Source organism: Ruditapes philippinarum, unplaced genomic scaffold (genome assembly GCF_026571515.1).
Source record: "Ruditapes philippinarum isolate M1 unplaced genomic scaffold, ASM2657151v2 ctg1953_1_1_1_1, whole genome shotgun sequence".
Taxonomy (NCBI): Eukaryota; Metazoa; Mollusca; class Bivalvia; order Venerida; family Veneridae; genus Ruditapes; species Ruditapes philippinarum.
The window spans coordinates 8,538-80,626 of NW_026862183.1; the positions used below are offsets into that span (position 1 = coordinate 8,538).

Sequence of the window (72,089 nt, forward strand, 5' to 3'; positions counted from 1 at the left end):
TTATTCTCATATGACCATGTTATTCAAGTATTCGTAGCATTTATATTAAAATATACTATTTTGTTAATCCATGTATGTTTAAATTTATAGCGCTGTTACAAAGTAAAAATTGAAATGAGCAATGCAAATGAGCCGTTTATCATAAAAATATTATAAAAAAAGCTATCATGACTATTAGAAATTCAATAACACATTATGTTCAATGATAATACAAAATATTTGTGGATATGTTCATCCTCGTTTAACTGAGGCTTAACAACATATTATGTTTGAATATTAGCATTATTTATGTCTTTTTATAATTGCATTCATTGCTCGCACTGAGATGTATTTGTTACTCTGAAATTATATTATGTACTATGTACAAATCAAAGAAATAAAAGTTCTATTCTGTTCTGTTTCGTTTATCTTTAAACAAAAAAATAATGCAGCGAAAGACAATATCATATTTAACTGGCCAAACCAGGCCTCAAAATGCATTAAAGTTTCATTTTTAAAAAGCTTTTATTTACTGCCTTGTTTTCATGTTCATCTTTCGTGACAAAATGACTCATCCAGCTGCGTTTATGCATCTCACCTCACGTGTTCTTTATCCATTATTTTAACAATATAAAGCATATTTCCCCTTTCTACAAAACGAAAACATTTTTCATTTCTGAGGCATATTGTGCTGTTAAGGTGGGACTTTTCTCTAAACGAAGTCACTTTGGTTATCAAAAAATATTTCCCCATGCTAAGCAATTGAGACAAACCATACTATACTAAGCATCATTTGCATCTGCAACACAGTTTTGGAATAATTCAATAACAACAAACAGTGGCTAATATGACACGAAACCGAATTGACCAATATATATTAAGTCCCTACATCTATAAAAATCCTTCTTTAACTAAGGATCTGACGTAGTTCAAATTACGTATTTTACTTAAGGGTTTTTGACTGTCTTTCCGGTCAGACATATTGTGTAATTAGCATTGTTATATTTTACTCAGAGCCTTGTCTGTACTCTGATGAAAAATGATTTGTATGCAATTTGAAAATGTTTTGATGTGATACATTTGCTTAAACTATTTTACAGCTAAATTTATATAACGTTATTTAATCTTAATTATTTCTGAGCTGTTATAATTGCAAAGAGCTAAATGGCATGCCATTACCATTCTTTAACTTTCATCGGTGTGATGTGAACGATATTCAGTTTGAATACATTGCAATCATTTTTGAATCTGCTAATTAGATTAATGTAAAATGTCATTGGAATTTGTTTGTGTCATTTCTTCTTATGGCTTAAGAAAAGCAAACACAAATTGACTTGTTAATGTAATTTGCTTGTTCTGTCCAAATGGAAAATTTATGTTTAATTTTTTATATTGTTTTCCATTGTGCTTGTGATCGAAAAAACAGTTTATCATTTATGCGAATTCATGTTGTTTCGGAAAAATCATTTTGCTAAACAACATTTTCCCTTAATTACTTTGTCTTAAATTATTTTGATTTCTAATACGTTATGTACAATGCTATTTAGAAATTGTATTCGTCTAAGCGCTGTTACTTGGCTTACTGACACCTGTTTTGAGTATTGTAGGAATCGATAACGACGGTCGTTGGCATAACCGGTTTATTTTTCGCAGCAAAATGATAATATAATTTTCCATTTCATGTTTGCACGTGTAAAAGGAGTAAGCTTGTGATGTTAAATTAGATAAAGAATGAGTGAGATCAAATATTAATTTAAGTAACATATTTCAGGCAATTCCTTTATTTTTTATTGATAATAAGATATGTGAAAACAAAATCTGTAATTATTACATCACTCTTATTGTTATGCAATGCTAAATGACCAGCATTACACATTAAAAGTGTTGGCATTATTTTGTCCCTCACGTTTTATATTAATCAAGAAAGAAGAGAATAGGCAGTCTTACAAAATTACACAGACAATAAACAAACAACGTCTTCTGGGAGTTCCAGGTAATAAATAAAACACTCCTTCTCGAAATTTGATATATATTTGATATTAATCTTTAGATCAGTGCAGTAGCTGATTATATAGAACAGTTGTAAGGTAACCCATCCATAAGGCGTGTACATAGGGTTTCATCGGGAGACATTATTAAAGATGTACCCATTAACGCTGTGTCGAATTAAAAGAAAATTTGTTAGTGTTTTTTTTGCAAACTACTTCTCATTTCTTTTCTTATTTCTTGGCGTTTTTGCCCCTCCTTTTCTGTTTAATCAAGTTTTTCGATAGTTATTTATGTTGGTAATCTATGGACATTTCTTCTGTAACTGTGACGTCTTGTTTGCGAATGGTGTTATAGTTCACCATTGTTTTCTATGTTTTAAATGTATGGACGAAAATAGTTTTAAAAGAAAGCTCTAGTGTCCCTGAAATGAGATATTTGTAAGGACGTTAGTGCATTTATTCTTTAAGTTGGCTTCTCTTTCTGACCATAAAAAAACATAAAAATTGACACCCTTTAGTATGGCCTTATTCTAAAACCGTGTATGAAGAAAAACACGAATGTTGTTTTCAAAAAAGTGCTAAAAGAAAACATTGTTTTTTTTGTCTGTATTCTTAATGATAAAGAAATTCTCAGGAAACTCTTAAAGCGTTGCACTTTGTGATAAATGACTTTAAACATGTAATAATTGTATCAAATAAAATAATTTGCAAAACACTGCTATGAAGATACAAATCCAAAGACCTTCTTACTTATGAAGAAACAATAATTCTCTACATCTATTGGCAATGGTTTTAAAGTTTATAAATTATCCAACATCTGATGAAATTATTTGTGTATACGTTATTTGTGTATACTTAAAGTGTAAAATGTACGTAAAGTTTATTTGTTTACTAAAAGATAGATAATAAGCCTCATTCCAAATGTCCGAAATATTTGTGTTTGTTTTGTTTTCATTCAAGTTTATTTCATGTAAATTCAATTGCTTATAAATTCGTTCATTATTATAATTTCCATTCATTTATACCGAAGTTGTATTTAATAATCTTTTTGCACTGTGTCTGACCTCTTTTAAAACGCTTTTGAGGAATGGCATTATCAGATTTGTTTCTTTTTGTGAAATAAATCACAGTTTTTTCCTTGTTTTAGTTTAATTAATCTTTAAAAAAGTAAGTACGTTCATTTTACAGTCATATACGTGCAATGTGGCACTTTATTTAAACATTTCTAACCATTTTAATATGTATATTAATAGTACTTAAATCTTTCCATAACGTGTTTTGCTCGCTTTTTATATTCATGTTAAATTTCATATAACCTATGCTATACTTGCTCTACATGTTACACAAGTAAGATGAATGTGACTATAAAATACTACTTTTAACTTTTCTGAATGCTCATTTGATGTTTATTTTATACAATTTGATTTATTAACTTAAACTCTGACTTACTAAGTGAAACATTTATTTAAAAGTGTGATTTAGAAGAACGGCATATCACATTGCTATTAGAAAGATAATTCCGATAAACAGAAACTCTTAATTAAGTAGGGGAAAAAGTACCTTCTCACAGAGGGAATCCACTTAACTTGATGATTATAATAATCATTTTCTTTTATCTTAACTGTCTCAAAAAAAAAAAGATTTCAAGTTGAGTCATAATTGCAGCACATGTAGCTTGTCTTTTTTAACTTAACTAAATAATAGCAATAACCGTATGTTTTTTGTTTGGTTTTTTTTTAGTACGACCCCTTTTAAATGTTGTTGATTGGTAGCAAGCCCTTTTTGATTTATTATCTCAATTTTGTTTTAAAAATCAAAGCAAGATGTGTAGGGGAAATATTTAGAAATTCATTTTAAAAACCCCCGATTAAAAGCCCTGTGCATCATGGGTACGAGAAAAAACCCTTTTTAAATTTTTTTTTTAAAATTTTAGAAAGTGTTCCCTTAAAACGGTTTAAAATGCTATTTTTTGCCCAAAATTTTTTTAGTTAGAGGTTTATTATCACCCTTTTTTAAATGCCCAATAAAATAATAAAAAAAAAAGGGTATAGGGTTTTTTTAATATTTTTTGTTTTTTGTGAAATTAAATTGCGGGGCCCCTGAAGGGGAAACATTGTTTCTTTCAGTGTAATTTACTTTTAAAATTTTCTGTGTAAAAAACCGGGTACAATATTTTAAAAATCTCTATCAAATTTTTTTTTTAAAATTCTTTAATCATGAAAAACAACACTTTAATTGAAATGTTAATGTCATTTACATGTTCAATCCAAATTGAACATTTTTTTAAAAGAATAATGTTGTTTTCCAATTCATAAATCGAGAAAACCTGTTGATCAATAACGTTTTCCCGAAAACGATCATTTCATTTTACTTCAAGCAATTACCTGTCTTTCAATTTTAAATTTCTTTTAACTACGTTACACGTACAATCGTATTTCAGTAACTTTTGTTACATTTTCAAAAATGCCGTATCGTATTTCAAGACATGACGTTCATGAAACAAGATATAAGATAACTCCTCACAAGTGTTTAAAATAAAAATTATGAAAAATATAATATTCAAATTCTAAATAAAGGAATGTTTAAACAATTTTCTAACAATTTTGTCCAATACCTTCAAGCAACAAAAATTATTGAGTGATATATATAATCATATATTTCTCTTATCCGTTTATTTCTGTGGCATTCCAAGCATTTCTGGCTTTACCAGTGTCGTTTTCTTCTTATTTCGTCTCCTGTACTAAAATGTTCTACAGACAGAAACTTCTATGTTTTTATTCCAAGTCGTCTCTCCTCCGTAACCAAATGTTCTGTATAATTCAAAACACGTCCGCCGCAATATGAGATAACATTTCTGTAATGATTATCTGCATAGCCAGCCACATTTATTTGTCCATTTGTATTGTCCAAAATTTATTTATGTCATTCGTTTATTGACAATTCTCGAAAACTGCATTGTAAAATGCATTATCTTATAATGCTAAGGGATTAGACTAGAATTTTTTTATACCTTTTACAAAATATCTTATATAATTAATAAAGACAAGAAAATGGCCATCTTAGAAAATCACGCAGAAAGTAAACAAACACATATTCGGGGAGATATAGGTATTGAATACAACCCTTCCTCTGGGAATTGGAAACGCGGTATTCACTAAAAGATCAAACAAAACATTTACAGACTTATTCATACGACAAAGGCAAATAGTTTTATAAGAGTTGTGCCAAATTTAAAGTAGTTTTGTTATAAAGATATGTAACAGCGAACGGCATAAAATATGAAGATTATTTTAACAATATATACATGATATATAATTATACATAATATATATAAACAGAAAACATGTTGAAAAAGATCGTTTGTTACATTGATTGTAAAACAATTCATCATGTTTTGTGTTAAACAGAACAATGCTTATGTACTTTTATTTGTTGTAGTGACCTGTACCCATGTTTGATATTTTAAAACCCACAAATTTTAAATTTTTACTAAAGTTTGCTGAATGTTTAATCTGCTTTTACCTCAAATATGTTATATTAAAAGTCTTTTATTTTCTAAACAGCTTTTTAGGTTTAGTATTATTTTATAATTTTCCAAAAAAGTTTACCAAATTGGGGCAAAATTACCTAAAGCCAACACCCCTTTTAACATTTCTGTTGGGCCTTTTGGTAATTAGTGCAAGGGATTTAGTGATTTAGTATTGTCTATGGAAGTAAACACACTTCTTTGTTTACCCTCTGCTACTTTAATGACAAATAATTTCAAACTCACTGCTCTCTTCGTCAGGTATACAAACATCTAACATGCCCTGAAACGATTGTCTAGATTACTGAATTTCATATTTTTTCCTAGCACATGAATGAACTTTCTTTTGTGTCTGAGGCATAATATGCCTTTAGCTAGAGCTCCAACTGAAATATTACTAACAAATGAGTTATTCCGAGTGATAGAGATTCCTATCATAGTAAGGGGAAATTAAACACAGAGGGCATCTACTTAACTAATTGATTTAAAAGCTTTTCTTTTCCATCTAAAAAAGCCTTGGGAAAAACCCCTTTTAAAAAGGAGAAATCAATGCAATTTAAAAATGTAGCATGTTTTTGCTTAAATTTAATTTAAAAGGGTGATTTTTCCAATAGAGAGAATGCTTTGGAGAAAAAGGGAAATTTTTTAAATTGGGGTTTGTAGCCGAACTTTATTAAGAAAAATTGATACCCCATTAGAAATAAAAAATTCTAGTCTATTTTAAGATTTCTATTTTTTATGGGTATAAGAAAAGGATTAAAAATGTTTTATTTGGTAAAAAATAATTTAAAAATTTTTGGTTTGATTCTATCGTTTTAATGATGTAAAAACTATAAATTTTACTTTTTTGTAAAATTTTATATCAAAAATAAATACGTTTTAAATATTTTTGGGCCAATAATGTGATGAAACAAAAATTAATATTAAAATTTTGCGTTTTTTTCACTTTTTTCAGTTTTCCCAAATGGGCATAAAACCCAGTTTGAAAATATAAAACAATCATAATCATTGTAAGGTATTTACAGGAATGCCGAAGGGATTCTACTGTAATCGAAACAATTTACTTAGTTAGATATATCTAGGTGGAAAGTAAAACTATAACGATATTCATTCTTAAATGCTGAATTTCCTTAAATCAACACCCCGAAGAACAGGAAATATAACAATAATATCGCTTACGCCAAAAGTCTTTTTTTTTGCGTACGTTTAACTGAAAAGGTTATTAACAAAAAAGTGTTTAATAAAGATAAGATGGTTATCTTGAATATTTTATTATTGATTATTTACTTGTTTCTTGTGAAGACAAGTGTCAGTATCTCTGCACTGGATCAAAGAATGACATTGAAAGTAGATTTTAAATGCTTGAATGCAGACGAAACAAACATTTCAAACACGACAACATTATATAACCAGACTGAGAAAACAGATTATTTATTTACATGATTTAGACACAAATGTTTTGCACAATGGGCATGGAAAAACATTTAGCTACTAATTATTACATAACATAATTTTATATCATTATGGCTACTAAGCAAAAATATGTCAGAACAAAACACTCAGAAATAAAATAAAACTGTTTGATATTCTTTATTTATACAAGGCATTCACAAGGCGCATTTATCGACGAATGTGTGAAGGTTTACTTTGATTTCGTTCAAATTTTGACTTTTAAAGTTGTAAATCTTTTTGGGGACAGAAATAAAATTTAAATTTCCAGTAAAAACAGTTCAAAATGAATTATATTTTTGGAAAGCGACCCCCCGTTGGGGAAACCCATTCAAAAATACGGGAAAATTTTTTCCCGTTTAAAAATTTACAAACCGGAGGAAAAATTTTTCTTTTTTTTTGCTCTTTTTTTGGGCCCCCGTTTTCACATTTCAAATTGAATTTTTATTCCTTTTTCTTGCTTGAAATGTTTAAAGGGCGGAAAAAGGGGGAATATTTTGAAGCCCCCGGAATTTCGTGAATGAAGTATAAGGGGGCCATCCTTTTTTCATTTTTTTTTTTTGTAAGAAAGGCCCCTTTTTACCCAAATGCAAATGAAAATCCTTACCTTTTTTAAAGAATATCTTTAAAAGCCTAAAGCGACCCAAACCATTCGATATGTACCAATCCTGAAAAGAGGTTCCAAAACATCAGATTTGACCCCCGGGGTAAAAAATTGCCCGACCGAAAATTTACTGTGCAATATACATGCTATGCCCCCTGAAACTATCACTTTATAGGGAAAAATTGAAATTAAAAGAAAAAATGAAAAAGGTTAAAAGTCAGACAAATTGCCCGACCAACGCTATGAAACCACTATCAGGTCAAATAAAATTCTAATTTTTTAAAGATAAAATGTCATTTGCATATAGAAAGTGGATAAAATTTAACGAGCGTACCAGGTATATATCCAATATCGAAAACCTCCACAATACATTTACTGAAAATCACTGTCTTTTAATTTAAAGGAAAATAAATAAATCGTATAAAAAAACGAAAAAGCTACATGTATAACAATTAACATACAGTTCATGAATGTTTTGAATATTAAACTTATTATACTTAAAATTAACGGAATAAGGCCAATTTGAAAAAAAGAATGTTTCAAATATTACGCCGACTAAGCACTTACCTCTTCCAGTGATATATTAATAAATTTCTAGTCTCAGTATGTTGTATTTAATTTTTTCAGCTTGGGACAGGTCCTTTTTATTGCATGCTACTCTATCACAAAGAAAGGGTGATATTTAAAGCTTTTGTTTCACTAACGTGGAAACGCTCATTATTAAAATTGTTCAAAGATGTTATTTCGTGAAATCATTTCATTGGACACAAAACATAACTATTCAGATAAACTTGAAATATTGATATCTATTTTAAATTTCTTTTGTCTGTACCAGATTCAGGACTTCATCCTTTTTTCGATCATTGGATGTTCAGTGGAATAAGTCTACACAAGATAGGTATTTATATACAATTATTACTGACTAGTCTGACAAGGAAACGATCCATCTGAGTGTTAATAACCTATAGTCATAGCCTTATCAATTTCTTTCTATTAAACCACCTGATATTAGCAATATAAGCAATAGCAATGCGAAAATAAAATAGATGGAATAATAGAAAAACCAAAGAACTAAAATATAAAAGAAGAGGAAATAAACGCAATTTTGTACAACTTTATTAATTAGTTTTGCAATTAGAACAATTTGTATAGTTTCATCTATAATTATATAAAATCATGGAGATATCACCCGCTTGTTAATCGCATGTTTAAAATTCTAACAACATATTAGCTTCTTAGATGATTATGTATTTTAGTAATATAAAGACTTTGTTGTGAAATGTTTACATTTCCCGCCATATTCACAAATATTACAAATGTTGAAGTGTATTGTATGACTAGATAAACACCATTTCTTGATATTTAGACTATTTACAGAGTTAGTATTGTGGCTTATCAGCTAAGGCATTATTAGAATTAAGTATAATTATGGACATATATTCCTTATTAAGCTTCAAGTTGGCCTGTGGTGTGTGAGAGAGGTTGCACATTTATGGTTTCCCCATTACTCAACTCATTTTCAAACGAAAATGGGATTTTTTCTTGTAATTATAGTCGGTATAAGAATTCTGTCATTTTCATAGCCCATTCGCAATGGAATCGTAATTGAATTGATAAAATGATCAAATTTCCTTATTTACAAAAAGTAAAATTAACCTAACAGTAACGAAGTAACTTTATATAGGTCGTTTGGAGCATTATTATGAGTAAGCTTTCAAAGTAAAAAAGGGGGCAGGGTTTTTTTTTTACATAAAAGGTTTGTATAGAAACTCGTTAAATGGTTTAATTTCAAATTTAAGTCACTCTAAACCAATGATGTTTAAATGAAAGGAAAAAAGAGGTAAATTACTACTACTCATCATTTAACTTTTCATGAAATCAGAGGTTTAAACGGAAAAAGAATTAAATGTCTGAGATTATAAAGCATTGAACTAGATCATATAAGTTTTAAATTACCCAAACAATATTCAAACAATAATATTTCTGCTTTTCATTTAGTAGATTCCGTAAATGATATGACTGTATTACAAAACAAAACGCCTTTATGGCTAATTAACAAAACATCACACTATCTGACACTTGCAGTGAAATAAACAATCGAAGCCAATATATGGACAAAATTTTATTAAAGGTTTCTACAAAAAACACTGTGTTGGTAATGAGGTCAAAAATACATATGACTGCAATGGCGTGCAGCCCTCAAGTGAAGCAATTGAATGAATGAATAGCAGTGGAAGCAAGGGTTTTGATACATGTATATATTTTCATACAAATAGAGATAAAGTCGCCAAAATGAATTCTGAAAGGGTAAGAGTAAAAAGTTTTTGAATGAATGTGTTACGCTACCTTCACACGAGTACATGCTTATTTCTGCAATCTAATATTGACAAAACATACGAAACGGGATAAGTTTCAATTAATTAATTTATTCTTCATTCTGAAAAATTACACTGAATTGCAGCTCAATAGAGAAATGTCTTCTCTTCGATTATATTCATCTGTGCAGTGCATTTCAATTCGTCATGCTGTCGGTAAAGATAAATTCGCTATTGTATGCAATTCAACAATCATAATACCCTCAAACAAATGGAAAACTATCCAATGCGCCAAGCATTCTTCATAACTCTTAAAGCTTTTCCATTTACTATAAGATTGTTCTCGTTTGTCCATTTCTCAGGCGTTTCTGAGGTTACTAATATCAAGTTTCCTTAGATAATGTCATTCGGAATGATATATACATAATTGATTCAAACCTATACATAACAATATTCAGAATGTTTGACAAGCACCGAAAATTCAGACCAAAGTGTTAAATTAGTTTGTTAACTTTAAATGAAATGGAGACAATATGTCGTTTTCTTTAGGTTTGTGTTTAATATGTGTTGTTTGTAAATGCACAAGAACAAAAAATATTTTCTTATAACTTTCTTAATATGATCAACGACAAAGAGAATATTTTGTCTCACACAACTTCACAAACAGTAATGACAGAATCATCTTCGGAAAGTGAATGCAACACTAATTTTGAAATTTGGATATATATGCGGTATTATTTGAAGATCAAACCTGAAACAACATTATCGCCATTATTTCAACAATATAAAGTATATTTCCCCTTCTACAGAACATTAAATATTTCTGAGGCCTAATGCGGTGTTAAGGTGTTTTTTTCCTCTAAACAAAGACACTTTGGTTTTCTCAAATATTTTCTTATGCTAAGTTATTGAGACAAACCATACTACACTAAACATCATTTGCATCTGCAACTCAGTTTTGGAATAATTCCAATAATAGTAACTCGTAGCTAATATGACACGAAACTGAATTGACCAGTCCCTACATCTATTGAAATCCTCATATAATTAAGCATCCGACATGGTTCAAATCACGTATTTTACCTAAAGGTTTTTATCTTTCTTACCGGCTAGACATATAGTTTCATTGAAATTGTTACTTTTTGACTTAAGCCTTGTCTGTACTTCCATAATTAAACTGATTTGTTATGCAAATTTAAAAGTTTTAGTAAGAAACATTGTCATGGCTTAAGCTTTTTCAAAGCTTACTTTTTATAAAAAAACATTGATCTTAATTTTATCTTAACTGTTATTGAAGAAGTCTATATGGCATGACATTATAAATATTTTTTACTTTTTGTGGAGTAATGTTGAGGAAATTCGGTGTGAATACATTTCAATCATTTTAGCATTTTGCTAACTAAATTAATGTAAAATGTCATTGAAATTTGTTTTTGTCATTTCATTAATGGCTTATTAAAACAAACATAAATTGACATGCTAATTTGGTTTGCTTGTTCAATCCTAATTGACCAAGAACTTACTTAATTTATTTTTGAACGTTTTCAAATGTGTTTGTAATCGGAAAGACAGTTTATCATTGATGCAAATTCATGTTTTTTCCGGAAAATATTTTTGCTTAACAAAATATGTCTGTACTTACTCTGTTTTATGTTTGTTTTAAATTCTGGAATACGTTACAATATAAGTAAGAAATAATATCAGCAGTCAGTCACAGTCTATATAAACTAATTTAATGTAATATACCATTGTAGGTTTTCGTATGTTAAAGAAGAAAGCTGATGATGATGGTACAATAGATTAAGAATGACTTGGGTCAAATATTAGATAACATATTTCAGGCCATTTCAGTTTTATGGATATTAATGTACGTGAAAAACAAAATATGTAAATCAAATCAGTCTCGTTAACCAACTTATGATATGATATTAACACTTTTAAAAAGAGTAATTCTTTGAACGTTAGACAATTATTGATGAGTTATTTACTTTCCGAATTGAAAATGATGCTGCTATGGTATTTAATTGCAATAATAAAAGACCAACATAACACGTTTAAAGTGTTGATATTATTTTGTCTCTCACATTTTATATAAATCAAGAAAGAAGAGAGTAGGCCGTTTTGCAAAATTACACAGACAATAAACAAACAACGTCTTTTTGGGAGTTCTAGGTAATGAATAAGACACTCCTTCTTGAAATTTGATACGCGATATAAATTTGAAGACCAAAGCAGTAGCTGATTATATAAAACATTTGTAAGATAACCTATCCATAAGGCGTGTACATAGGGTTTCATAACAAGACATTTTTAAGATGTGTCCATTCACGCTGTGCCGAATTCAAAGCACAATTTGTTAGATTTTTTTCTTTTGCAAACTACTCTTATTCCGGTAGATTCACTCACGTCTTTGGTGCACCGGGTGTTAGCTTTGATATATCAAACATATCATAAAAGGATGCAATGGCTTAATTGTTTCTCAAGTTCTTTACGTTCATTGAAAGAAAACAAAAATAAAGTTTCCTTTTAAAAGGAAAGGCTTGCACAGTTGTGCCTTCATCCAAACCCTTTAAAAATTTTTTTTTTTTGGTTTCAATTTATTATCACATTTTTTTTTTGAATTACGGCATTTGTATATCATAAAGGGTTTATTTAGTTTTTTTTTTTTTTTTGAAAACCGAATATTTCGTTTTTGTCATAACGATTTGAAATCTATTCTCTATTGTATAAATCTAATAAAGATAATGATCAATCGTAAAAATACTAACGTGATACTGAAGGAAAACAAGTGTGCACATTTCATTTCGCCTTTTTCGCAGTGAAATCATTCCTTTGCTTTATAGACAAGTAATTGCACTAAAATACTTCGTTACGTGGTACCAATTAAAAAGCATGTATCAACTATGTTACACGATCACAAATAGACGATGTGCTAGGTGGCAAGGTTAATGATATGCATGGGCTATTTTTAGATTACCTCACCAAGAAGTTGGATCTAAATATAACTCGATCTTTGAAGACGGAATATTACTACAGACTGCAGTCACCATTCTCTATTGTATAAACTAATACAGACAAAAAACAACTTTTGCGTCTTGAAAAACAATTGAAACGGAACAATTTCGTTTATAATTTATTACGGTTTAAACCGATAAATCAAGTACAAATAGAAATCCTATTAATTATATAAACAAACTGGGATTACCGAAGTAACTAAAATAGCTTAGATTTCCGTAATATTACTTCGTCTGATTCCGCAGTATGACGGAATTGCCCGAATTGTCACGATTGCAATCGGAACTACATCGGCTATTATCATTAATCCGAAGAGGGAATCACTAATAAACTAGCAGTCGACTTTGCTTAAAGTGTGTCTATGTCAATTGCCAATTCTTAATTCTTTAAAGATAAGGTAATGCCCTGTGAAAAATAAAACTATAACAAATAATCAAAATATCTAGAAAAAGGAAAAATCCATTGGGAGAAATGACAGCAACAAAATTGTATGTAAATTTTAGACTCGGTTTGATCGAGTCTGTTCATGACAGATAATGTAAAGGTGTAGTTTCTCTCACGCTCCCTAGCATCCGTTTAACGATATTCAATCTTAAATGCTTAATGTCCTGACATCAACATCCCGAAGAGCTAGAAAATATAACACTACTATCGCTAACGCCATGTTTTTGCGTACTTTTAACTGAAAACGTTATAAACAAAAAATGTTTTTTTATTAGAGATTAGCTGTAACTGATTACTGATTATTTACTTGTTTTCTAGAACACAAGTGCCTATCTCTCTGTACTGGATCAAAGTAAGACATTTAAAAGTGGATTTGAAATGGTTGAATGAAGAAGAAACAAAATGTAAAACACGACAACATCATATAACCAGTATAAAGATAATTTAGTAACACAAAAATGTTTAGTAGAATGGCAAAGGAATAGCTACTTCCCAGTATATAACATAATTTTAATATCAATATAGCGAATATTATGTCAGTACAATGATCTTAAAAATATAATTAAACAAATTGTTATACTTTATTCAATAAAGGCATTCCCACGGCGCATTTATCGACGAAATGAGGAGTTTTACTTTGATTTGAACGTCATTCCAGATTGAAAGCTGTATCATTTTGTGACAGTAATCGCATTATTTCAGTAGGACAGCGTTATTGAATTATATTTTGAGTGACTTTTAGACACATTTTCAGATACGAAATAATTCCCGCGATATCACAAAACTTGACAGTTATGTTTGTTTTGCTCTGTTCTGTGGCACATTTCAATCTTATTTATCCATTTTATATCTTAACATGTCAAAGTCGGAAAAGGTCATTATCCGAGGGTGAATTCGTGAATGAAGATCTTAGTTGCCTCTTGTACATTTTTGTAAGAAACCCATTTTTTACAATTGCAAAAGGACATTCTAGTCTTACTTATTCAGACATCTTGAAATCTATTTTACAAATCATTCGATATTTACCATCTGATATATTGAATTGTTTAAGATAAAATGTCATTTACATGTAGAAAGTGGATAAAATGTAATAAAAGTACGAAGTATATGTCCAATATCGACAACGTCAACTTGATATATTTACTGAAAATGACCGTCATTTAATTTACGGGAAAATAAATGAATTAAAACAGAATAACTTTATATCTATGTCGATACACATACAGTACATAAATGTTTTGAAAATTAAACTTATTATACTTAAAATAAAGCAAATAAGATCAGTTTTAAAAAATAAAGTATGTTTCCAATCTAAGACCGACTAAGCGCTTACCTCTTCTATCGATATACATGTATTTATATATTTCAAGCCTCAATATGTCATATTTAACTTTTTACGCTTGGGACAGGCCCTTTTATTGCAGTCTACTCTATCATCAAGTAAGGGTATTTTGTAGAAGTATTTGTTTTATTTACGTGGAAACGCTCATAATTAGAATTGTTCAAAGATGTTATTTCGTGAAATCATTTCATTGAACACAAAACATACATTTTCAGATAAACTTGAAATATTGATATCTATTTTAAATTTATTAATCAGTATCAGATTCAGGACTTCATCCTTTTTTGGATCATTGGATGTTCAGTGGAATAAGTCTTCACAAGATAGATATTTATATACAATTATTACTGACAAGTCTGACAAGGTAACGATCGGTCTGAGTGTAAATAATCTATTACCATAGCCTTATCAATAATTTTGTCTTAAACCACCTGATAGTTGCAATATAAGCACTTGCAATGATGCGAAATGTTTTCATTTCCCGCCATATTCACAAAATGTTGAAGTGTATTGTATGACAAGATACATAATATTTCATGATATTTTGACTATTTTCAGAGTTGGTATTTTGGCGTATTATCTCAGAAATTATTATAATTTAGTATAGTTATAGACATATAACCATTATTTAGCTTCAGGATGGACTGTGGTCTGAGATAGAAGTTGCACAGTTATAGTTTCCCCATAACTGAACTCATTTTCAAATGAAAATGGGATTTTTCTTGCAACAATAGTCCGTATAAGAAAACGTGTCATTTTCATGCAACATTCACATGAAATCATAATTGAATGATAAAATGATCATGTCCTCATTACAAAAGTAATTTCCTTACAGTAACGTAAATTTGATATAGGTGATCTATTAAGTACATGTACTTTTAAGCGATTGTATACAGGTGCATATATTTTTTCTAAAATACAAAAGGATATATACCAAGCTTGGTTTTATAATGAAGTCAAATTATTTTTTATTTCCAAAATGTTTTCTTTAACTAATCTAAGCCAGTGATGTTTAAATGGAAGCAACAGCAAAATACTACTATTCATCATATAGAATTTTATGAATTTAAACGTTTAAACGGAGAGAGGATGTAAGTATTTAACTAGATCAAATTATTCCAAAATGACCCCAATCAATATTCGAACAATGATCTTTCTGCATTTAATTTCGTAGATTCCGTACATTGATATGTATTACATAAACAAAACATATCTTTTGGTATTGATGGTTAGTTAATAAAACATTAACATTAAGGTGTCTGTCACTTGCAGTGAAATTGGAAATTATAATAATATCTAGTGACTTATCTAGGAAACCTTGTTGACGTTGACCGAAGCAGAGATATGATAAATCGGCGTGGAAATAACAGAACAACAAAGGAAAAAAAAACATTAATAATTACCAACAACTAAGGAATTCTTTTGTAGAAAATCCCAGTCGTTTAAGATCGACCTGTAGCTTTTAATGACACATTATTGCTCACTAGTATGAAAATTATATAGCTACAACATTAATAGTCCATTGACATCTACCGGAAGGAAGGTAGTAAAAAAAAGCAACTTTTGTATTTATTTGTTTCTGTGTACACTTGCCTTACAACGAATGGTAAACATATTCTTTTGTAGTTTACAAACGAATAAAACCAGCCGAAATAAAACCACAAATAAAGATGAAAAATATTATTTTACACCACATGAAACACTGTTTTTTCCTACACGCAAATGAAACATTTGTTCACAGGTTTCTGACGAAAGACGATAAAAACACAATGTTGGTAAAAAGGGCAAATACACAAATGGAATGATGTGCCGCTCTAAAAACAATGTTTTTGAATTAAATATCAGCGCGAACAAGGGATTTTATATATTTGCATACACAGTATTATCCTTTTTAAAGATGTGCTTATTTATCGTTCAACAAAGGGAGAAAATACCTCAAAAATTCATTCTGAAAGCATACGGGTAATTTTCTATTTGTTCTTAATCCTAGACCTGTACATTAAATTACACCACTGTTCTCGTTGATTGTTTTATCTTCTGTACTGTGCATTTCTGGTCGCCATGTTATCGTTAGATATGTTCGCTATTATATGCATTTTAACAATTGTAATCATAAGTTCCGCTAAAAATGGACATCTATCCGACGCGTCACGAATTTCCTAGAACTCAAATAACTTTTCTATGCACTATAAAATTGTTATCTTTTATCCATTTCACAAACGTTTCTGAGGTTACTAATTTCAAGATTTCTTAGATAATGTCATTCGGAATTGAATATATTATGTACACGTTATAAATTCATACCTCTTTATTACAATATTCAGGTTATTTGACAAGCACCGAAAATTTAGATACATGTATCAAACTAGTTTGTTAACTTTTAAGGTAATAAGAGACAATATGTCATTTTCTTAAGTTTTAATATGTGTTGCTAGTGATGCACAAGAACTAAAATAATTTCTCTAAACTATTTTAAATTGATCAGGGAAAAAGAGAATATTTTGTCTTACACAATTTATTTCACAAACAGTGAACGACAAAATCATTTTCGAAAAGTGAATGCAACACTATCTCTATTTATTTTAAGATCAAAATTGAAACTATAGTGTACGGTTTTATAAAGAGTTAAAGTAAAGTTAAATGTTAATTTATTTTTGTTTTTCTTTAAACAAAAATAATAAATAATGCAGCGAAAAACAATTATATTTAACTGGCCGAATCAGACCTCAAAATGCATTTAATTTTCATTTCTAAAAAGCTTTTATTTACTGCCTTGTTTTCAATTTTCTTCCTTCGCGACAAAATGACACATCCAGCTGCGTTTATGCATCTCACGTGTTCTTAATCATTTATTTTAACAATATAAAGCATATTTCCCCTTTCTACTAAACAAAAAAACATTATTTAATTCTGAAGCATATTGTGCCGTTAAGGTTGGGCTTTTCTCTAAACGAAGTCACTTTGGTTATCAAAAAATATTTTACCATGCTAAGCAATTGAGACAAACCATACTGTACTAAGCATCATTTGCATCTGCAACACAGTTTTGGAATATTGGAATATATCCAATAACATCAAACCGTGGCAAATATGACACGAAACTGAATTGACCAATATTTAATAAGTCCCTACATCTATAAAAATCCGTCTTTAACTAAGGATCCGACGTAGCTCAAATTACGTATTTTACCTAAGGGTTTTTGATTTTCTTAACGGCTAGACATATAGTTTCATTAGCATTGTTACATGTTTGCTTAGAACCTTGTCTGTACTCTGATGATAAAACTGATTTGTATGCAACTTTAAAATGTTTTGATAAGATACATTGGCTTAAACTATTTTACAGCTTAATTTATATATAACGTTATTGAATCTTAATTATTTCTGAACTGTTATAATTGCAACAAGCTAAATGGCATGCCATTATCATTTTTTAGCTTTCATCGGAGTGATGTGAACGATATTCAGTTTGAATACATTGCAATCATTTTATAATCTGCTAATTACATTAATGTAAAATGTCATTGGAACTTGTTTTTGTCATTTCTTCTAATGGCTTAAGAAAAGCAAACACAAATTGACATGTTAATGTACTTTGCTTGTTCTGTCCTAATTGAACCTTTATGTTTTATTTTTTTATGTTGTTTTCCATTGTGTTTGTGATCGAAAAAACAGTTTATCATTTATGCAAATTCATGTTGTTTCGAAAAAAAAATCATTTTGCTAAACAACATTTGCCCCTAATTACTTTGTTTTAAATTTATTTTAATTTCTAATACGTTATGTACAATGTTATTTAGAAATAGTATTCGTCTAAGCGCTGTTACTTGGCTTACTGACACCTGTTTTGAGTATTGTAGGAATCGATAACGAAGGTCGTTGGCATAACCGGTTTATTTTTCGCAGCAAAATGATAATATAATTTTCCATTTCACGTTTGCACGTGTAAAAGGAGTAAGCTTGTGATGTTAAATTAGATAAAGAATGAGTTGGATCAAATATTAATTTAAGTAACATATTTCAGGCCATTCCTTTATTTTTTTATGGATAATAAGATATGTGAAAACAAAATCTGTAATAATAAAATCACTCTTATTGTTATGCAATGCTAAATGACCAGCATAACACATTAAAAGTGTTGGCATTATTTTGTATCTCACATTTTATATAAATCAAGAAAGAAAATAAAAGACAGTCTTACAAAATTACGCCGCAGTTAATCAACAACGTCTTCTGGGAGTTCTAGGTAATAAATAAAACACTCCTTCTCGAAATTTGATACGCGATATTAATCTTTAGACCAAAGCAGTAGCTGATTATATAAAATATTTGTACGGTAACCCATCCATAAGGCGTGTACACAGGGTTTCATCGGGAGACATTATTAAAGCTGTACCCACTAACGCTGTGCAGAATTAAAAGTACATTTTGATAGTGTTTTTTTTTTCTTTTGCAAACAACTTCTCATTTCTTTTCTCATTTCTTAGGGGTTCTCCCCCTCCTTTCCTGTTTAACATATTTAGTTTTTCGATAGATATATATGTTGTTCATCTAAGTACATTTCTTCTGTAATTGTGACGTCTTGTTTGCGTATGGTGTTCTAGTTCACCATTGTTTTCTATGGTTTAAATGTATGGACGCAAAAAGTTTTAAAAGGAAACTCTAGTGTCCCTGAAATGAGACATCTGTAATGACGTTGGTACAATTATTCTTTAAGGTGGCTTCTCTTTATAACCATAAAAAGCCATAAAAATTGTCACCCTTTAGTATGACCTTATTCTAAAACCGTGTATGAAGAAAAACACGAATGTTGTTTTCAGAAAATTGCTAATTTAAAAGCAGAAAATACTTTTTTATTGATTGTATTTTTGTTGATATAAAAATTCTCAAGAAACTCTTTCAGCGTTGCACTTTGTGATTCATGACTTTAAACATATAATAATTGTATCAAATAAAATAATTTGCAAAACACTGCTATGATGATACAAATCCAAAGTCCTTCTTACTTATCAAGAAACAATAATTCTCTATATCTATTGACAATGGTTTTAAAGTTTATAAATTATCCAACATCTGATGAAATTATTTGTGTATATTTTATTCGTGCATACTTAAAATGTAAAATGTACGTAAAGTTTCTTTGTGTACTAAAAGCTAGATAATAAGCCCCATTACAATTGTCCGAAATGTTTGTGTATGTTGGGTTTGTATTAGAGTTTATTTCATGTAAATTCAATTGCTTATAAATTGGTACATCAACATAATTTCAATTCATTTATACCGCAGTTGTATTTTTATCTTTTAACACAGTCTTTGAACTATTTTTAATAACGCTTTTGTGGAATGGCATCTTTTTTTAAAAAAATAAATCACATGTTTTTATTATTTTTTTGAAAGAATGATATTTTGATTAATCTTAAAAAAGTCAGTACTTTCATTTTACAGTCATATACGTGCCATGTGGCACTTAATTTGATCATTTAAATGTGTATATCAACAGTACTTAAATCTTTCCATGACGTGTTTTGCTCTCTTTTTATATACATGATAAAGTTCTTAAAACCTATGCTATATTGGCTCTACATATTATACAAGTAAGATAAATTTGACTATTAAATACTACTTATTAACTTTTCTGAATGCTCATTTGATGTTCATTTTATACAATTTGATTAATTAACCTAAACTCTGACAAAATAAGTGAAACCGTCTTTTAAAATTGTGATTTAGACGAACGGCATATCACATTGCTATCAGAAAAATAATTCCGATTAACGGAAACTCTTATTAAAGTAGGGGAAAAAGTACCTTCTCACAGAGGGAATCCACTTAACTCGATGATTATAATAATCATTTTCTTTTATCTTAACTGTCTCAAAGAAAAGATTTCAAGTAGAGCCATAATTGCACCACATGTAGCTTGTCTTTTTTTAACTTAACTAAAAAATAGCGAAAACCGGTGATGTTGATGCTTTTAGTACGAAGCTTTATGTCGTTGATTGTACATATAGCGGCGCATTGATATTATTATCTCTATATTTATTGAAAATCAAAGCAATATGTGCAGGGGTATGTTTAGCATTGACTTTAAATTGGCTAGAGACATGTGCATCATGGCTGAGAGAAATAAACGTAAACGACTTTTGTGTTGGAAGCGTTGCTGAAATGCATTTATATATCTTTATCAAAAAGATTTAGTTATACATGAATATAATCAGATAATTTGTTGATATAAATTAAAAAAAGAAAAGGTTTATAGTTTTTTATATTGTTTATGTTGATAAATTTTCTTTTTATGCGTTGAAGTGGCATATCTGTTTATTTCATTGTCGTTTACAATTAAGAGTTTCTATATTGTTGCTTTTTATGTTGTTTTTTCTATTCCTTGTCAAATAAGGAACATAAGGTTTGATAAGCAGCGATCACACAAGTTAATTTGAACTTCCTTATTTTGTAAAAGTTCTCCTCAATTTAAAACTTGCACAATTTTTACATGAATATATTATAAAAGATTGACTTTAATTACGCGGGCTTATTATTCTATGTATAATTTGTTTGCTTTTGATAGCCTTCCTATGAATAAGAAACGTAATAAACTATACCTTTTCAGAACTACAAATTATGTGAATTTGTGTATCAAACATATTTTTCTGTATTCACGGAGAACTGATAACATGCTTGAAACTTTTACTTTGTTAAAAAACGTTAAATTGTCTGAAAGAGTTCACGCTTTTAGTTTAGATATTAAATACATTAAACGCATTATTTTTTCTTGCAGGCCCGCTTTCTTGGGTTGATTTAACTTGTTCGTAATCATCAAATGACATAACACTAGCACTTGAAAAGCATGACAAATTGTTTTTATACGATACGCAAATAATAAAACGTAAGAATACCGACCTATTGCTGCAATAATAACGCTAAATTGTACTTTTGTCGTGCATAAACCTTTGCAAAGGCACTCGGACATATGAAACTCCTCACCAAACGTGCTCCGACTTACAATGATTCTACACATGTTACTGCACGACAAAAAGTGCATTATCCCTCTAGTAATGACAATTATTTGACAATAAAGGAGAAAACATTCAAATGCAAGTCGACGCTTGTAATTGATTTGTTTTTGGTGTTCTTTAATGGAATATAAATTATGAGCGGTAGTAAATGACCATGTAAGTTTAATTAATGAAATTTACTACTAGCATTACAATAAGAAGCGAATCAATTGTTATAAAGCTACAATAAAATCACTTAATACTAAAATTGCTGATCGGAATTTTATATAAATATCTTAATTGTTTTTTTTATATATTTATTTTATCTTTAAATTGAAACCACCTTTGTCTGAAATAATATACTAAAAACGCAGTATATAAAAAGGATTTAAAGTTGTTAAAAGCTGATTACTGAAACATTCATCTAAACTTTGTCAAAGTTATTTAGTACATTACTATCCATCACTAGGTTGAGTAAATGCCTTTTCATGTTTATACTTTGCTATTGATACTTTGCTGTTGAATACGTCCTTATTTGCTCGAACAAAAAGTATAAGTGAAGTAACTTCTATAATGCAAGCAATGGCAGATGTACGGGGCAACTTTTTAAACCTTCAACACGTCACTTGACATCTGCTGTTGTGAAGTATGAAAATCTGGAAATGGGTGGTCCCTTGTATATTTAAAAGATAAAACAATACTTAACAAATCCATATAAGATTATTAGAGGAATTGGTAAATATATTCGTACATCAATCAAAATGTACATCTGTTTTTTTTTGTATTTCATATCAAACATTTTTACATGAGTTAATAAAAGTTTAGTCTAAATCGTCCTTTGTATTAACGCCAAAATTGTTGCACAATGTACTTTATACATCTGTCATCATATTCTTGGTTAAACAATATACGTTTTTATGTATTTGCATCATTAAGAATTTTCATTTTCTAAAGACACAATGCGTTATAAATACAGATTTCCTGTTTGTCATGTTTAAATTTTAAAGATAACTTGGAAACGTACAAAGGTCCTGATTCCTTTCTCTAATAAAATGATTTCAACGTTGTGTAACCACTTGCCCCTCATCGCTGTTGGTTCATATCCCGACTGTCACTTTGGATTATATCATGTGTGGAAGCTATCCAGCTATCTTACGGACCATCGTTGGTTCTAAGCTGGTGCCTATTCGCGACTGAAATAATGCACGAAAGGGCACCTGAGATCTTCCTCCACCCTTAATGCTCAAACGTTGCCATATGACCATAATTGTGTAGTGTGACATTAAACCCAAGCAACAAAGAAACAACGTTGTGTTATCATAAAAGCATATAGCTTAAACCGGGTACATTGTTAAACAATTTCTTTCAAATTTTTCTTCTTAATTCTTTTACCAAAAGAAAAACACTTAGATTGAAATGTTGACATCATTTACATGTTCAATCCAAATTGAAAATTAGAAAGAAAGATGTTGTTTTCCAATGTGTTAATAAATCGGGAAGACCTGTTGATCAATAATTTTTCCCAGAAACCGATGATTTTGCTTCAAGCTCTTTTGTTTGCAACATGTTCCTATCTTAAATTCATTTTAACTACGTTAAATGTACATTTCTATTACAGTAACTTTTGTTACATTTTTAAAAGTTCCATATTGAATGTATTATTATCGTACTTTAAGACACGATGTTCATAAGATAACCAACAGCTCACAGTGTTTTAAATAAAAATAAATGCAATATATAACACTTAAAATTTAAAAAACAATTGTTGATGTCTAAACAATTTCTGATAACTTTGTTTAATACCTTAGACAAAAGTTATTATATAGTACATATATACATATATATATTTCTCCTATTTTGTTTATTTCTGTGGCATTCCAACCATTTAATTTGCCGACTTTACAAGTATCGTTTTCTCCTTATTTTCATCTATCTCCTGTATTAAAATGTTTTTCCTTTTTTCCGTGCTATCACTAGGTAAAGGTTATGAGAGAAACTATTTTTGATAAAGTTAATATAGGGTAGGGTTATAATGAAAACTTTTTTTACGAAACCTGTATTTGAATCATAATGCACTGGCTTTAAAAGTAATCTGTTATGAACATTTGTCAATGAAATTTGGTACAGTCAGCGAACATGTACTAAATGCAACATGTGATATTGCATGTTTAAACATGCAAAAGCCGAAAGTTATAAATACAGACGGATTAGCTCTAATCATCCGATACAAACATATGAGTTTGTATTCCAAGTCGTTCTCCCCTCCTGTGAATTTGAAATCACGTCTGTCCGCCACAATACGAGATAACATTTCTGCAATGATTATCAGCACAGCGAAGCACATTTATTTATACATTTGTATTGTCCAAAAAAAATCATTCATGTCATTCGTCTATTGACAATTCTTGAAAACTGCATTTTAAAATGCATTATTTTAAAATGCAAAGAGATTAAACTGAGGATCTTTTTACACCATTCCTCTCTCATGTTTAACATCAATCTACGAAGACGAGAAAATGGGCATCTTACAAAATCACATAGAAAGTAATCAAAAAACATCTTCGGGGAGTTCTAGGTAATGAATACAACCCTTCTTCTGGAAATTGGATACGCAATATTCATTTAAAGATCAAACAAAACATTTACATGAATTATTCGTGTGACGAGTGCAGGGGATTTTCAACAAGGTATAGATAATTTTGTGCCAAATTTAAAGTAGTTAATTTTAAGATATGTAACAGCGAAATGCATGCAAATACATTGTATGTATATTTCATTAACAATATATATCATGTAAATTAAACAGAAACCTAATTCAGTTTTATTTTAAAACTGTTTGTGTGGAGAAAAAGATAAACTGTAACATCGATTATGAAGTAAACACTTCATCTTGATTTGTTTTAAATGTTAAAAACAAAACCATTTTAATGTACTTTTCATTAAACTGTAAATATATACATGAGAAAATAACCAGTTTACAACTTCTGTTTATTGCAGATGCGTTATTGTTTTCTCTAACAAAAATACGGAATATAATCACACAATTCTTGCTCTAAAATAATATGTACGTTAACGTGCTTAAATGCTAATAAATGATTAAACTGGGCAACATTATTCAGTTATAATTTTTGTACTATCGCTACACTATGTTAGCATGTAAACACGTAATTTTTTCAGTATTACGAAGTCTCTCAATCAGTTTGTTTTCGGCTTATGTCGGTAAATATCTAATTTATTGAAAGATATAGATAAGAAAACATTAAAGATGTTTTAAGACGTTACTTCCAAGACATTTTATTACAATTTAGACAATTGGAATAGAGAAAATTCATTAATATTAATTTCTAATTTGATTCTAATTTGATTTTGACGTAAGCGTTAGATTTTTTTTTTCCAAAATCATAGAATGACATTAATTGCATATTATAAAATACCAAAAGCGTATCATTGACTGGCATTGCGGTGCCATTGTGACACATTGATACGGATATATCTGTTTGAAAAGTGTCATAAAGAAGAAAAGAAAAATCACATATCATCCAAATATTGCTTCTGTTAGTCGACAATAGTTGTATTTGTCAATTATTTTTGTTCAATAAAGTCATTTACTAAAAGCTAGAATTTATTATTTCAGTGTTCAAAACTTTAATTTCTAGTAATTAATAATAGCTATGCTTATGTCATTAAATGTATGTAATAGATTGTTTGAATATGGGATTATTTATGAAAAAGGAGTATACATGACAAAGAAAAGCATTGAAAGCAAACAAAAAATGTATTTGTTTATTGGATTATGTACAAATTATAGACATAATAAGTTTTCTTATAGGTAAAATACGTCTTTTTATAGATATAGATATCATGTTTTTTATTAGAATCTCACGGATAAATTTGTAGACGGCAATAATATTTAGTTTTCTTTTATATTTGTCTTGAATGTCTTAAGTGTTACCTATTACAAAAAGTTATTTTCTTAAACCTACTCCTATTTTACGTAAACGTCATAAACATGCTTCAATTCTGAATAAAATTAGATTAAATTCACATTATGATGACTTTATGATATCATCTACGTAACAAATCGAATTAATCAGTAAACTTAGATAGTTATAGATTTTTAATGACAGTCATAAAACAACCATATAGACCTGCTCATTAAACTTGAATTTATTCAGTTGTATTCGTTTTATTTGTTAAGTTTTATTCCATACATACCATTAATCCTGTACTTGTCATAAACAAATCTCGTTAGCGCAATATTGTTGACGTTTGAATCATCAGTTATTACTTTTTACAAAAAAATATTATATCACAATTTTATCTTTTGATAAAACGTATTTGGAAGCAATCAATGTAACGATTCTTAATTTGTTTCACCTATTTATCTAATGTCATCTTTTCAATTTCAAATTAAACTAATAACGTAAAGTGTTATGACCAATTCGAGAAAAAAGATTATTGAATTCAATTAACAACTAATAAATATGAAATGCACAATACAAAAAAAGTAAGTTTTAATACAAATTGCTTGTGCAGGACAAATATAATATTTGTGTGCATGTAATGTAATGTGAAACTCTTATATATCTTTATGACACTCTACTGATTAAAGACAAAACAAATTCAGTATTTTTAAACAAATGGCTGTAATTAAACAACATGCTGGTACAGTATTACATGCGGTTGTTAATCAAATTTCCAGAAACCCGGTGTTCAATTCTATCATTTTCATTTTTAAGTTATAAAAAACAACCCACGGAATACCTAATTATAAACTTTGTATTACACAATCTCATGAAGTCTCTTTTTATGTGTTTCCTCTTTCCTTAGAGGAATCGTCGTCGTTTTTCTTGCCGGCATCACTGACGTCAGTTCCTGTGTTATGATTTGCAATTGATGAAATACAAAGCTATACATAAATGTGTCTGTAAATGATACACAAAATAAGATGTACATTACAAAAAGAATTTTCAGCCCCAAACGTAGAAAGGCAGACAATTTAATACAAATTGGATACTTTTTTTGCAGATAGATATGTGTTGCATGTAATGAAACAAATTAAAATAAAAACATAATGTTTATTCATATGTATTTTCGGTTATAGTAAATTCGAATTTTGAAGTTGTCTTTAAAGGTCAGGATACAAATTTTGATACCGACAATGTTTTTCATTTATATGCTGTATAATCTTAAATCGGGTTTAACAATCTGCTCTGATGTATACTCATAGTTGTAACATATAATATTGAAAGCTTTGTCAAGACATTTCTGCTAAATTAAAAAAAAAAATCTCTAGAAAAAACTATAAATCAAGTCTTTGACACTTTCTTGTAGCTTTGAACACGCAACTTTCTCATAAGTATGTACATGTATTTAGCATTTATTTATTAACATCGATTAAAATGTATAATTATACATGCAAATAATGTCTTAATGTTACGTTTTCATCATAAGTCAAAAATATGTCGGCTTCAGGAACAGGTCTAAATATATTACTTATCAAATAATACTATGAGGAAAATTTGAAATGCTGTCTGTTTATTGTAAATTGTAGCAAGTATATAACTATATTATGGGAAATAAAATATGTTTAAACTAAATGTATTGCTTTCATAGAAAGTATTTCATAGCAAAATTAGTACATGAGTAAATATCCTCCACTCCTGATGCAATTAAATTTGTAATATTGTTCGTTAAAATAATTGACTGTTGCCTAAGTTTTCAGATTGTGGGCATAAAAAAAGCTTAATCAAGAATTCAATATAAAAAGCAAGATCAACAAGAAGGGTGGCATTTAACGAACGCATCCCCTAACACAGGACTTACAGCAAGGAACCCAGCAAGACACCAAATAGGACATGGCACATGGGGAAAAATACAAGAACAAATAATGACACTTTTACTAAAATTACAAGAACAAAAAATGACATTTTTACTAAAAATACAAGAACAAAAAATGACATTTTTACTAAAAATACAAGAACAAAAAATGACATTTTTACTAAAAATACAAGAACAAAAAATGACATTTTTACTAAAAATACAAGAACAATAAATGACATTTTTACTAAAAATACAAGAACAAAAAATGACATTTTTACTAAAAATACAAGAACAAAAAATGACATTTTTACTAAAAATACAACAACCAAAAATGACATTTTTACTTACCACAGAAACATACAAGGTAATTAAAATGAAAATAAATGGATATAATATTGTTTAATTATCATTTATTACTTTCACATTCGGTGATCATATATTACACAAAGAAAAGAAGCTCTGAGTTTCCTTGCAGAAATATTTTTTTTGCTCCCAGAGAATTTATCGATACCGCATGTTATATCAAAAGTCACTGAACATCAGATGTTTCTGCATTCCAATATCAGGTCTTATTTCCGTCATTAGCAAAATCTCCAGAGTAATGTGAACTTGTCAAAGGATGTATTGCAGAGATATGATAGAAAGAAGTAATAAAAAAGGATAACTCTATTGCTTTAAGGTTTGTGTTTTTAATTAAAATAACTGGCACACTGTGTCCTGGAAATGAACAATTTTATAATTTAGGAACGGGAAAATATGAGTTTTATTAATAAGAATTTAATGTTACAATCAGGAATTCAAAGTAAAATGATGCTTTAAAGTTGAATTAGGTATTACTGTATTACATAATGTGCCAAAGAAATAGCAAAATATAAGCAAAGTGTATTTTGACAAACATAACACTTTTTCATTGTCATTACGAATTGCCAAAAATAAAAAAAAGATGATTCCACTTTAAAGCCAAATAGTATGTTTCGGAAAAAGTCACAGACCACCGAAACTAAAACAAAAAAAAAAACGTTTCAATTTGAGAAATAACAATACACCATCTCTAGGCTAAGCATGTCTTTATATTTAAATTTAAGTTATTAATTTATCTATTTTCTGATTAACTGATTGATATAATGAAACTTTCGGAATATGCGAAGCATTTTGGAAAATGTTGTTGTAACAATAAACTTTTTTTAACCGTTTTCTTTTTAATTAAAAAGAAATATTTACGAAGGTCCTGTGAGTCTGAATTAATGTTGTTAGGGCTTTGTTCTGTAAATGTTACTGAAAACAAAACACTAATTGTGCAAAGATATTAGTTGATTATTGTTGCTTTAAAAATAAACAATGGATTGTAAATTAAAGTTTGGAATTTAAAGTCAATATTTTGTTCAGTTCATCTAAATGTACATATGTATCATTTCCTTGTAATCTTGCAAATTTCATATAACCGATTACTTACGAGCTTAATTATACATGGTTTATTCGCCCCATCATTACGGGTGATATAAGTCATAGTTTCCAATATTTTTTCAAGTTTTAAAAAAAATCACAATTTCTCCAATATAAGCCAGAGACCTTGAAACAAAATATTTGAAAAAGGCTTTTGGCATTTTAGGCATTTCAATTCTGTCGTTTTAGATTTTCTTAAGGGCTTCTTCTTCTTTCTTTTTTATTGCCACATCAGCGTTTTTGTGCAGTGTGGATATGATGTAAAAAGTCGCCTTATACGTAAAATCAGAGATGTTATATTTTTTATCCTTAAAGATGGTTCAACACGACATTATTGTTTTATTTGTAGTACTTTTAGTTCTTTCAATTTGCTTTTTCTTCTTGAGACGTTCCAGTTTTCTTAACTTAAATACTCAGTCTGTATAATCAACTAAAGAATATCTTGACTACTTTTAAATTTGTCTTTAGACATTTTATCTGTGACATACAGGCTTCATAACCCTTTGTCCTATTCCAAAATTCTTTTTATTTAGTTTCGCCCATTGTTTTCTATTTTAAGGCGCACGTATTATTTTTAAATGAGACCATACGGCGTTTTTAGGGGATTGGCACGAACGTGTCGCATTAAAAGATAAATAAAAACCGCCGTATAAACACATCTACATATGAATATCAAATTTTCTTGTTTAATAGTCGAAATCTGCTTTAGCCGGTGAAAGATGTTATCGTTTATGAACTTGCTCGATCAAACCGATTTTTGTCGAATTTTGTCGTTTTCGACTTACCTTACAAATTCTATTTCTCTCTTTTTTGTTTTAATTTTGCCTCTTTTTGGGGTTACCTTTTGTTTTGAAAATTATTCGATTTTCATGAAAAGATTATCATTCTTTTTTAAATACATTGTTAAACATTTTTAATTCTAACTTTTAATGTAAATGTCCTTGATGAAATAAATTGTTAAACTCGTAAGCCTTGTATTTATTAGTTCGCAGAAATATACATCTAATAATATGATGAAACATTTACGGTGATGACGTCTATTTAATTTATCATCTCTTTCCGTGTCTTTTCAGAATGAGTTCTGGCGGTCTTTCCTCCGGTAATTGGACGGCAAATAAGCACATCTTCAAGAACGATGATATTTTGTACGAGAATATAACAAAACCGTTGCTTGCACTGCCATTTCATCCAATAACATCATTTTTGGAGCGGTACACAATTCCAGTCATTTGTGTTTTTGGCTTAATAACCAACACATTGTCTTCTGTCGTTTTTCTTCAGAAACCGTTGAAGAATAATTCTTGTAGCATATATCTAGCTGCAAGAGGCATAGCAGATAATGGATTCCTATTAACGTTATTAATAATTTGGATATCACAAGTGTTTCATTTACGTTTAGGAACAATAAGTGGTTCATGTAGTATAATAATATTTTTAAGCTATGTTTGTGGATTCATTTCGGTATGGCTGGTTGTATTTGTCACATTTGAAAACTATATTCGAATTTGCAAGCCATTCGTTGTAAAGCAGGTGTGCACAAAAACAATTGCTGAAATAGTTCTATTGATATTGGGTATTTTGTCAGTCTGTCTTTATAACTTTCCTTTTTGGGCAATAAGTGCAGATGATTGCGTGCCTTTCCCGCAACATAGCAAAACTGTACAGGCATTTGTATACGCGGACACTGTCATCACACTGGCTTTACCTCTATGTGGTATCATTCATTTGATGGGTGCAATAGTTTGTAGCTTAATAAAGTCGTCTAATATCCGCAAGAAGCGAACGAAAAGCGGAGTAACACAGTCTGGAAATACACTTGCAAAGGTGACAAAAATGTTATTTGCGGTAACTGCTACATTCTTTTGTTTAAATGTTCCTTCGCACATTTATAGATATGTCATTATGATAAATGGATTTGTATTCGGCAAAAACGACAATGCTAGACATTCTATCCAAGAAGAAGCCGTACATCATACAACATTACTCCTCTCCTATTTATCATTATCAACGAATATTATTGTGTATTTAGTGTTTGGTAGCAAATTCAGACAGGTTCTTGTGAAAATGTGTTTTACATGTTTTTCGTCAACAAAACGTGAAAATAGACAAAGTCGTTTTGATTGGAATAGGCCGTGTAGGAATCCGGAATTAAATAAACTGCAAAATCCGGTAACAAGGTCTCTTACAGTGTTAGTAACGGACAAAGAATGGACGTCAAAGCTGGTACCTCTTGAAAGAGCATATACAAACTAAGAATATGCTGCACATTATACTTATTGATATTTTGATCAAATACGCAATTTCGCTAATCTTCTATTATAATGCTGATAAGATGCATCTTCCAAATAGAAAAGTGATTTTTTTTGTATGACATTTTTGGTATAATTATCTATGTAAATACTGATTCAAACTCTAAAAAATGCAATATTATGTTAAATGTTCAGGTGTTGTCAAAAATTGTCAAAATCCTGTAACGCAATTTTTATGGTAAATATCATAAAATGTAATATTCAAATTTATCATTATTGTAAGTTTCAAAAAGCATTATTTGTCAAGGTATTACCAAATTAACATTTTATGTAAATAAAGGGAGGTAATTTGAAATTTATTTTGGATGAAGTGAAAGCCAGTTTTTCAATAACCATATATTTTAACGTTTAATTTAAATGTACACATTGACATTTTCTGCACATATTTTGGATGCTTAGAAAATGAATAAAACGAATAAATATATACATATATAAAACTTCACTTAACTGTATGCTACATCCTTGATTACAGCATACAGGATCTTTAATATTATTTTATATTCTCTTCGAAATGTTCAAAACCATGTCACAGATAGATTACATGTTATTACGAAAATGTGTGCATCGGCCATGGATCCCCCACATTCCACTGTTTTAGCAGTTGACGGACAGAAATCGTGACAAGTGGGACGGACAATACCAAATTTATATGCCCTACCTCCCTACTTTCCCCAAGTAGTATGAACATAAAAGTAATGTAAGACAATCTTGTGTAATGTCTCTCATTTTTAATGTTACAATTATATGATATTTCACTAATGATTTATCGCATAACCATAATATGATATTTATTGTTATGAAAACATTGGTTTGATTACAAAAATATAATAATTTGTATTTTTTATTTTGATTCCAACTAAACGTTTAATTAAAATATTTTAATACCATATAAACAGCTTTTTTTTATCTGTGAATCGTAATTTGAGGCAAACACATACATGTAATAGAAACATATTGACAGTTTGTAAAAAATGAACAATATTGCATAGAAACAATCAGCAAATGAATAACACAGAAATTATAGAAAAAAAGAAAAGAAAAAATATTAGAAGATCTGTTAAGTGTAACTATATCTAATTGAAACATAAATAAATATGTCTTTAAAAATATTTTTTTAACAATGTATAGTTTTTCAAGTTTGGCCTATTAGAATTACCGAGGTGTTAGAGCGTTTTTAAAAGCAGATAAAATGGATATCAGCTACATCTTAGAGAATGCTTTTTCTTCTATATTTAATTATCTAGATATCAGACAAAACGCTTTTCAGAACATTAATTCATTCTAATCAACATAATCTTGATAAACAAGAAATTCAGAAACACGTGTAATGGCCATTAAATGTTAATGAATCATTCTGAATATTAATGGTAAAGCTAACATAAATTGTCTGTTTTCTTTCCTACTGATATAATGACGATTGTTGTGTCATGAAACCTACAAATCATTCACAAACGATTTAGAGATAAAATACTTTTAAAAGTTATTATAAATTATTTCCGTTTTCATTTGATATGATGCTTTTTAACTTCAGAGAGAGACACTTAATTTCCTTTACAGCTTTCCGTGCAGACATCAGCTTTCATGACATGTTATGTGTCAGCTGTCATATTCTGGTTTGATTTTTAACACCTCTGTCCTAGAAAAACTTAAAAAAGATTTTGGTCAGAAGAAAATGTTCTTTACTTCATAATCAAAACCAGCTTTAAATATATCCTTCTGCAGTCGTATCTTTTGCAAATAAGGTGCTTGATATATGACTTTTGTCCGTGACAGTATGTTAATTTACATTACTGTAAGGTAACTGAAGACAGACTCAGTTTTCATTAAATTACGATTGCATGTGAATGTGCTATGACAAAGGACACGTTTACTATACGAACCAAATTTCATTCGAGTCTGATAATGGGTTCGTAAATAGGAAACTATAAAAGTGCAATCTTCTTCACACACCAAAGGATCGTCTCAGGAACAATTACGATTCTATGTAATTCAATTCAATTTTCAATTCAAAACTTTATTGTCACAGTTTACAATATGTAAAAAAAAATGCTTTAACTTATATTTGAAATAATTCATATATTTCTTACATTGCCCACAACTTTATTATAAAAATCAGACAAAAAGAGAGAGATTTAATCAATATCCAAGTAAGTTCATCTCATAAAAATGCAATATTAACATTTTTAAGTTACTTTTTCGTTATGTTAAAAAATCCATTAAATTTTTGATCATAATTCAAAAAATGCAGGGGGTTTTGACAAAAGGTATTTAAAAAGTCTAGGGAAATTTGATATCTACTCTCAGATGGGTATTTTTTCTTGTCGGGATGGTCCGTCATTATTGAATATAAATACCACCCTTGTATAGACTCAATCCCAACAAAGCATATAATGATTACAAGAAGGATGAGAATGAAGACAAATCTTATCGAATTGAAAAAGAAGGAAATAAGAAATAAAAATCATTGCCTCAAGGTTAGCGTGATTAAACGCACCTCCTTACTAAATATACGAACAGACCAATATTCTTGCGTCGTTTAGAGAAACGTATGTCTAAACTAAAAGTGTATGATATTACACATTTCAATATAAATACGTCTGCCTAACATCTGAAATGTAATTTCGTTTCATCTGAACATTTAGAATCTAGGTGTTTTGTGATAAATAAAACAGTTTCATGAGATAGAAATCTGAACAACCATCTTTTTATTTATAAACGTTTCCTACTAAATAAATCAACTACTTCTTAAAATTTCTCTTTACTGGTGAATTAGTAACATTCGTTACAAAACTTATCTCAAAATGTGGTATATGAAACCTTTGAAATTATCAATACACCACTTGAAAAATTGAACGCTGAATCATCATTTAAAACTAAGAATCCGATACTTATATAACAGAGGGATAAGAGGCTCTTTAAAGATTTTCAAATCAGTCAATTTCCGCCATCTTGTTTTACGTAACTTTATATGTTTCATTTTCATTCATTACTGAGAATACTTTACATCTTCTTATTAATATTTATGGCTTTTATGTTACTTTTTTTTAATTACCATAACAGATGTAGATAAAATGGCTGCGTAAATGTCAGTAATTGTTTTTTTTGTGTCAAACATGCTCGCGGAAAATCTCGCAAAAATGTGTACATGAGGGATAATAGATCCCTGATACAGATTTTAAGTGTATGACGTCATATATATCTCTCAATCATATCATTTCAGTACATCATTTCTTGATATATTTTCAGCTCAATCATTCTTATAGTCAAGACAGTCATATACGAACGGCTTACAGATATTTTGTGATACATCTCTGTTCATTTTGTAATAACTGTAAATACAACAGCGTAGCAATTGATAGACAAGTTCTTGAATTGGTTTGAATATGAGAATAACATGAGTTGAAGCTGGTACAACAAATTATAAGTCTCTTGAATTTTAAGATTAACAGAAGACAATGAAGGCTTCATTATACCATTAGAAAATTTTACTTTGTGCTAGTAAAATTGTGCTGGAAAATTTTAGCGATGTAAAGACAGCTTGTCAAATGGTGACAAAAAGTGACAAATATTCATTTTTAAGAGATGAACATTTTGGATTTAATTTGAAACCAAAGATGTTTTCTCTCGCAATGTCATTAATGTTTTATAGGTTATTTGCTATTTTATTTCATTAAGTTCCTTATTTTGTCCTTTTATAAATGCATTTCGAAACCTTAGGTTAAAAGTTTGAGATCTTATTATACTAAATATACGATCAGCTTATATATTATAAATGTTTCTTGCTACCTATTATGTATTTAGAGTCACTCTATTATTATTTTTAGATTCCCTATCAAAGGGAGGCTTATTGCCGTGATACGGAGTGAAAACCATCACTACTAACATCATCCTAAAACGTGTATCAGTTCTTATTTCAAAATAATATGATTAACGACCTTGCATTTCAATTCAACTGTTTTTGTTTCAATGACACAATTACACAGTAAAGATCATGCCATGCCTTTACAAAGAGTACAGTAATTTATTTACAGAACCGTTGTGCCATGTATATTTTGCTATTTGTTTCACGACAACATTGTCATTCAATGCATGACTATTACACTCAAATGTAAAACGACATTTGTAAGTTAAATCACTGCTTGCAAAGATATCTATTTTAACTGGATGAGTATTATATTGTATTTCCTATAAGGTATCTGAAAATTATATTGACATGTGCCATTCTGGTCTGTTTGATATGCAATATTCCGGTGGCTTTATTAGGTAAACATGCTAATCGTTTTATACAATCAAAATTGTAAGGATTTAGTTTTTAAAGCCTCAATGGTTCTTCCCTCAGTTTAATTGGACTTTATTTGCACTTCTATGACTGAATGCAATTAATCTCATAAAATTTAGTGAAGAGGGTTCACATAAAACAAAACTTTTGATCTTTGTAGTAATAAACAATCTGGTTACAAGTGGGAGTGTAATGACAATGACAGCAAATATTAAAATTTGATAAGTGTGCATCATGCTTCAGTAAGTATTATTTCTTCATTTCATTTAAACAAAAAAAAACTTAACAAAAAAGCTTAAAAAATGTAAATGATCAAATACGACAACGAAGTACATGCTGTCCTTTTTCTCAAATTGATTATAACTAGAAAGAAAGTCTGTTTTGATTTATTTGATATCACGCACATTAAAATAAAAAGAATGATGGTATTCAATGAAGATTGTTGTTAGTGATATAATTATTGATATCGGAATATAAACGTTTGTTACATTTAATCATCTTTTAGTATTAATGAAATCAATTCTTATTGATAACTGACAAAACGCAAAAAAAGACATAGTAAAGAAAGTTCTTGGTAATTTTTGAGAACAGATAACATTCTATCATGAATCAATTAAAATGACATACTTTAGTCTTATTGACAGGCATGGAAAAGTACTCGCAGTCACGCAGCCCTGCTGTGATCAGAATATAGCTCAAAATTCTTGCTAAAGAAATAATAACATTTAGAAAGACATTCTGTTTCACGATACGTCAACACAAATATTTATTTTGTATCATTTTTGAAGTAGTAAAATTGATTGAACAATGAAATTTCCCACAACCCAATTAATTATATTATTATATATATTTTCTTCGCATAGTTTTTTTTAAATAATTTTCCTTTCACTCTATTTGAAAATGTTCCACACATACGCTCTTTCTACGAACTTTTAAACGTTAGCGCCAACTAGGAAATGATTTTTGCCAAACCTAGGGTCTTACAAACAGCAACACCTTGGTTCAAAACCACCTTACCTGCTGGATGCAGAGACTCCAGTCATACGAACCCATTTAGTTGTCTATTGCAATCACACCGATATATATACGGCGACTGCCATTGTTTTGCCTCACAGCGACATACGTTAGAAATAAGAAATTTCTTCTCATGGTAATTCATCTTTCATTTAAAATCGATTTCATTTTCATCATTTTGTTTCTGTCGTATCACTTCTATTAATTTAATAATGAAAATTGTATGGTTTTAATTTTCGAAAGAAGTGACACGCACGTTTTTTTTCGACAATAGAGATATCGCATCAAACAAATTCGTACACGAGAGCAAATGTAACATAAAAGAAATTATTTATTTCTTTACAAACTTCAATAAGGTCAAAGTACGATTTTGTTACTGTGCATTAGCGCAAAATGGAAATTTTATTAATTAATAAATTTACATTGCATTCAATCATTTTATAGAAAATATCTTTCTTTTCATATTTTGATGAATGTTATTTCAATGGACAAGTACTGAAGATTCACCAATATATAGATTTTTTCAGATAAAGACTATGTAAATATTCGACGACGTTTGAAAATAGAATATGCTCTAATTTTTTCTTACTCGTAGATTGCGGTTTGGTAAAAATGTAATGCAATATAAGGTATATTATCTAATTTTGCTCGTGATTCTTGTGTTTGCGTTAATATGCTATGCTTCAATAGGATACCAAAAACCATGTGTGCAGTCAACCGATTAAGAATATTTATTCATATTCTTAATACCTTTTACAAGTAACTTCATGATAAATATGGCTAGTTAATGCTCATTTACAGTGCCGCCAAAATACGAGCTTACATATAACCTCGAGCAATACTCTGCTTTATATGTTTTTAATCAATTTTGTAATATTTATGGCAACAATGACGTATCTAAAAAAACTGTTTCGAGGTGTACGCATCAATTGGGGAAAATGGGGGATGCCTGTTAGTCTGGTATAAAACATCCATAGTTACGGACAGAAACATTCATAAAGCCAAGCTTATCATTGACAAAGATGTCAGACATTCACTTACCCAGACAGCACATATCGCAGGGATATCAAAAGGGTCAACTCATACGATTTCGGAGAATCACTTGAGAAATAGGCAGATAACTACCGGATGAATACCTTTTATACATAAATCTGACCAGAAGAACGAGTGAGTTAAATGCTCTCGAAAATTAATGAAAATGTTTCCTATAATGACAGTCGCCATTTTCCTATTAGTTTGACTGGCGATGAAAGCTGATTTCACTATTTAACGCCAGTGCGTAGGTTCAAAAATAAGATTTGAGCTACCAAAAAAATGTTGGTTGACCATGCATTACCAAGCGATGGATAAATGTCAAGAAAGAAATTTATGTAACTGTGTTATTGTTTTAAATACCCCCTGGAATTGTTGTCTCTGTTAAATTCAAGTATAAAGAGATATGTCGTGTTTAGGACAATTGTAGATGTTTCATGTCCCGTTTTGTTTTTAAACAAATCTTAAAACAAAAACGAAGAAAACGATGTAAAAGCAATACACATACTAACAAACAAACATTAAGAAGCAATAGATGTGGTATTTAAAATTCATTTTACAATGACATTTAAAAAGTAACATAAAAAATTCAGATATGCTTCCAAAACAAGACTAGACTAGACACCCTGATACTTTTTTGTCTTTCCTAGACTGAAGACAAAACCTTGCTGATAATCGCTACAAAAGAAGTAAGTTGACATAGGTCTGCCATTCTTCAGTTATTGCAAGGTATACCTCAGGAGGACGATGCTGAAGCATTCAGAAATTGGTTTATTTCGAATGGTTGAAATTGAATATTGTAAAATAATTGCACTTTTGATAAATTCATGGGCCATATTACATTACATATTGACCCACGCTCGTATTCACTTGTATAACAGTTTCATTGAATTCACTTGTTTGCAGTTATGTAACAAGATTCGCATTACCCTCAATCATTTCCATGCTTTTTTTTATGAACAGTTGGTAACTACATGTTCTTATGTGAAAATTAATATAATGAAGTGAAATGTGTCGATAAATATTTACTAAATTAAAGATCAAAAAGGCTGGACATGTCTTAAGCAATTGTAAAAAATATGCATCTGTTACTGTAAAGAATATATTTCCCTGAAGAACAATAAAACATGATCTACAGGCGACAACTTGGATCCTCATTCATACAAAATTGCTTGACATCAACATGGCATCAAAATATTCCGCAGATAATGGTTTTCCGACTTGCATTTTGACATTTCAAGCTATAAAATAAAAGAAACAATATCGAAAAGTGTCACAGAACTGAGCAAATAAATATTTTTGTCGCATATTGCCCTATCACGGTATTCTTATCTGATAGTGTGTCTAAAAGCCGCTCAAAGGGTAATTCAATTATACTGTCTTACTGCAATAATGCTATAAATGTCACCAAATGATACAGCCTATAATGACATTCAAATCAAAGAGAAATTTCATCGAAATCGTCGATTTATGTACCTTCTATGAATGAAGCATATAAATCTTTTTTTAAATCAAATTTTGAAATCGTTGTACTTAATATGCCACATTGAATTTAACGTAATATACAATGCAGTAGCTACAATATTGCGTGCTTTTCTCTTACACGTGTGTTCCTGTTTTTTGTGCCTTTAATTTTTTTACTGATCACAAAATTAAGTTGTGTTGTCATTTATTCTGCTTCTACATTTTAAAGGGAGACACAGGCAATTTTTTTATTTCTTAGTTTTGAATTTTTCATTCATTTTTCTGTAATTGCCCTCAAAATGAATACATTTGACAGTCAAAGGAACAAAACTTTAATAAAATGGTGGTTTCCTAACTTGACCCGCGTGGGTCAGGTTAGAGCGCTAGGTTTTCACAATAGTTTTCACAGTGATCTATGGAAACGTTGAAGAACATGTCAAATGAATTACTTGTTCAATCATACAATATCCACAATATCTGCAATTGTAACTTCAAGGGTCTGTTAAAGTCAAATGGCTTGTTTTAAAACCATTCAGTGATTCTTTTGGCGTCTAAATTTTGTTAAACATGTATAGATATATTTACCCTTCAAACCCTATAAAAATATATAGAATTTAAACAGAACTGCATGCTGGAACTTTAAGAAATGACAATTTAGTGTGATTTGAGTACATAAGATCAATTTAAAATTTTTGTCATTATTTTGCCTGAATATCCCTTTAAATATTCGTTTTCCGTAGAATAAACAACGACTAAACACCAAAGAATCTAAAATGAACTTTGAAAATGCCTCCGTAGGTCGCAGTGTGTTACAAAATAGATGTTTATATTCTAGAAAACATGTTAAATACAAAACATGAAAATAAAAATATTCGTCGATAAACAACTCATCTTAATCTTGTTCTGAATAATTTCTTTTAAGTGACATAATTCAAGAAAGTCACAGTTTAATTACATATCACTAGAATAACAATTTCATGTACGATTAAAGAATCGGCTAATGATTTTGACAAACTTTGACAAATTATTTAGAACAGATTAATAATTCTTGCGACAGCATTTCCATTTGGTATTGCCCTGTGTTAAGACCATATAAATATCAATTTATTGTGACCAAATAATATAGGTATTTTGTAGGTCCTACAAATATTGATTGAATCGTGTTCAATATGTGGGAAAAATGCTGGTAGTATCTTTTGTTCATTTAATTATAATTCATTTACGCTTCACTTGAAATAAGCAATAGTTTGAAATATGTTTGTTACGCAAACGATATAACAATATAAGAAACGTTTAGTTAATAATCATCATCTTTTTTTCAGAAACTCATGACTTCACAAGTCATATATACTTAACTTCACAAGTCATATATACTTAACTTCACAAATCATATATACTTAATTACTTCAAATGTTTACCACACTTTGTGTAATATTTAAAATTTAAAAGCCTACACGACTTTGTGAAATAATTTAGCTTATCACTTGACACATATTCTACACCTTTGTCAGGATGATACGCACATGTATGACCAAACTTATAAATGTATGTACATGTATATGGTAAAAAAAAAAACCAAATACATAATCGAAAAAAATGTTGATCGATCTTAGTTTAGATTGATTATATTCATGATTATGGAACTGTTTGACACTTATAAGATTTTCTAACGCCACTTAAACAAGTTTAAGCATTGGATTTGAAAAAAATAGTTAAAGGCAAATGTGTATTTGTTTATACATTCATACATGCAATTAGTCTAATTTAAAGATAAAAACATATGGTTTTTCTAATGCTTTAACATTACTTGTATGCTCGGACATTGACTGTTTCACCTTTTAAGCAAATGAATATAGAATCATGATCCTTTGTCGTTAATTAAGATGAGATGGATAGATATGTGTCACGAAACAGATCCATTAGACGTAATGGTCGTCTGCTATGATATCTTTGGATTAGAGGATTTGATTGTGTAGGAGATAATGTCATTCAATTCTATTTTCTTACGGATATATTTTGATGAAAAGCTGAGATGATAGCATTTCTCAGTTTTTTAAATGTACCTTTTTTGATATTTGTTAAAAATAATTGTAATTAATTAATTAATTAATTATAATTTAAGCAAACACAAATTTTAACTCTGTTGTGATTTCCTTTATGATTTTTTATTGACAACCATTTCATTTTGCATACTATATGAAGTTCCATAAAGGTCATAAACTTTAGACAGTATGCCATTTCTTTAGCATTTTAAAGTATAACATGCACCAGACGGTCATTATAAGTAATATTATGATATCGGATTTGATCTGAAGAGCTTTATTTTTTTGAAGACATAATTTTATATGCCTATTGGAATAGGAGACTAAAGAAAAACAACAAAAGACACCAAACTGGAAATTTCGATGTGATATGGAAGTTTGGTAGATAGAAATATTCCTTTAAGAGAAATGTACTACACATTTTTTGCGTATGCAGACATTGGATAATTTTAAACTTATCGAATGTAATTTAAAAAAACCAAACAAATCATTATAATAAACATATAAAAATAAACAAAATTTCATAGATTAATGAAATATGGACAAATGAAAGCATGCATTCTTAAATAATGTAATTAATTTGGTTTTATATGATATTTGCAAATCCCAATAATTAAAAATCATTCAATTAACATTTATGATAATTTGCATGTCATTTCTGGTGCATATTACAAACTGCAAAACGTGGTTGAATACTAAGTTATAGACAGAAAACTGTAAGATTTCCTCTGGATTGGGAATTATTTCGGATGTAAGTCTAAGTCGTTTACACTTCAATTATTCCAATATTTCATTAACAACTTAATTAATAATTGATAATCTAGATTTACTTATGACGAATACCATAAAATCTTTTACTCACCTATTATCAAGAAAATACATTCGTTTGAGCAGGGATGATTGTTCTTGTCAAATTCTATTATAAAGATAAGATATTATGAAGGCGTCGGAAAAAAGAGGAAATAACTTATACATTAAAAAAGTCACGGAGGAAACAATATCCAACTTATTGATATTCCGTTATTGGTCAGCCTGTGCAATACTCCTAAATTTGCGCTTTATTTGAGGCTCGATACTAGAAAATTCATTATCTAAGGACATTAATAACAATGTTTGGTAAAACAGTTTCATTGAATTATCTTTTCGAAACGAGATTTAGGTAATTAATCTGGCCTCCTGAACTTCTACAAAAAGACAAAACTGCGAATGTGCAATTTCAAATTGCAGTGCAATCTGACCTCGTCGAACGGGAAAATGCTTGTGACGTATAAAATAATCACTATTTCATAGGTCTTTGCACTATATGTTTGTGTTACCTTTACTGTAATAATTTTCGTCCCACTCGATTTTCTTTTGTGTTAATTACGCTCTAGAAAGGTTCTCCCTATAAAATAGTTTCATTTGCATACTTAATTATAATGTGTCGATGTGTTTGGCCGCATCTGTCTGTTCTTTGTTATTTATATGACAATCAGCATGCAATACTGATCTTTTAAGTGTTGATTATTGTAATAGTGCTTATACTCAAACCATTGCTGTACAGAAAGGTTGCAGGCTCGGGTTGATCGACCCTGTTTATTGCCCATAGTTGTAAGTGGATGTTACCTTCCAAGCCTTCTAGCACCAGCGAAAGCAGTACACACTATTTTCACATAATTATGGTGAGATTTTTTATATTGAAACATTCGCATATTTGTTCAATGGAACCTTCATTCTGCCAATTTCGTAACATTTCTTGAAAATCGGCGTATGGTAAATCAGTAAAAGAAAGAGTTTATCGAAAAATGTTATCATAGGACAAAACAGAATAATGTTTCTTTAAACATTATTGTGTGATAATATTCTTAGGGAATATTGAATTGTCTGAGTCTGATTATATTAACATATGTATGTATACGTGATCTTGTCTGTCATTGTCAAACCATAAATTATATTTATAAAGTTATGAAAAGAAGAACATTGTCTGTAAAACTGGCAATTTTAACATAATTATCTAAAATTTTATAAAGATATTATTGTATTATCAAGTTGAAAAACGACAATTCGTTAGAATGGAAACGCTCCTGATTTTCTTTTTTTTTAATTTTGAAAGAACCCGTATTTTGCTAAGATATGCCAACGGCGATACTTTACAAATGCTGATCTAAATTTAAATAAGGGTATTATTAGTGAAATTGTTTCTTAATGATGATTACTTTTTAAATTTTAAAAACATTGAAAAAGGCACCTTTGAACACTGTTTTTTGTTATGTTCTGTCATAATTTTGTTGCATATTGCGTTGTTATGTTCATAAGGGAAAAGGGCTCAAACTAATGATAAACTTTAAAGAAACGTATATTAAACTTATGAACAGTCTGTTTTTTCCGTTGACATGCGGTGGGTTCTCGTAAGAGTTGTAGCGTTGTTTGTCTTTGTAAAATAACACACATGAACATTAAACGTCAACAGAGTAAACTGTACTGAGGTTGTTATTTTTTAGCAAGGAGATCATATACGTGTCATTTATGTTAAATAAATATTGTTTTCCATACAGTTATTCTGGAAAATTTATATTTCAAAATGAGTAAAAAAGGTTCACGAAAGACAATAGATAATAAAGATATATATATATACTTATTATGATTATTCAACAACGCAGAAAACGTAAATAGCTTCTTACACGGCGAATTGACTAAACATTGTTTATTGTAAATAAGGCCATCTATGTGCTTCAATAGTTTACAGCTATGTATTAAAGCTCCTAGGGAATCTCATCACGACTGCGTGATTAAATGAATATGTTCAGCATATTTTGATGATCGCTTTGATTAATGTTCAATACAAGTATTGAGGAAAATCGTGTGATTTGATGATAATACTTTGTTTATTGTGGTAAATGGGCACGGGGTTTGCTACCATTTCCTCTGTCGGAGCAAATGGCATGTCATGTTATGTAAAGCCATTGAGATGTTTATAAAATAAAATGTCTCATTTAAAATATTTAGAAAATGTAGAACGTATATTGTAATTAAAAATATAGACAATTTAATTTGAATATAACCTAAAGTTGATCAATAATTTTGTTAGAAATGACACACACTAAGTCATTACTATTCAAATATACTTTTCTTTCATTTTTATTGCTAATAGCTCGAAACATGTAATTTTCAACTTTCAACTCCTACACAGCATTGAATTTTAAAGAAGCTCGCTTCTTATACCTTATCCCTATATTGAATATTTTAGACTGTCGACAACATTAAACCTGATGTGGCTTTTGCAATGACCTTTATAGGACAAAGAACGAGTGAGGCAAGTAAGCTGTGTTTAAATTTTGTAAAAATGATTAATAGCTTTTTATAATTTACACATTTCTTCCTAAATCATTTCATTTTATGTTAAAGAACCAAAATTCATCTACAACATTGAATTAAATAGAATTACTACATTTAATGTGGTAAACCTACTACTTTCTATTAAGGATTATACACTAATACACGTATGCATTGACATCACTTTTTGTTTGATACTCAGTGTCAATTTGACAATAATGTGAACCTCCAGCGTCTCTTATTGCGTCGTTATTTCAAAAAGATAATATACATAATATATCTGTCGGGAATACAACATTTAAACACAACAAGATTTAATTTAATTTTAACCATAGCCTAAGCTGAAAAACCTTTTAGCCGTAACCTAATTTTACTTAGATTATACAGAAAATATTTTTAACAAAATGATATATTATAAGATGATTCTTCCAAAGCTAAGGTTGTAAGCACCAAGGCATTTTTCCATTTGCATGTAAGTTTGAATTATACATTGTTATCTACAAAATTAATGCTTACTTAAATGGTATGATCAATGGAATCACAAATGCCTGAACATCGAAATGCAGAACATGTTGAATTAGAATATAAACAGGTGATAAAACTTGCCGGTGACGTTTTACATGTAAAGTTTATTTTCAAGCATTAACTAGAACACAATTTTCAGCAAAAATTTGCATGAAACAAGATGTTGGGGATTAAATAGGATTTAATTGCTTTTGAAAGCATTGCTTTATTGATGGAAAACGTTGCATTTCATTATAAACTGATATTTCTTGAAACGCTCAGATAATGGTACAGTTCTTGGTAGAACTGGTAGATGTAAATCTATTATAGAAGATTTCAAAGTTAATTGTTGTTTAGTTTTTTAACTTTTCCTAAAATAAAAATAGATATGTTGATATATAACAATATGTTCGCTTTATGAATATATATCCGCGCATTGCTGGACATTGAGATAGGACGTCTCTTTTAAACAAAGATATATAATTAAGACTTTGCAGTTTTTCTATATGATTTAAACCATACCACTCATTAAATGCTTAGTGTAATGATAAATACAGGAGGGATTGCAAGCTTAAATGTATAAATGATGTTAAGGAGTAAAATCTCCCATTTATACCGTGTTATAAAATATAATATCTGTCCTTATTTGCAAACATGTCATTTCCAATTATCTATATATAAATGTAATAGCAATTTTCATAACAAAACATATTATATATTTTCACGAACGTGCCATATGTTAGTTCTTCATGTATCGGTTTCGTTTCAAATCTGTTAAATATTGATTTGCCTTATATAAAGACCTTGTAAGACAAGATGCAGACCTTGTAAGACAAGATGCCATTTCAATAAAAGATAGTTTATCGTTTAATATCATCTGTTATGTAACCTTTATTAAAAATATTTTGAATTTCACTAGGCACAAATTAGATGTAAAGGCGTGAAACTATAATAAACAGTGTATGAAATAATATGATAACATGAAAATGCATATTGCGTAGTTTGTCTGGAGTTCTGCATCGTCCGTCGTTGACTTCGTATGTTTGAAATAGTCTATGTTGCAATGCAAATTTGCATTCCTGTATGACTGACTGTAACATCAAGAAAGGAACCTATTTTGGAATGCGCGTCAATAACCCATAACAATACAAACTTCACGTTCCATATGACTGTAAATTAAGCATAAAATGTTTTTAACAAAGCGTTAACTACATAATCAAAAATGCATCACTATTTACCAAACCATAAGACAAATTATTTTTTAATTAATACAACATGGTAGTGTTCATATAGAAAACATGCCCTACATAAACGATTTGTCATATCGATGAAGCTTTTAAATATTGAAAATATGCCAAAGGTCTAGATATTTCAAAATTCAAAGGTCAGTTAAATCCTTAAAGTGCTAAATGTACTTTGTACTTTATCAAAAAGCTATATTTCTTATTGGTTTCATGTTTAATTGTTCAAAACGAATTCAATTTTAAAAACTAATTGACCATTAAACTGAGTACTTTACCGTCCATGAACAGAGTCAATCCAACTGAGCCGGCAATAATTTTGGCGCGTTGGGAATTCTGTTTTTCTCTATTTTATCATTTGCTTTTTCATGTTTTTTTTTAAGTTCAGATTTATTAATAGACGTTAAAAACAATATTCGGTATAACAGTTTCATTGAATTTAGAGACAACGGTAATCCATCCGGCCGCATGAACATCTACAAAAGGACAACATTTCAAATTGCAGGCCATTTCGACCAGGAAAAGGCTTGTGACGTATATAATAATCATGAAATATCTTTGCACTTTACTTTTTGCTTCCTTTTTCTGTAATAATTATCGCCCCACTACTATGTTTTGTAGTAAATTGCTTTCAAGAAAAGCGCTCCGTATAAAAAGGTTTCATTTGCATGCTTAATTATTATGTGTCGATGTATTTGACCGCAGCTGTCTGTTTTATGTTCTTTATATGGCAAACAGCATGCGATACTTATGTGAACAACGAATCCTTGCAAGTATTAATATTTGTTATTATGGTTTAACTAAACCCATTGCATTACAAAAATGTTGCAGGCTCGGTTTAATAGATGTAAGTAGATGACAGCTTTCGCGCACTCTAGCACCAGCTAAAGTAGTAAGATTTTGAATTATATTGAAACATCTGCAGATTTCTTCATACCACGGTGATCATGGAACTTTTACATTGAATGTGACACTCTGATATTTCCTGAAAAGCGGCGTATGGCCAACCAGTAAAAGACTGGGTTCATCGAAAAAAGTTATCGTTGGGCAAAACAGCATAATGTTTCTTTAAACATCATCATGTGATAATATTTTGGGGGCATTTTGAATTGTCTAAGTCTGATAACATTAACATATGTATGGATACGTGGTATTGTCTGTGTTTGTCAAACGATGAATTAGGTTTATCAAACTATGGAAAGAGGAACATTGTCTGTAAAATTGACTTATTAAACATATTGTAATATTGTATGAATATGCTATGATGTTATGAAGTAGAAAAACGCAAAGTCAGATAAAGCTCTCTCATCTTTTTATTTCACCAGATCTTGCCCCTATGACTTTTTTTATTTCCGAGGATCAAAAATAATCTTGCTTGAAGAAAATTGCGAACATGAAAAAAAATTCTCGATTCCGCTATTTTACAGTGTCTAAATAGTATATCTCGAAAAAATTATGGAAACGCATTTAAAAATTGGATAAAAAACTAAATATTTGTATATCATATGGTGGTGAGTATTTAGAAAGATTGAGATAATTATTTTGACACTGTTTGTTAAGAATTTATGAAAATTGAATCAGTTGCACCCCTCGTATTTAGGTGTAAAATCACCTTTTTTGTAAGTTTAAATTAAATATAAACTGTCTGTCACGTAAGTGGTAATATATTTCCGTATTTCCAACCGTATCATTTTCCAATTATCTATAAATAAATGGTATTGGAATGTTCGTAACGATATTATGTAAAACATGTTTGCAAAAGTATTATATGTTGTATCCTTTGATACTTCATGGATATACGTAATACGCCCATTCTCAATAAAATAAAGCATTTGAGGTTGAAAAATATTAAAAATTTCATGTTGTCATTGTGTCATTTTTTATCGCTGAAGTAAAAGTTTAGGGTATTTTGCAAGTTTGCCAGAAATATTTTGAACAAGAAACTATGATATAACAGGATGGCATTTATTTCGGTAATGACACTGTATTACTTCGGTAACGTAGATTTCAGATCTAATAATGTAACATATTGGCTGCATATTAATAACAAATGTCTGTAAAATATATCAAAATCTGTAAATTCTCTATCTAGAGGGACTTTCTAACCCAGGAAAATTCAAGGAAGTTGGGTACCTTGCTAATTTTCAGTCAATTTCTTCAAAGTTAAATATTCGTAGAAAGCAAAAATAGTCAATTTTGGAAATGATTATTTTATGTCTTCATTCAAAGGATATATATCATAAATAATATATGAGAGGTCGAATGCATACACAAATGTTGTATTAGCAATTTTTTTTCAAAACATTCAACTTTCCACTTTCTTAATATTTGGAAAATTTATTGCTAAGCAGTTCTATATTTATCCCCATATAGGATGTCACGTATGTTTCATTTTATTCAAATGCAAGTAAAGGTTGAGAAAACAATTTTATTTTTTGTAAAATAATTTATATTTATGGATATTATTTTAACATTATTATATATAGAATGAAATACGGCCAGTAAGCTCTTTGCAGAAACGAATTAGTTGTTGCTGAGAACATCAATATCTTGTAATATATTTTTAACATTTCTGCTGGTACATCAACATATTATTAACATATCTTTCCTTTGTAAAAACAATTTTGTATCTTCTTACATCTAATACAAGGTAACCGTTACTAACAGGCATGCTAATCCCAACTTTATCTTTATTTTTAAAAAATTGTTGAATTATAAGTTGGAGTAACGTATGTTTCACACTCGCTTATTTATGAACTTTATCACAGAATTGAAACTTACATGTAAAATCGACTTTTTTTATTTAGGAATCAAATGTACATCATTCTATTGTCATAAAAATGCGATTTTATGTTTTTATATATGCATGTGTAAACAATATAAAGTCTGTTTGATAAAAGTAACATTTGTTTCACTGTGGTTACTTAACCCATTACTTCATGAGCATTTTGTGAAAAATGGCTGTTTTCATTGAAAAGTCTCCCGTTACAAGTTCAAATTGCTATAATACTATAAAAACTGCTTCAACACTAATCAAACTTGGCACAAATGTTGACTGGACCATTGCCCTTGCAACAACATGCTCAGGCTTAAATTTTCTGTTACCATGGCAACGAGGGGACATCTCAAAATTGCCAAAAATCACTATTTTGAGTTGATTTTTTCCATCATAATTGATTTCAAAGTGCTGCAACTTCTCAATGGATTGAGATAGAGTCAAATGCTTTTCAGCGTTGGTAACACGTTACCTTATGATCAATCTGAGGTCATTTATAGCCTCTCACAAGTCCAAAATTTTTCTTGGCGATGAGGGGGACTCCGCCCCCTTCAAACCCCCCCAAACAGAAGGGGGCACATCCCCCTTCTGGCAACCCCCTGATGTATCTTTTGGTTGGGGGGCCGCGCCGAAAAAGTGGTCACTTTTTTTAACAACATTTCTAAAACAAAAAACAAGTGTTGGGGGCCTAAATAAGGCATTTTTTCACCATTTGAGACAACGAAAAGGGGGGGGGGGGGTGAAAAAGGCGTTAAAAGGCGTGTATATGAAGTAATGGGTTAACAGAAAATGATGAAAATACTTGAAATTACCCTAAATCGCGTTTTTCCATGTTTAAACATGGCCTGTCATATAAATTTGAAGAAAAATTGTTGTTTTGTAGATTTTTTTATTTTTTTTATTAACCCATTACTTCATGAGCATTTTGTGAAAAATGGCTGTTTTCATTGAAAAGTCTCCCGTTACAAGTTCAAATTGCTATAATACTATAAAATCTGCTTCAACACTAATCAAACTTGGCACAAATGTTGACTGGACCATTGCCCTTGCAACAACATGCTCAGGCTTAAATTTTCTGTTACCATGGCAACGAGGGGACATCTCAAAATTGCCAAAAATCACTATTTTGAGTTGATTTTTTCCATCATAATTGATTTCAAAGTGCTGCAACTTCTCAATGGATTGAGATAGAGTCAAATGCTTTTCAGCGTTGGTAACACGTTACCTTATGATCAATCTGAGGTCATTTATAGCCTCTCACAAGTCCAAAATTTTTCTTGGCGATGAGGGGGACTCCGCCCCCTTCAACCCCCCCCCAAACAGAAGGGGGCACATCCCCCTTCTGGCAACCCCCTGATGTATCTTTTGGTTGGGGGCCGCGCCGAAAAAGTGGTCACTTTTTTAACAACATTTCTCAAACAAAAAACAAGTGTTGGGGGCCTAAATAAGACATTTTTTCACCATTTGAGACAACGAAAAGGGGGGGGGGTGAAAAAGGCGTTAAAAGGCGTGTATATGAAGTAATGGGTTAAACAAGTTAAAACTCAACCAAAGTTAACAAAATTTACATACTAATGACAAATAGAAGTTAATGTTGCTGTTATACTTGCTTTTTGACTTCAATTTCCCTTTTGATAAGCTTACTTTAAAAAGTTGATAACGTATGTGTCTGTAACGTATGTTTCATTTTTACGTTGAAAGTGGGTTAAAAAATGACGCAAGACCGTTTAACCCGCCATAATTTGTGGTTAATATATCAGAGTTACACACATGTTAATTTTCTTTCTTGTTTGGATTCTTCTTTGAATGGATTGGCTCTTAAATAATGGTAACGTATGTTTCTTTTTAAAATGCTGTTGAAAAGATTTGAATAAAAAATGAAAATTTCCGAAAATAGAATGATATTTGAGAGGCTGCAAGCTTATTTTAACTTATAATTATATATATGCTGTATTATTAAGCATGCATCGATTCAATTATGTAATTTCGGTTTCACTTCTTATTGTTTTAGGTTTGTCACTATTTATTTATATGCATTTGGCGACATTTGATCATCCATTATATCAATGAGATTTTAACAGTCAAATATAATTTTTACCAATAATCAAAGTTCATATACACACAGCAATGACTAATTGCACATGTTTCGTTTATTCTGGAACTTATTTTTCTGAAACACAATTTCAAAGTTGAAAATTCTAGGTGGCGACAGTAACGTATGTTACATTTTAGGGCATTAATGGTACTTGTAAAAGGAAAATAACAGATAGAAATGTAAAACTGAGAGTGTCCCTATTAGACAAAGTGGCAGCCACCTTTCTAACGACATTTTGACCTCAAGAAAAACCTTCGTATAAGAGCTACACAGTGGAACATCAAATGCTGTGTTTTATTGAGAATGAGCGAATAAGGTATCGGTTTCGTTTCATAAGTGAGCTGTCATAATATTTATCTGCCTTCATAACAAGCCGCAATTTGCAAACACGTGCGTATTTGAAGCCATTATTATACAATATGCTATTTCATTAAAAGAAAGTTTATCGGTTTTAATATCATCAGTTATGAAACCCTCATTAAAATATTCTTGTATTACACTAAGTACAAATCAGATTTATAGTTGAGAAAATATTTAAATCATAATGAATGTGTATGTAATAATATGAAAAACATAAACTTGTACATCTTATTACATTTTACACGAAGTCTGTCTGGACCTATGCATTAACAGTCGTTGACTTAGTATGATTTTATTTAGTTCCACCCATTGTTTTCTTCTTTAGGGCACATGCATTTTTTTTACTTGGGGACCATATGCCGAATTTATGGAATTGCACTAACGTGTCACATTGAAGGTTCCATGATAACCGCCATATGAACACATCTGCGATGTTTCAAAATTCTAAATTTTACCAGTTCATGTTAAATGTTTAATTATGCTTAAGCCGGTGATATGATAGGGGGTGTGGATGGTAATTTGCACATGACAGTTCCGATCATGAACAGGCTTAATCATTACTAGCCAGCAACATTTTCAATTTTGCGTGTTGGGCTTTCTTTAGGGATTCTTATTTCTCTCTATTTTTGTTTATCTAAGAGTTGAAATTGAATTCCTGTACGACTGACTGTAACACCAAGAAATGAACATCTCTTGAAATGCGTGTCAATAACTCAAAACAGTACAAAATGCATGTTTCTATATGTCTATATAAATTATGCATAACATGTTTTTGATAAGGCGTTAACTAGATAATCAAAAATGCAACGCTATTTATCATATCATAAGACACGATTTGTATTTAAACTAATAGAACATGCCAGTGTCAAAAAAGACAAACATGCCGTGCATAAACAATTTGTCATATCAATGAAGCTGTAAAATATCTAGATATATCTAAATTCAAAGGTAAATAAAACTTTTAAAGTGCTACTTTTTCAAAAGGCTATAACTCTTCATGGTTTCATGTTAATTTCTCAAAACAAATTCAATTTTCAAATGTAATTGACCAACTGTTTTATTGAATTTCCCTCTCGAGACGAGATTTAGAGAAAACGGTAATCAATCTGGCCAAATGAACATCTACAAAACGACAAAACAGAAAATTAGCAATTTCAAATTACAGGCTACTCGATTAGGAAAAAGCCGTGAGATATAAAATAATTGCAAAAGATCTTTGCGCCTTATATTTTCGTTTCCTTGAAATAATTATCGTCTTAATACTCTTTTTTGTATTTAATTGCTCTCTAGAAAGGCGCTCCCTTTAAAAATGTTTCATTTGCACACTTAATTGTATCAATGTATTTTTCTATACTACAAGTATGTTTTTATATGACAACCAGCATGCAATACTGATCTTTTCAGTGTTAGTTATTGTAATGATGGTTATACTAAACCCATTGTATTACATAAATGTTGCAGGTTCGGCGTCCTCTCGCGCCAGTTTAAGCGGTACATACTATTTTTATATTATATTATATATTGACTATGGTGGGATTTGAATATTGAAACATCAACATATTTGTTCATACGGCAGTGATCTTTGAACTGTTTGCGACACTTTACTGATATTTTTGAAAAGCGGCGTATGGTCAAAAGTTAACGAATGAATTCATCGGGAAAGGTTATTTTAGGACAAAACAGCAAACTATTTATTTAAACATTATCGTGGGATTATATTTTGAGGGAATATTGAATTGTCGAAGTATGATAACATTAACATTTCTATGTATATCTGATCTTGTCTGTCTTTGTTAAACGGTAAATTACATTTATCAAACTATGGCAAGAAAAACATTGTCTGTAAAATTGACTAATTTAGCATATTAATATATTGAATGAATATGATATTATGTAATCAAGAAGAAAACTCAAAATCGTCATCATCTTGGAAACTCTCCTGATTTTGTTTCTTTATGAGCGGCAAATTGACTAAACATTGTATTAAAGCTCTTAGACAATCTCAGCAAGACTGCGTGACTTAATGAAAATGTTCAGCATATTTGGATAGACGCTTTGATTAATGTCCAATATAATATTGAGGAATGTCATGTTATTTTGTTCAGATAATGCTTCATTTTTGTGATAAATGTGTTCTACTTTTTCTACCATTTCCACTTTCGGAGCAAATTGCGCGCAACGTTATGTTACGTCATTTAGTTTTACAGTTTATAAAAAAGTAAACTCCAAAGTTTCAGTATTAAAAGTTGAGAAAGTGTAGAGGTTAATATATTCTAATGAAAATATAGTAGATTTTCTTTGAAATATAAAGTTACGTTGATGGTTAAATCTGTCCGAAATATCACAAGTTGGTGAAACCATGCAACATATTATAAGAGGCATTTTCTTCCTTTTATTACAATTTCAGTGCAAATGAATGTAATTATCACTTTTCCACATCTACATAGCATTGAATTTTCAAGCAGTTCGCTTCTCATACCCTACTTTGAAGAGCAATTAAACCGACGAGTACAATGGACCCGATGCGACGTTTATGACAAATTTAAGAACTAATGAGGCAAGTAAGCTGTGATTATTTTTGATAAATTGATAATTTGCTAAACATAAAATTTACATGTTTCTTCCTAGTATATTTATTTCATGCATTTTATGTTACAGAAACAAAAGAAAACTCATATACAAAAAGACATTAAATATATATAGTTATATCCTATATGATAAGACCGAACTTCAGTTTTAAGGATTATGCAGATTATAATAATGAATGATATTATGACATTATAGCAATACGTCTAGTATGTATTGTTTTAAATTAGTGTCCATCAGTCAGGCATTACAATGATTCGTCGCTCAAGACGGCCACTGGACGAGAGAAAAAAGATCAACAAGGAAAGGCGGCGTTCAATGAACGTAGTCTCCATCCGACCCAGTTTTTTGGCTATTTTTCAGTGTCTGAACAATATATCTCGAAGACATTATTAAAGGTATTAAAAATTGGATTAAAATACTAAAACTTTGTATATCACATGGTGGTGAGTATTTTGAAGGATTGAGATAATTATTTTGCAACTGTTTGTAAAACACTTCTGACAATTGACCCATTTGCATCCATTTTTAAGTTTTAATTTATATTTAGGTAATATATTGCCGTATTTTTAACCGTACCATTTCCAGTTTTCTATAAATAAATGGTACAGAAATGTTTGCAACGAAATTATATTATACAGTCTTTTGCAAATTGTTTATTGTCCTCTATAAAAAGGTTTCATTTGCATGCTTAATTATTATGTGTCGATGTATTTGACCGCATCTGTCTGTTTTATGTTCTTTATATGGCAAACAGCATGCGATACTGATGTGAACAACGAATGTGAACAACGAATCCTTGCAAGTTTTAATATTTGTTATTAAGGCATTACAAAAATGTTGCAGGCTCGATTTAATAGATGTAAGTAAATGACAGCTTTCGCGCCGCACTCTTGCACCAGCTGAAGTGGTAAGATTTTGAATTATATTGAAACATCCGCAGATTTCTTCATACCACGGTGATCATGGAATTTTTACTTTGAATGTGACACTCTGATATTTCCTTAAAAGCGGCGTATGGCCAACCAGTAAAAGACTGGGTTCATCGAAAAAAGTTATCGTCGGGCAAAACAGCATAATATTTCTTTAAACATCATCGTGTGATAATATTTTGGGGGCATTTTGAATTGTCTAAGTCTGATGACATTAACATATGTATGGATACGTGGAATTGTCTGTGTTTGTCAAACGATGAATTAGATTTATCAAACTATGGAATGAGGATCATTGTCTGTAAAATTGACTTATTAAACATATTGTAATATTGTATGAATATGTTATGATGTTATGAAGTAGAAAAATGCAAAGTTAGATTAAGCTCTCTCATATTTTTATTTTACCAGATCTTGCCCCTATGACTTCTTTTATTTCCGAGGATAAAAAAAATCTTGTTTGAAGAAATTTCTCGGTTCCGCTTTTTTCCAGTGTCTCAATAGTATATCTCGAAAAAATTATGGAAACGCATTTAAAAATTGGATAAAAAGACTAAACATTTGTATATCATATGGTGGTGAGTATTTAGAAAGATTGAGATAATTATTTTGACACTGTTTGTAAAGAACTTCTGAAAATTGAACCAGTTGCATTCAAATTTGAACACCCCTCGTTTATAGGTGTAAAATCACCTATTTTTACCCCCGCCGAAAATTTTCGGCGGAGGATATAGAAATAGTCTCCGTCCGTCCGTACGGGCGCACGAATGGACACATGTTGGGTACCTTGAACACACGAATGGACACTTGTTGGGTAATTCTATTCATTCCGTCAGTATCGTTGGGTACTTTTGTTGTCTTATTGGGTACTTTTAAACAAAAGAAATACCCAATATATGCCCATTCGTATGAAAGTCCGTCCGACCTTCCGTCCGTCCGTCCGACCTTCCGTCGGACATTTTTGTCCGGAGCATATCTCTAAAAGTATTTGAGTTATCAACTTGAAACTTCATAGGTGGATAGACCTCATTGTGGAGGAGTGCAGTGCACAAGACTGATAACTCTACCTTGCATGATGAAAAAGTATTTGAGGTATCAACTTGAAACTTTATAGGTGGATAGATTTTACTGAGGAGGGATGCAGCACACAAGAATGATAACCTACCCTGCATTATTTTTCAGTTATTGCCCTTTGTTATTTTCAGCCATCAGTATTCACATAGGTTTCAAATCTGTAATCACTATAGCCATCAGTTTTCATGATTACAAAAAGACCTCTTAAAATGATATTATTCTGCTCTACTACATATCTATTCTTCCAATGAGCAAACACATTCGGCGGGGGATGGCCATGTTGACATGGCTCTGGTGTAAGTTTAAATTAAATATAAAATGTCTGTCCCGTAAGTGGTAATATATTTCCGTACTTTCAATCGTACCATTTTCCATATCGGTTTTAATATCATCAGTTATGAAATAGATAAAAACCTTTATTAAAATATTCTTGTATTACACTAAGTGCAAATCAGATTTATAGTTGAGAAAATATTTAAATCATAATGAGTGTGTATCTTAATAATATGAAAAACATAAACTTGTACAATTTATTTCATTTTACACGAAGTCCGTCAGGAGCTATGCATTATCAGTTGTTGACTTAGTATGATTTTATTTGGTTCCGCCATTGTTTTTCTCGTTTATGGCACTGCAATTTTTTTTTGCTTGGGAGACCATATGCCGAATTCATCGAATTGCACTAACGTGTCACATTGAAGGTTCCATGATAACCGCCATATGAACACATCTGCAATGTTTCAAAATTCTTAATTTAACCAGTTCATGTTAAATGTTTAATTATGCTTAAGCCGGTGATAGGGGGTGTGGATGGTAGTTTGCACATGACATACCGTCCATGAACAGGCTCAATCATACCTAGCCGCAACATTTTCAATTTTGCGTGTTGGGCTTTCTTTAGGGATTCTTATTTCTCTCTATTTTAGTTTATCTAAGAGTTGAAATTGAATTCCTGTACGACTGACTGTTACACCAAGAAATGAACATCTCTTGAAATGCGTGTCAATAACTCAAAACAGAACTAAATGCATGTTTCTTTATGTCTGTAAATTATGCATAAAATGTTTTTGATAAGGCGTTAACTAGATAATCAAAAATGCAACGCTATTTATCATCTCATAAACACAATTTGTTTTTAAACTAATAGAACATGCCAGTGTCAAAATAGACAAACATGCCGTACATAAACAATTTGTCATATCAAATGAAGCTGTAAAATATCTAGATATATCTAATTTCAAAGGTACATAAAACTTTTAAAGTGCTACTTTTTCAAAAGGCTATAACTCTTCATGGTTCCATATTTATTTCTCAAAACAAATTCTATTTTCAAAAGTAATTAACCAACTGTTTTATTGAATTTCCCTCTCGAGACGAGATTAAGAGAAAACAGTTATCAATCTGGCCGAATGAACATCTACAACACGACAAAACCGAAAATTAACGATTTCAAATTACAGGCTACTCGATTAGGAAAAAGCCGTGAGATATAAAATAATTGCAAAAGATATTTGCGCCTTATATTTTCGTTTCCTTGTAATAATTATCGTCTTAATACTATTTTGTGTTGTTAATTGCTCTCTAGAAAGGCGCCCCTTTAAAAATGTTTCATTTGCACACTTAATTATATTATATCAATGTATTTGATTGCATCTGTCTATACTACAAGTATGTTTTTTATATGACAACAAGCTGGTCTTTTCAGTGTAAGTGCAATGTTGCAGGTGGTTCGGCGTCCTCTAGCGCCAATTTAAGCGGTACATACTATTTTCATATTATATTATATATTGAATATGGTGGGATTTGAATATTGAAACATCAACAGATTTATTAATACGGCAGTGATCACGTAACTTTGAACTGTTTGTGACACTTTACCGATATTTTTGAAAAGCGGCGTATGGTCAAAAGTTAACGAATGAATTCATCGTGTAAGGTTATTATAGGACAAAAACAGCAAACTATTTCTTTAAACATTATCGTGGGATTATATTTTGAGGGAATATTGAATTGTCGAAGTCTGATAGCATTAACATTTCTTTGTATATTTGATCTTGTCTGTCTTTGTTAAACGGTAAATTAAATTTATCAATCTATGGAAAGAAAAACATTGTAAGTAAAATTGATTTAACATATTAATATATTGAATGAATATGATATTATGTAATCAAGTAGAAAACGCAAAATCGTCATCATCTTTGCATTTCTCCTGATTTTATTTCTTTATGAGCTGCAAGTTGACTAAACATTGTATGATGTCACTAAGGCCCTCTCAGTGCTTCAATAGTTAACATCAATGTATTAACGTGGACGGTAACTTGCACTTTCCAGTACCGTCCATGAACAGGCTCAATCAAACCGAGCCTGCAACATTTTCAATTTTGCCGTGTTGGGCTTTCTTTGGGGATTCTTTATTTATCTATTTTAAATCTCTGAGACAATCTAAGCAAGACTGCGTGACTTAATGAATATGTTCGGCATATTTTGATGCTCGCTTTGATTAATGTCTGATACAAATATTGAGGAATGTCATGTTATTTTATTCAGATAATGCTTCATTTATTGTGATTAATGTTCGACTTTTTTTACCATTTCCTCTGTCGGAGCAAATTGCGTGCAACGTTATGTTACGTCATTTAGTTTTACAGTTCATAAAAAGGTAATGTCCCAAGTTTCAGTATTAAAAGTTGAGAAAGTGTAGAAGTTAATATATTCTAATGAAAATACCAAAATTCCAGACATGTAATGTGTTCCTTTTGAAAACTACTTCTGAAAAATGCGAACATGTATGTCTAGCATTTTTTATTGCATTCGTGCACAGCAAATGATAATGCCTCTTAAATCCAATCTTTTAATTGAAGGCACCCGTTTTTTTAAATAACACGTTTAAATGTAATCTTAACATCCTGACCTAACATGGAGAACAACAACACATTTACAAGTTCGTATCTCCATTTGCATATAATAACATAAGCATGTTTACACACTTGTAGATATATATATGTACCTGAAAAACACAAATGAAATGTAAAACTCGAAATGCAGAAAATATAATTTAATAAAACGTGTTCCAGTCGTAGAAACTACAACGTTTTTATTTTTTTTTTGTACTTATTTTTTTTTTTTTTTTTTTCACAGTTACATGTTTAAAATGACAAAAGAATGATTCACAAAGTTAGACGATTCTAAGTCATGCATGACGCCCCGCCCTCCTCTGAGTATTTGCGATCTTCTATCACGGAAATTACGGACAGGTTATCAGATACCCGTCGCCTCATCTATTTCTTTTTAAAGTAAAGGGAAAACCCCGGGCCCCATTCTAAATTTTTTTTTATTTCTAAAAAAATTTCCAAAATATTATTGGTATAAAATGAAAAAATTACTCCAAACCCTTTCTATGAGTGTTTTGGAAAATTAAAAATAAAATTAAATAGTTTGTATGGTTTTTTTTAATTTTTTTTTTAACTCTAAAAATAAACTTCAAAATTGGGGTAAAAAAAACACGGCTTTCCCCTAAAATTTTTTTTTTTAAATTTCCCGTAAATTTTTGATAATTTTTTTTATCGAAAAAAAGGGGTGTTTTCATAAATTTTGATATATAAGTATAAAATGCCTAAAAAAAAAATAAATTTAAAAATCAAACTAAAATTAAATTTCTTTAAAAAATTTTATCTGTTACTTTTTGTAAAATAGAGAAAATAAGAACCCTAAAGAACGCTCAAAAACGAACAAAATTGAGAATGTTGCAGGCCCGGTTTGATTTGAGCCTGCTCATGGACGGTAAGGAAGAGCAAGTTATCGTCCACGCCCTCTAGCAACCGGCTTAAAGCAAAATTCAAACATGAAACTGGTACAATTTTGGAAAATCCGCAGATGTGTTAATATGGCGATTATCATGGAACCTTCAATGTGACACGTAAGTGCCATACCATGAAAACGGCATATGATCCCCAAGTAAAAAAAAAAAAAAAAACACACACACTCTGAAAATTCAGTAAGAAAAAAACATGGCGCCCCCTTACTTACTTTTTTTATTTCTTGGTCAGTTTTGAATAATAAACAAGATCATCAAGGAAAGGCGGCGGAAACATTACATAAGAATTGCAAGATTCGGTTTGATTGAGTCTGCACATGAGGGGATAATGAACAAGTGACGATTATCATAGAACCTTCAATGTGAGCCACGTAAGTGACAACCCCCCTAGCCTGGCTTGAACCCGGTACTCGAAATTTCTAAACACTTAATTAACGCTGGCATCATGATCCCGAGATGACCAGAAAAACACTGAAGTGAAGTACGGGGCAAACTAATTTAAACAACTGCCACAACGGCACTTTGGCACCTGCTGTTGTTTTTGAAGTAATTAAAATCTGGAAACAAAAATGATCCCTCCGAAAAGCATTAATTCACTACAAAAATTACATAAGAATTGCAGACTCCTTTTGATTGAGTCTGTAACATGAGAGATAAATGAACAAGTGAAAAAGATTTTTATTCATACCTAGAAAATACCGTTTAAAGTTGTACATAATGTGCTTCGAATAAGTATTTTCTTTGATTTCGGAAAGGAAAAATCTCGGTGGCCGCTTTAAAATCCTATTTTTTGCAAATACTTGCATAGTTTTTGTTGAAAGTGAAATTTGTGCCAATACAATTTTCAATTATACCAATAAGAGTATTGGATGTTTTTACATTATCAATAAAATTACTCCCTTGAATTGGTCATTGTTTCCCCTAAAAATTTCCAAATCGCCGAATGTTTCTCAGGAATATATGATAAACAAGATCAACAAGGAAAAGGCGGCGCTCAATGAACGCAACCCTACATGACCCAGCAACAAAGAACAAGTGGCCAAGAAGCCCAGGCGGTCCCCAAACAAAACACATGGCCAGGGCACTAGGCATAGCACGGACAGGCTAATCACTAAAATGATAAATAATTTGTAACTGATAAGAACACGAATGTTAAATAATAAGGTAATGCACAAGTTATCTTCATCATAAATGGTAAAATCAGCAATTTTCAAGTGATGTTGCTTGTGACAAAACTTTTATAAACAAATGCAACATATATATGTTATGAAAAATGCCGTATGTTGTCCTTCAGTTTTATTTAAAAAAATATGGGAGAGGCGCCGTTTTATACCTGTCCGCAATAGAAGGTCGTAAATACTCCGAGAGGGCGGGGCGTTATGCTTTGACTTAAAAATCGTTTAACTTTGTGAATCTACTTTTGTGTTTTAAACATGTTACTGTGTTAACGTACTCTTGTAGTTCGGCAATTGGTAACACGTTTTCTTAAACTCTATTTTCGTATTCGAGTTTTTACATTTCATTTGTATATTACAGATCTATAAGTGTGCAAACATGCGTATGTATTGCATGCAATGGAAGATACGAACTTGTAAATTTGCTGTCGTTTTAGATGTTAGGTCAGTTGTTACGATATATATGTAAACTTGTTTATAATAAGGGGTAACCTTCAATTAAAAGATTGAATTAAGAGGCATACAATAAAAATGGTAGACATAAAAGTTCGCATTTTCAAAAGTCATTTTAAAAAGGAACACTTTACATGTCTGGAATTTTGGCAACGAACGCCCTCCATAACTTTTAAGAGTAGTTAAACTGACGAGTACATTAGACCTGATGCGACTTTTGCAACGAAGTTTATATGCCAAAGAACTAGTGAGGCAAATAGGTTGTGTTTTTTTTTGTTATTATGATAATTTGCTTTACATATAATTTACACATTTCTTCCTAGGATATTTATTTCATGCACTTTATGTTACAGGAACAAAAAAAATCTCATATACAAAAGACATTAAATATATATATATAGTTATAACCTATATGATAAGACCGAACTTAAGTTTTAAGGATTATGCAGACTATAATAATGAATGATATTATGATATTATAGCAATACGTCATGTATAGTTTTAAATTAGTGTTCATCAGTCAGGCATTGCAACGATTCGTCACTCAAGACGGCCACTGGACGAGAGAAAAAAGATAAACAAGATCAACAAGGAAAGGCGGCGTTCAATGAACGCAGTCCCCATCCGACCCAGTAACAAGAGCCAGTGGCAAAGTTGTCAAGCTTCCTCGTCCTCTCGTTTCGCTAGTGACTTTTTCCTATTTACTTTCAAACGCGAAAAATCTCGGTTTGGCTATTTTCCAGTGTCTGACATATATATCTCGAAGACATTATTAAAAGGTATTAAAAATTGGATTAAAATATATACTTTGTATATCACATGGTGGTGAGTATTTTGAAGGATTGAGATAATTATTTTGCCACTGTTTGTTAAACACTTCTGAAATTTGACCCAGTTACATCCATATCTAAACACTCCTCGTATTTAGGTGTAAAATCTCCCAATTTAAAGTTTTAATTTATATTTAGGTAATTTTAGGTATTTAGGTATTTTCAACCGTACCATTTCCAGTTTTCTATAAATAAATGGTACAGCAATGTTCGCAACGAAATTATATTATATATTGTTTTGCAAATTGTTTATTGTCCTCTATCTCGTGATCCACGTGGGACACGATGAAAACCAAAACATGCTCGTATAGAGTAATTCAATACCTAAACAACGGTATATATACACGCAGTCATTGACCACTGTAGTAAAATGGTTGGCAGAAGCGTCAACAAAAAAGATGAAATATGGGCTTACATCAAAGCTCGCTATAGTCCAATAGATTAGACGTTACAGGCTTGTTATAGTTTTATGTTGGTCAAGCCTGACGTCTAATAGTTATTGGTCAAAAACGCGTAGCATTTTGAAAAATTAAAAAAATGTCTGTTGACTTGCCTTTCAAGCTTTATTCAAAAGCTTATCTTCTGTTCTTTCAATGGCATGGTCAATCATTAACAAAAAGTTTCAAACAATGTACTTATTAATTAAAATAAAATATAAAATAAATCTATTTCGCTCATCGGCCATACTGGTTTAGTAAAGCGTTTTACAGATTGATTCCAATTTTTTTTGAAACGGAAAAATATTTTCGAACACACTGACGGTGCATGGGCAATTATTTCGTTGAAAAAATATTCCGTTAGAAACTTCTGCAGTCATTTTAACGCTTGCATTTGAATTAGCCAATCAGATTTCGCGCACTGTATGGCGGCCATTTGTATATCTGCTGTACATGGAATTGAATTAAATGAGAGGATTTAATCATGACTTTTCGGGTGTGACAGTTCAATTATTTTGTTGAAAGGTATTTAAGTTTTAGTTTTGTTCATAAATAGTTCAAAATTTATGTAAATACACGCTGTTTTAATTGTTAAATGCATTAGATCAAAATCGATGTCTAATGTCAATTTTTTTGCTACACGATTTTGCAAAGATCTGTTAAGACCTAACGTAACATGGAAAATGAAAAATGTAAAATATCAGATTAATGAATGATAAATATGAAATAGGTTACGTATAGGTCTTAATTAGGACTTAGCTCGCTCCAAACTGGGTTACTCTTCGAGGCAGTTGGTGACTTAACTCTCTACTGCTTATGGGCTTTCTTGTGTGTCTTATGACACAGTTAGCCGACTGAAAAATAAATTCGAGTTTGGTGTAGAATGCATCAAAAATGCACCAACATCAGGAAGGCTAAAATCTGCATCTCGTTACGAAATCGTTTCCAAAATAAAGTATATCGTTGAAGGAGATGCCAGATTTGTGATATTGCACAATAGGTAGGCATATGACTATCAAGGGTTCACTTTATTTTGAGGAAGCATTTGAAAGTCAGAATAATTTCTGTGCGATATCTGTTGACCGATGAGCAAAAGAGGCAACGGGTTAAGGTGGCCAAAAAGCTCCTTCTGATCAGATAATTCCAAAATATGACAAAAAAACAACAGTTTGCCAATGTCGTCACAGGTCATGAAACTTGGTCCATTATTTTAGCCCGCCAGAAAAGTCAAAATCTGCGCCACTAAACACAACAATCGCCCAATAATTTCGAAACGGTCTTTGAGTGCAACGAAGGTTTTGTTTGCATTTTTTTTCTGGTGAAGGAGTCGCAATAAAAGTGCCGGTGAAAAAGGCATAAGTATCACTGGGAAGTAGTACTTAAAAAATCTGATTTTTTTTAAGAAACGACGCCCTGTCACTGGTTTTAAATTCTAAATTCAAATTTTTTACCATTTCATGTTTAAATGTTGAATTCTGCTGAAGCTGGTGCTAGGGGGGGGCGTTGACAGTAGTTTGCACTTGACAGTACCGTCCATGAACAGGCTCAATCAAACCGAGCCTGCAACATTTTCGATTTTGATGTGTTGTGCTTTCTTAAGGGATTTTATTTTCTCTATTTAATGCATATCCGTCTTCTACATGGCAATGCACCCGCTTATACTTCCGCAATAGTTCGGCGTTTTTGAAAAAAGAAAAAGTAACTGTTTTGCCTCATCCCCCCGTTTTCTCCAGACATTGCCCCATGCGATTCCCTTTTGTTTTTGAAATTGAAATCCTTCCTTTCTTGGCGGAAATACAATTCCTGTCAGGCACTTGGATCTGCCATTCATCAGAATCTTATTACTGTGCCCAAATCAGCGTACCTTGACGCCTTCAAGAAGTAGATACATCGGCTGAAACTTTTTCTAGCATGAAATGAACACTTTTGAGCTAATTTGAAATTTAAAGTCTGCAAATAGAAACAAGAGCCATGTCAACATAGCCATACCCCGCCGAATGTGTTTGCTCATTGGAAGAATGTATAATGTAGTAGAGCAGAATAATTTCATTTTAAGAGGTATTTTAGTAATGACAACTGATGGCTTTAATGATTACAGATTTGAAACCAATGTGAATACTGATGGCTGCAAATAACAAAGGGCAATAACTGAAAAATAATGCAGGGTAAGTTATCACTCTTGTGTGCTGCATCCCTCTGCAGTAACATTTATCCACCTATGAAGTTTCTAGATGATACCTCAAATACTTTTTGAGACAAAAATTGAATTGTAAAATTAGGTATGAAAATGATTAAGGGCAATAACTCAAAATTATAAAAGGTAGAGTTATCATGATTGTACTCTGCATACCTCCTGAGGTAGATCTATGCACCTATGAAGTTTCATGTTGGTATCTCAAAATAGATAAATACAGAATCCCTAAAGAAAGACCAGCACGGCAAAATTGAAAATGTTGCAGGCCCGGTTTGATTGAGCCTGTTCATGGACGGTACTGGAAAGTACAAGTTACCATCCAAGCATCCTAGCACCGGCTTAAGCAGAATTCAACATTTAAACATGAAGTAGTAAAATTTTGAATTTAAAAACATCCGCAGATGTTTCAGATCCGCAAAGGCTTTTTGAGTTATGATCTGAACAAAAATTAATTTTAAAAATAACAAAGGGCAATAACTCAAAAATTATGCAAAGTACAGTTACCATTTACACTGCTCTCCTCCTCAATGAGATCCACCCACCTATGAAGTTTCAAGTTGATACCTCAAATACTTTTTGAGATAAGCTCCGGACAAAATAGCATGAAAAAGAACAAAGGGCAATAACTGAAACATTGTATAGGGAAGAGTTATCATTCTTATGCACAGCATTCCTCCTCAATAAGATCTATCCACCTATGACATTTCATGTTGATATCTCAAACACTTTTGAGTTATGCTCCACTCGGGTGAAAAAATAGGCATGAAAAATAACAAAAGCAATAACTTAAAAATTATGAAAGGTAGAGTTGTCATTCTTGTGCAATGCACACCTCCTGAGTGAGGTCTATGCACCTATGAAGTTTCATGTTGATATCTCAAAGGCTTTTTGAGTCATGCTCTGGACAAAAAAGAAAATTAATTTTGAAAAATAACAACGGGCAATAACTCAAAAATTATACAGTGTAGATTTATTATTCTTGTGCACTGCTCTCTTCCTCAATGAGATCTATCCACCTTTGAAGTTTCAAGTTGATGCCTAAATTCTTTTTGAGATAAGCTCCGGACAAAATAGCATAAAAAAGAACAAAGGGCAATAACTCAAAAATTGTATAGGGAAAAGTTACCATTCTTGCGCACAGCATTCCTCCTCAATAAGATCTATCCACCAATGACATTTTATGTTAATATCTCAAACATTTTTTGAGTTATGCTCCACTCAGGTGAAAAATTAAGTATGAAAAATAACAAAGGGCAATAACCCAAAAATTATGAAAGTTAGATTTATCATTCTTGTGCACTGCACACCTCCTGAGTGAGATCCATGCACCTATGAAGTTTCATGTTAATATCTCATAGGCTTTATGAGTTATGCTCTGGACAAAAATCAATTTTGAAAAATAACAAAGGGCAATAACTCAAAAAGTATGCAGGGTAGAGTTATCATTCTTGTGCACTTCACTCATCCTTAATGGGGTCTATCCGCCTACGAAGTTTCAAGTTTATGACTCAAAATCTTTTAGAGATATGCTCCGGACAAAAATGTCGGACAAAAGGACGGACGGAGACTATGACTATAACCCCTGCCGCGTTTTCGGTGGGTGATAATAAGCAATACATTTCGAACATTCCTCGTATATACTCTAAATAATTTACTGATATAAGTAATAAGGTACGGGTTTTGTTGCATAAGCGAGCTATCGTAGATTCTTTCTGCCTTCATAAAATCACTCGAAAAGAAAACACGTACGTACATTTGAAGCCATTTTAAGACAATATGCTATTTCAGTAAAAGACAATTTATCGTTTTAATATCATAAGTTATGAAACCTTTATTAAGATATTCTTATATTACACGAAGTACAAATTAGATTTATAGGTGATCATAATGAGTGTACAAGTATGTAATAATATGAAAAACATGAACTTGTACATTTTATGTCACTTTACGCGAAGTTTGTCTGGAGTTATGCATCGATATTTGACTTTAAGTTAGTATGTTTGAAATAGAACATCTAAGAGTGGAAAGTGCATTCCCGCAAGACTGAATGTCTCAACAAGAAAGGAAACTATCCTTCGTGATACTTACCCATAAAAGTACAAACTTCACGTTTCATATATCTGTAAATGATGCAGAAGGTGTTAAGTAAATACATAATCAAGAATGAAACGTGCAATATGTCTGTAAATTATGGATATAACAATTTCGCCAAGGCTTTAAAAACATGATCAAGAATGCAACGTTTTTTTTGTATATATTCCAAATCATATGCCACATTTAAAATTTAGAAGGAAATGCTAGTGTCAAATAGACAAACAAATCGTACAAAAAACTATTGATTTTATCAATGAAACAGTACAATATTAAAATGTCTGCAAACCCCCAAACTCTAGATATTTCTAAAATTAAGTGCGACTTTCTGGTCCTTCGGGATCATTGATGCCAACACTATAAAGTGTTGAGAATTGAGTACCGCTCAAGCCGGTGCTAGGGGGCGTGAGGGATGTTGCACTTATTCATTATCCCTCATGTACAGACTCAATCAAACCTAGTCTGCAATTCTTATGTGATTTTGTTGTGATTAATGCTTCCGAGGGATCACTTTGTTTCCAGAATTTTGTATCTTTCAAAAGCCTATTCTTAGCGGTTAAATGTTTGTTTCAAAACAAATGATTTATTGATCATATACCTCAGTTATCCTAGTATGCATTATATATTTTTGGAGTGAAATATTATTCATTTATTGACTAACTATAAATTTTGAAGAGTACATTTTGAAAAGACTTAAAAATGTTTTTAACATAGATAATTTCATTACAATAAGTTCAATAAGAAAACTGTAATCACGCTTTGTACAGTTATATATACAAGTCTCTTATGTGGTCCTTGCATTGCAAATGTCATCAATCCAAAAAGCAAGTATGTCAGCATGTAACGTCATAATGTCATTTCCGCAAAATGTCACATCACATTCAGTGTTTAAACGGTCACAACATCAATTCGCTTTTATTTCATTTTTTGTTGTGGTTTGAAAAATGACGTCAACAGGTAACGTTCACTTGAAAAGTATTATTCAATTTTGGTTTTTACGCTGAATCAACAAGATATGTTGAAATATAAAAATTATAGACACGGGTAAAAGAAAATACTAGAATTTGAGCTCTTGGTTTAGTTTTCATTGCATTAAGTATTTTACAGATCTTAAGCTGGCCTTAAAAGGGAATTAAGCTGATTCGGGTTTTGAACATTCCTAACAATTCAACTTGGCATTCATTCACAAACAAATTGTTATTGAAATCTTTGTAAAATGGAGTAAAAGACACAAAAAGTGCATCTCATTGATGAATAGGTAGAGAACGATATTTTTAAATTGACATTAGATAGTGTTACGAGTAAGTAAAAGTTTCATCTTTTTTATTACGCTTCAATTGTCAAGACACTTTTAGCAAATGTCTGAAGTTCACAATAAAAATATAAAAGAAAATATGGAAATTTAATAATATGTAACTTGTTTAAATTTTCGGTGATTATTTGGCATTTGATAAAGAAAAAAAATGTTAACAAACTTTCCGAACAACACTCGTATAACGCAAGTGAAGCGATGAGATAGCTACTCAGAAAATAATCACATAAATCGCAACATAGTAAGATTTATTGCTGTCAAGAATTTAAGAACTGAAACGTTAAGCTTGTCTTATGTGGTCCTATGCGGAGACGTTTGCCATTTTAATAGCTCATTCACAGACTTAGTCAAATAAAACGAGTTTGGAAACTGTTAACTTGATATTTAATTTAAACCGTGTTCTATAACTGATTAATTTGTTTCTTGATCAAGTTTACAAAAACCAAGACAAATAATCTGTTCATGAAAATGGCCTTGCTCACGAGCTTAATGTATTCGTATGTATGATGTTATGAAGTCGTTCAATCTTTACATCCATCTTTTATAATCATTCATCTCAACATTAATCAATAATTTAGAGTAATAAACAACCTTGATGACGGAAGTCTATCAATAAAACTGTCTCGACATAAAAATCAATTTTCTTTAGTTAACGAGACCGAATAGACATTACGAAATGATTACAAATAAAAGCGTGATTGTACTTACCATAGCGGTTTATCATTTATTGCATCGACTGATTAAGACATTAAGAAACATAAATAACGTCTATGGAACATGAGTTTCGTTAATGGCTTCTTATACTTAAATAACCTTTATAGGGTATTCAATCATGCAGTTCTATACAATTAAAACGCGAAGTGTTAATTTGCAATAATTTGAGCAATCAAACTTATTGTCAGAAACAAAATAATCATAAACAGCTGAGCTTGTTCAAACTTAATATAACTGTTTTCTTTTTTATCATGACAAATTGAAAAAGTTTATATAATGGGCTGTTTAAGGACATATTACTAATTGCACAGACATAAACCACAGTGATGTATAATTATTAGATAGAAAAAGTAATCTAGATTTTTTTCTAATTTTTGCATGATCGTAGAATATAAAAAACAGAAATATTTCAAGAGAAAACAATGGTAATCACTGTCCTTCTTTTTGAGTTTATAAATCCCCTACTTTGAAGTGTTTGCGTGTGTCAGGGGCAGATAATTCATAATCAAGGTAGAATAAAGGTAGGCAAGACCTTGTGATGTTGCTTTTACTTTATCTGATTTCCGTTTGGGTCATTGTACGTAATTTGTACAAGAATTACTAATGAGTAGTTTTCTTCTGTAATTAAACCTATGGATTTTTCTGATAACATGACCTATTTAAAAACAAACGAACAGTTCAAGTCTGCGTTACATTACAGCATTAGATACTTATATTTATTTCAAACATAATGTCAAATAAGCAACTATAATACAGGAGCATTAAGAAATTTCCAACACAGTGTCTAAGCAATAGTACTCGTTGTTAAATTTAACCTATACGTTTACGAACGGAAGACCTACATGGATTTTTGTATAAACATATCTTAAAATTTTGTATTTAATTTAAAAATTTGTTTTTGAGTGATTCTGTATATCTCAAAATTGATATAATACATGGATTTTTGCTATTGTCCATATAAAGTTACAGTGAAACATAAATAAATCATAATACCTAAAAGCTGTTTTATATTGCAATTATAATAAGTCCATTGACCTGAATAATTTTTTTCATATAACATGTATTATGAATAAAATGCTTGATAAAAAGATATCAAATTTACAGACACATGTACAATATATGTGCTAAATGACAAAAAAAAAAAAAACAAACAAAAAAACAACAAAACAACAAAGAACCAAACAGAAATAATCAAGAATGCGATTTAAAGTATATTGTTATTTATTAAATATGAGTTTTGTGTTTTTCTTTTTTATTGCTGAAAATATCAAACTAATTTAAAATGGCGTTGATGAATGGTCCGCATCTTATCAGTCATGTCACAAAACAATTGTGTCGACTTTATACTTTTGTTGAATTAATGTTTCTCTATGCTTATATGCATATTCTGTCATAGAAAAAATACCATCCATGTGGATGGAAAAAAACACCCAAATTGATATAATCTGCAATGTGTCAATATGAATGGTATGAATTTTTTTTAATTTATTATATATTTTATCGTGATCAACTGAGAAAAAAAGAGATTTACTGACAAGGTATTCTAATTCAATATTTCATAACAAGAAATCATATAAATTATTAGGTGAAAAAACGTAAAAGTCTATTTAATTTTAGCTTACTAATACGATTGGTATCATAAAAGATGTTTAATGAATAAAAAAGTATATACAAACACATATACGCATGCATACATCATTATATGAACACATATCGACTTGTTACTCTAGTAAAGTACATATATTTTATTTTGTATCTATTTCTGCACAGTCTTTAATATACATTGATAGATAAGATTTATTTTATCAAATAGTATAATAACATACATTAACTAAATGTATTAAGACTTCATCAAAAGATCCCAATTAAGAAATCAAATTAGCGAATCAGATTAACGTCATTTGTATACTCTATCCATAGTTGATAACGGTGAAATAATCACAAAAGTATTATATAATTATACTTCTTTACAAATTACAGATCAAATTAGTTGTTCAATTCCGACTAGGATTAAGTTCGGTGTCCTTATCAACACAGTACAAGGAAGTAACATGTACTGACAAATGATGAAAATCTCAGTTCGTGGAAACCTAAAATTTAATTAATTGAACAAGATCGCAGGAAAAGCAGTAAGAGGGGGAAGGAGAAGCGGGGGAATAATAAACTTCATGATGTTAAATAAAAAATATCATCTTTCTTTTTCAAGAATGTGCGTACAATTACCTGACAATATTTTGTTGAACTTCATGCTGACAGATACAAGAAACATTATACAAAATTATGTCTAATCTTGTCCTGAATTTACACAGACACACAGCCGAAAATTCACGAAGTTCACATAAAAATAATAAAATGTGACTTCATGTCAGTAAATGTTTATTGTTGAATGGAATTACTTTTGTTGTGTATTTTTTCCAACATTGAAATCAATTTCAAACTTTAACAGACAAAAAGTCTTACTATTGAATATTTTTTTGAACACTTACGTAGAAAACTTAAATATGAGCATATCAATCGGAATAACATCTTCAAAAATATGTTATTAAAATTCATAAAACTTAATATATTAAGCAATAAAAAGTTAGTTAGCATTATAAGGTTAATCTTTTTCAATGCATGCCTCATCTTGGCGTTTTAAGAAAAGATGATCAATCATTATTTAAGAAATGATTAGGTTTTTAGCACAGATATGATAATTTAAATCCATTGTATCATTCTGAATATTTCGAAATTAGTATGCATTAACTGTCTAGACTATGACAAAACAAACTTTTATATAGAGCAAGTTATAAGCAAAAATACAAACAAGAATTGTGTTAACTCGTTTATATTACTGTAGAAACTTTAATACTGTCTAAAAAAAATAATTATGAAGCGCTAGCAGAGACGTTGTTCTTTTCAAAGTCGCTCAATAACAGGCTCCGTAAATCAAATTAGGGAGTTTAACATTTTGATATATAATTTAAATCAACATTAAGAGACATATTAATTTGAACCTAAATCACATATTGTATCATGAAAAAGACGCTGACAATTAAATGACCTCGTTCAAGATTTTTATGTCATATATATCAATGATGCAATAAAGTCTTTTAAACTTCAAATCCATCTTTCATAATCACTGTC

General features: G+C 30.3%; 1 protein-coding gene across 1 annotated transcript; it reads left to right on the forward strand.

Moving 5' to 3' along the window:
* Nucleotides 1-29,997: 29,997 nt before the first annotated feature.
* On the forward strand, nucleotides 29,998-31,199 carry LOC132718204 (FMRFamide receptor-like). The gene has a single exon (XM_060701848.1). It carries the CDS (start codon nucleotides 29,998-30,000, stop codon nucleotides 31,174-31,176), a length of 1,179 nt encoding a protein of 392 aa, XP_060557831.1. The 3' UTR covers nucleotides 31,177-31,199.
* The last annotated feature ends 40,890 nt before the right edge of the window (nucleotides 31,200-72,089 follow it).

Excerpts from the sequence above, each read along its gene's own strand:
- LOC132718204 (XM_060701848.1), top strand. The coding sequence starts at position 29,998 with ATGAGTTCTGGCGGTCTTTCCTCCGGTAATTGGACGGCAAATAAGCAC.